Source organism: Myotis nattereri (genome assembly GCF_964212035.1).
Source record: "Myotis nattereri genome assembly, chromosome: 5".
In the NCBI taxonomy this organism is placed as follows: Eukaryota; Metazoa; Chordata; class Mammalia; order Chiroptera; family Vespertilionidae; genus Myotis; species Myotis nattereri.
Genome location: NC_138080.1, coordinates 24,544,836 through 24,616,924, shown reverse-complemented (window position 1 = coordinate 24,616,924; position 72,089 = coordinate 24,544,836). Strand labels below are relative to the sequence as shown.

The window sequence follows — 72,089 nt, the reverse complement described above, 5'->3', positions numbered from 1 at the left end:
GGCTGATGGCTGTGTGTAAGCTGTTCACATCCCCTTCAGGGTAGGGATCCTCACTGGGGTGCCTGGCCAGCCTGAGTGAAGGGCTGATGGCTCTCTGCAGGCGGGTCAAGCCCCCACCCCAAGTGGGGACCCTCACCCCATGGAGGTTTGGCCAGCCTGGGTGAGGGGCTGATGGCTGTTTTCAGGCTGGCCACATCCCTTTTAGAATGGAGGGTCCCCACTGGGTTCCTTGGCCAGTCTGGGTGAGGGGGTGAGGGCTGTTTTCAGGCTGGCCAAGCCCCCTTGCGATGGAAGCTCCCAGGCTCTCCTTTTTATCTTTTTTTATTCTGGGATTTATTTACCTTCTATAATTGAAACTTTGTTGCCTTCAGTGGAGCTCAGAGCTGGCTGCAGCAGGTGGGAAGCTTGGCTTCCTCCATCACTGGAGCATGCAAGCCTCCTGCTCACTACAGCTCCGTGCTTGCCAGCCGCCATCTTGGTTGGGTAAATTTGCATATATTTGCTCTGATTGGCTGGTGGGCGTGGCTTAAGGCATAGCAAAGGTACAGTAAATTTGCATGTTTGCTATTAGATTAGATAATTGTGAATTTCAAGTGCTGTTAAAAAATTGAAAAAGAATTTAATTAAAACATTAAAAAAGAATTCAAGTGTAGGGCTTATTCATTCAATACCTGTCAGGGCACATTACTAAGTATTAGCAGGGTCGATCCCTGGAAAGGCACATGAAAAGACAACTATTTATGTTTCTCACTCACAAATGTTTTTCTCCACTACTCTCTCTCTACCTCATTCCAAAAAAGCAATTTAAAAAACTAACAAAGAATGAGTACTGATAATGAGCAAATATGTCAAAAGTTTATAGAACTTCAATGCTGTGAGTGTTGTGAAGTATGTGACTTAATCTGCAACTTATATGTACCAATTAGTTACACTAATAGGATTTTTTTTTCAGTGCAGTCTTCAAACTAGTTTGGAAGAATGTGTTAAAATTTTAAAGTTTTCATTGTCAATTATACAGTGTACATTATCACATGGTATTGTGGGGATATGAAGCAACATGAAGGTTTCCTACATTTTTACATTCAATACAATTCTCCACTTTTTTTTCGTGACCTTTCCAAGGAAGAGGGACAGCTGAAGGCTTCCCCACCTTCTCTATATGTATACACTATTTCTCCAGGTGCATTTTCACATGTCTAAAAAAGGCTCTCCCACATTCCTTATGTTCATATTTATTCTTGGGTGTGAGTCCCTTCATGATTTTGTAAAGAACTAGGATGGCCAAACGCTCTTCTACAATCTTTACATGACAGGGCTTCTCTTCAGTGAGTTCTTTCATCCTTTACAATAAACTGGAAGAAATGAATGCTTTCTAACCCTCTTACATTTCTAGGGTCCATCCCGAATATGGATAATCATACATGATGGCACAGCGGGAGATAAATGAAGGCTCTTTGCTATTCTTTACATTAACAGTGTTTATCAATACATTTTTGTTTTCACATGTCTGTAAAAACTAGTTAGAACCTGAAGGCTTTACCACATTCCTTACATTGCTATGGTTTCTCTCCACTATGAGAATTTTTGTGAATTTCAAAGGATCTGGGATGATTATAGGGTTTCTCCCCAATATACATTTCATGATATCTACAAGAAAAGGGGATAACAAAAAGGTTTACCTCATTCCTTATTCATGAGGCTTCTTTCCGTCATGTATACCGTGGAAGATGTGAAGTACAACAGAAAGTTTTCCCACATTGCTTACATTCATAAGGTTTTCCCCATCATGAGTTTTTTCATGTCTTTGAAGATGTGTGAGCAAACTGAAGGTTTTATCCACATTGCTTACATTAATAGGGTTTTCCCTTATTATGAATTCTTTCTTGACTTTAGAGGGAATGTGCATAAAAAAAGCTTTACATTGCTTACATTCATAGGGTTTTCCCCAGTATGAGTTCTTTCATGTTAGAGAGAAAACAGATAATAGAAACCTTTATCATAATGCTTATATTCATAGCATTTTATCTCAGTATGAGCTCTTTCATGACAATGGAGGTAAGTTAGTTGAGATAAATCTTTACCACAATGCTTACATTCTTAGGGTTTTTCCCGAGTATGCATTCTTTCATGAATCCTAAGCAAAGAAGGATAAAGAAAAGTTTTACCACATTCCTTACATTCATGAGGCTTCTTTCCATCATGATTTCTTTTATGTGTTGCAAGGGAATTGGGAGAACTGAAGGCTTTCCCACATTGCTTACATTCATAGGGTTTCTCCTCAGTATGCATCCTTTCATGATTTCTAAGTAGAATGGGATGTTGGAAAGCTTTCCCACATTGCTTACATTCATAGGGTTTTTCCTTACTATGAGTTCTTTCATGACATTGGAGGGAAGTTAGATAAGAGAAAGCTTTACCACAATGGTTACATTCATAGGGCTTTTCCCCAGTATGCCTTCTTTCGTGAATTCTAAGCAAAGAAGGATAAAGGAAAGTTTTACCACATTCCTTACATTCATGAGGCTTCTTTCCATCATGATTTCTTTTATGTGTTGCAAGAGAATTGGGAGAACTGAAGGCTTTCTCACATTGCTTATATTCATAGGGTTTCTCCCCAGTATGCATTCTTTCATGATTACTAAGAAAAGTGGAATGTTTGAAAACTTTCCCACATTGCTTACATTCATAGGATTTGTCCCTAGTATGCATTCTTTCATGATTTCTAAGAGATATGGAATATCTGAAAGCTTTCCCACATTGCTTACACTCATAGGTTTTCTCCATGATATGCGTTCTTTCATGATTGCCAAGAGATTTGGAAAAACTAAAAGTCTTACCACATTGCTTACATTCATAGGGTTTTTCCCCAGTATGAGTTCTTTCATGACGTCGTAGGGAACTCTGATGAAAGAAATCTTTACCACAATGCTTACATTCATAGGGTTTTTCCCCAGTATGAATTTTTTCATGAATTCTAAGGGAATACTGATAGAGGAAAGTTTTACTGCATTCCTTACATTCATAAGGCTTTTTTCCATCATGATTTCTTTTATGTGTTGCAAGAGAATTGGGAGAACTGAAGGCTTTCCCACATTGCTTACATTCATAGGGTTTCTCCCCAGTATGCATCCCTTCATGATTTCTAAGAAGAATGGGATGTCGGAAAGCTTTCCCACATTGCTTACATTCATAGGGTTTTTCCTTATTATGAGTTCTTTCATGACATTGGAGGGAAGTTAGATAAGAGAAAGCTTTACCACAATGGTTACATTCATAGGGTTTTTCCCCAGTATGCATTCTTTCGTGAATTCTAAGCAAAGAAGGAAAAAGAAAAGTTTTATCACATTCCTTACATTCACAAGGCTTCTTTCCATCATGATTTCTATTATGTTTTCCAAGAGAGCCAACAGAACTGAAGGCTTTCCCACATTGCTTACATTCATAGAATTTTTCCTTATTATGAGCTCTTACGTGACTTTGGAAGGAAGTTGGATGAAAGAAAGCTTTACCACAATGGTTACATTCATAGGGTTTTTCCCCAGTATGCCTCCTTTCATGAATTTTAAGTAGAAAGGGATAAAGGAAAGTTTTACCACATTCCTTACATTCATGAGGCTGCTTTCTGGCCTGACTTCTTTTATGTTCTCCAAGAGAGCTGAGCCAACTGAAGACGTTCCCACATTCATAATGTTTCTCACCAGTGTCTGTTCTTTCCTGATTTCTAAGAGAAGTGGAACTGAAAGCTTTTTCAGATTTCTGACATTGATAGGGCTTTTCTGCAGTGTGTGTTCTTTCATTTTCTCCTGAGTACTTGGGAGAATTGAAAGCTTTGCCACATTGGTTACTTTGATGTGGTTTCTCTCCGCTATGAGTATTTTCGTGAAGTTTAAAAAAAATGAGACGACTAAAACTTTCCCTATATTGCTTACACTCATTTGGTTTCCCAGCAATATGCATTCTTTCATGATTTTTAAGGGAAGCTGAATAGTGGAAAGCTTTCCCACTGGGACTGTCTTCATGTCTTTGAATATGTTGGTGATGCTTGAAAGCTTTCTCAGGTTCCTTACATTTATAAGGGTTTTCTTCATATTCCTGACACAGGTATAGTTTGGGTCCAATGTGAGAGCTCAGGTGGTTATTCAAGGACAAATAACGCATGAAGATTTGCCTACACAACCTGGATATAGGTTGTTTTATTTCATGAATTTCCTTCTTTTCATTATGATTTGGAATCTGGCTGAAGTTTTCTCTGCATTGACTACCATCCTCCCTTGTACAGAGTCTCTCTACCATATGACTGCTGTAAAAATCAGAAGCATATTATTAATACTCTGTTAACCATTTACTATTTATAATAGCATGACATGTTTAGTATTTTCAAAGAAAGGGTGGAGTTCCTGAACATTCCATTTTTGAAAGTGGGTATCTTAAAACTTCTGATATAGGCTGGATCATAGCTATTATGAAAACACTTATATTCATTAATGGTACTTCTGTATATTGTTTCCAAGTGGCATTATCTTTTATACACTAAACATCTACGTCATAGTTCAGAAAAAACATTTTGATGAGATTACTCTAAAAATCAATACATTTAAAACTGGGCTGATACAACTGGTTTATCTGTTTTTAAGATTCTTTTGTGGACTGGGCCCATATTGCTCAGTGGTTCAGAATGGTCCCAGACACCAGGGGCTTACCGATTCAATTCTCTGAAAGGGAACATGGCCAGACTGCAGACTTATATTAAACCCAGTACAGGGCATGCAGGAAGAGGTCTATTGATTTCTCTATCTCTCCCTCTCACCTCCACATACTAAAATCAATAAAAATATATTTTTGTACCACCAGCGAGGCTCAGTGCTTGAGCACGGACCTCTGAACCAGGTGGTCATCTTCAGTTTCTGGTCAGGGCATATTCCCAGGTTCTGGACATGATTCCGAATGTGGGGAATGCAGGAGGCAGTCATCAATAATTCTCTCTCATCACTGATGTTTCTTTCTCTTTCTCCTTCTTCCTACCTCTTTGAAATAAATTTTTAAAAATATTAAATATAGAAATAAGTAAATAAAAAATATAAAAACCTATTTAAAAAAAACACAATGATGCCCTTAATGCTTTGTCATAGCAGTGCAACTCACCTAAGATTCATCCCATGATTTTCAAACTGATCTTCATTGTCATGGTCCTCAGACTGTTCTTCTAAAATACATGCTAGAAACAGCATTATAAACTATTAAAGAATTTAAAAAATGGTTAGATTATAGGTATAGAATGAGCTGTGATCATTCCTGGTTTAATTACCAATCTATTCCCTTTCCATATTTCAGTTCTTGAAATGGCATTAATGAGCAAGCAACACTAGTTTTCTAATGGTCTAAGTAACAAGTTGTTGCAAGCCAGAGTTGCTCTGTGGTTGCTGATCAATCTATGAACCGGTAGGTCACAGGCAAATTTCCAGTAGGACTGATTTGTCAGCTAGATCCCCGGTGTGAGGCGTGCAGGAGGTACCCAATCAGTGATTCTGTCTCATCATTGATTTTGCTCTCATTCTCTCCCTCCCCTTCCTCCCTAAAATTAATAAAAATATATTTTTAAAAAATTTGTGATACTTACCAACTGATGCCAGGTTCCAGAAGGTTTCCAGCATCACATCTGTGTAGAGTTTCTTCTGGGTGGGATCCAGGAAAGCCCACTCCTCTGTGGTGAACTCCACATTAACATCCACAAAGGCCACGGAGTCCTAAAACATCCCACATGTGCATATAGGAATATGGGTAAGACAGACAGAACTGGGAACTTATACATAATTCATAAGAAGTTCACATAGGACACCTGGTCCCCAACATTCAGTCTATGACTTGATTGTAGCAAGACTATTATTAATTTTCCAATCTCACTTCCTCAAGTACACATGGAACTTACTGGTATGATTTTACAGTGATCGCTTCAAGTCTTCATTGCTCTCAAATGTCAGGGTAAAGAGCACCTTGAACAACTTCTATCTTAACACATTAAAATACTTCTATTTTAAGCCCATCGACTCCTTGTGAGAAAACTCATCTCCATTATAACCACCTTTTGATACAGCTGTCCATGAAACATACTGTCATATCTGCATAAAGTTTTAGTGACTGTGAATACAATAAAGGCCTGGTAGCTTGCGCTTCTATTCTCATCACCAAACAGGAGAGACCAGGCGGTGAGTGAAAATTCAAATGAGAGCAAAATATGCCATATTGACTGGAAGTACTCCAGATTATTAGAAGTAGTCAGATACATCAAAATGAATGAAAATATTCTTGTGGAGGAGTATGAATGATGATTTGTTTTCATAGTATTTGTTAGTAACTCAGTTTGACCTTCTTTTGCCTCTCTCATTTCATGGAGATAGGATGTTAGAGTTAGAGCTCAGGCATGAGCAAGATAGGGCAACTTCCCCCACCACAAAAGTCCTCTACTCATGAGCCTGACAGTTACTTCATACTGATTTTTAGGACACATAGAAAACGTATATTGAAATCATAAGTTCACACTCAAGAGAAGTCTTTCTGGCAAAATTGTGACACTCTAACTGGGGCCTGGACCTTGAGGAACAATTTAATACTTGGCATTACTTGAAGTCTGCAATATTTTCATGTTGAAATTAATTTCACCTGAAACTTATACAAAAGAAAATTAAATGTAAAATCAAATTGGATTGTAAAATATAAATGGAAGCATATATGGGGTTTATGGAGAGGAAAAATTAATATAATTAAAATGTCAATACTACCCAAAGCAATCTATAGCTTCAATGCAATTCCTATCAATATACCCAGGATAGATCTCACATAACTACAACAAATATTCAAAAGTTTTATAGAGACCACAAAACACCTGTAATAGCAACAGCAATCTTGAGAAAGAAGAACAAATGTGGATGAATCACACTACCTAATATCCAACCGTACTACAAGGCTATAGTAATCAAAACAACATGGTCCTGGCCAAAAAACAGCATTTAAATCAGTGGAACGGAACAGAGAACCCAGATATAAACCCATGCCATTATGGTCATGGAATACTTGACAAAGGAGGCAAGAATACACATTAAACTAAAGATAGTATCCTGTATAATAAAAGGCTAATATGGAAATTGTCCCCGGGAGTTTGACAAAGCAGGAGTTCCACAGCTTGCTATGACTTGAGCTGACCACCAGGAGTTGGCACAAAAGAAGGCGGGTATAGGCGACGTGGCAGTAGCAGCAGGCGGCAGTGGAGGCAATGCTGGCCTGATGGGCCCCGATGAGAGTGGGACTGCTACAGGATGGTGCTGTAGGTGACCGGGCAGCGCCAGGCCAAGGTGGATGCAAGTGGGGGTCCTGAAAACCCTGCAGGTCGCCCCATAGATGGGGACGGGCAGTAAAGGTGGTGGGTGGTGTCGGCAATCCAGGCCAATGCTGATGGCCCCGCTGGTTGTACCACTGATGGCAACAATATATAACAGTGTTTAAAAAGTTGTGAAAAGCAAATGGTGCCTTGGTTATAAGAAAACAATTAAAGGGGCCTTTTGCAGACTATTATAACTTACTAGAGACCCGGTGCATGAAAATTCATGCACTGGAAGGGGGTCCCTCAGCCCGGCCTGACTCTTATCACAGTCTGGGAGCCCTCAGGGGCAGGAGGCAACTTGGTGATCAGGAAAGTCAATGCCCCCATCAGACCAATGCTGCTTCCACTTCTGGCAGCGCAAGGTTCGGCCAGCCCTGGTTACCTGAGCCTCTGGTAGCCCTGGGCTTCTGGGAAGCCACCATCCCACACTTGCCTGAGCCTCGGGCTGGCCCAGGGTGGCTGGGGTGCTGAGGGGACTGGGGGACTCTGGAGGCAAGTGCGCAAAGTGGCCAGACCCGCCTGGGGGTGGTACCAGCCATTCCCTTTAACTGCCCCTCCAGGGGGTTGATGGGACTAGGCACCACCATCTTTGAGGGTGCAACAATTAATTACCATATTCTGTCCTTATTGGCTGTGGGCACTGCCATCTTCTGACGGTCAATTAGCATATTCCCTCTTTATTAGATAGGATAACCCAGGGGTGAGCAAACTTTTTGACTCGAGGGCCACAATGGGTTCTTAAACTGGACCGCAGGGCCGGAACAAAAGCATGGATGGAGTGTTTGTGTGAACTAATATAAATTCAAAGTAAACATCATTACATAAAAGGGTACGGTCTTTTTTTTCAATAGTTTTATTCATTTCAAACGGGCTGGATCCGGCCCGCGGGCCGTAGTTTGCCCACGGCTGGGATAACCCTTGGATCCCTGATAATGGAATATTAGACCTCTTCTCTAGTAATAAGTAGGTAGAAATTTAAAGAGAAATCAGGCCCAGGGAAAAACAAGTGCCTTTGTCATCTTTAATTATGTGGGTGCTTCAAGCTGCACTTTGCCCACTTCATACTGAGGATCAAAAGCCTACAGAACACCAGGAAGATTTATCACCACCCCTCCTCCTGAAGTAGAGCCTGTAAAGCTGGTAACACTGAAGGCCCCTGATCCTCTGCCTCCAGTGTGGGAAGCTCATCAAACAAATCCTCAGTAATGGGATCATGTGTCAGGCAAGCTATGTTAGGAGAGGTTTTGACTTGCCCATTTATGCAAGATGCAAGGTAACTGGAAACATGAACCATTCTCCTTTAATACCTTTAATGAAATAAGGAAAAGTATGAGAGAAAATGGGCCATTTACAAAAGGACTCCTTCATGCCTTGTCTGAAAATTACCATAAGATGCCTTGGGACTGGCAGATTTGGGGCAAAAGAACACTAGACTCCAGTCAATATATAATTCTGAGAGCAGAATATGATGAGATGTGTGAACAACAGGCTGTTTGTGGGTGTTTACTGGCAACCCCGCCTGGGAGTCCTCTGGGCCACATTCCGGCTGTAAGCCCTGGGCACTGTAACACATCGGAAAGATCCAAGAAAAGGACTCTGATTCATTAAGTCTTGGCTGTGGGTTATACGCGCCTGTAAAAATTGTCCATAGAGTGTCTCTGTTGACCATTGTTTTTTGTCTTTGTTGTTTGGTTTGATTTCTTTAAGGATAGGGCATATTTTACTTTGCTAGAGGCCCCAGCTACCTGTGGTAGGCTGAACATGTGGCAGGGATTGCAGGAACTTCTCAGCAGCTGCCAGGAATTCTTACCTTGGGGACCGCTTTACTGATCTCCCTCTCAAGTCATCAGCCATTATCTAGTGAAAGTCATTATCTAGTGAAAGTTCTTGTCTGTCTGTAATGTAACTTGGTTACTGATGTTCTTTGCTTGCTTTTTTATCTTTGGGGGACTTTACTTTGCTGTTTTTTTAACACAACCCAGGCCTGTGCCCTTGACCAGAATAATTCTGTTAAAACTTTTCTTTTAGCTCTAACCAGTTTGGCTCAGTGGATAGAGCGTCGGCCTGGGGACTGAAAGGTCTCAGGTTCGATTCCGGTCAAGGGCATGTACCTTGGTTGCGGGCACATCCCCAGTAGGGAGTGTGCAGGAGGCAGCTGGTCGATGTTTCTCTCTCGTCGATGTTTCTAACTCTCTATCCCTCTCCCTTCCTCTCTGTAAAAAATCAATAAAATATATATTAAAAAAAACACACACAAAAAAACAAAAAACTTTTCTTATATATTGCACATGTCTAATCTATAAACACTTCTTTCCTTCAATTTATCGAACCACCATGGCACAGAGAGTCCCATACAAGATGAACCTGAAAATATCCACACCAAGACACAACATAATTATGATGGCAAATGTTCAAGACAAAGAGAGAATCTTAAAGGCTGCAATAGAGAGACAGGAAGTTACGTACAAGGGATCTGTCATATTATCAAATAATTTCTCAACAGAAACACATCAGGCCAGAAAAGAATGGAAGGAAATTTACAATGTGATGCAAAGCAGGGGACTGAATCCAAGAATACTCTACCCCAGCAATGCTAGCATTCAAAATTGAAGAGGAAATAAGGATTTTCACAGACAAAAAAAAAAAAAGGCTAAGGGAGTTTATCACTACCAAGCCAGCAATGCAAGAAATGCTAAAGGGACTGTTGTAAAAAAATAAAAAGAAAAAAGAAATAAAAAGATAAGAAAGAACACAGGCACAAAAAATAAAAATAGCTACAAATAAGTACCTATCCTAATATATAACAACCCAGGGTCATAACAACCAAAGGCTAACCAACCCTGAAGTCCTGACTGCCCCACTGCAGCCTGGCAACCCAGCACTGACTGCCCAGGGGGCTGAGACCCAGAGAGAAAGGCAGGATCTGATCCACAGACTTACTGGCAGCTGTTGATCAGTACTTGCCTCTCTCTTTCTTTCCCTTTCTTTCCAGGCTTCACCAGCAGTTGGGCCTTTCTGTTTCTCCAGGCCCCTGCTGAGGCTGCTGTTCAGCTCCGTCTCTCTGATCAGACCCAGAGATAGGCCCGGAGACACTGACTGGCATAGACACTGGCCAATCAGAACCAAATGTAGGTGAAGAACCACTGGCTGCCTAGGAGGTGGAACTTTTGACGCTGACTGGCATTGAAACCGACCAATCAGAACCAATTTGGGCAGCAGAGGTAGGCAGTTGGGGCAAGATCAGGCCTTCAGGGGAGGGCAGTTGGGTGCAACCAAGCCAGCAGGGGAGGGCAGTTAGGGGTGATTAGGCAGGCCGGCAGGTGAGCAGCTAGGAGACAGCAGTCCCAGATTGTGAGAGGGATGTCCGTCTGTCCCTGTGGGATCGGGCCTAAATCAGCAGTCGGACATCCCTCAAGAGGTCCCCAATTGGAGAGGGTGCAGGCTGGGCTGAGGGTAACCCTCTCTTCCATGCACGAATTTCATGCACCAGGCCTCTAGTCAATAATAACTTTAAATGTAAACGGACTAAATGCTCCAATCAAAAAACATTGAGTGGCTGGATGGACAAAAAAACATGACCCATATATATGCTGACTACAACAGATACACCTTAGAACAAGGGACTCAAATAGACTAAAAGTGAAGGGATGGAAAATATCTTTCGGCAAATGGAAATGTAAAAAAAGCTGGGGTAGCAATACTCATATCTGACAAAATTGACCTCAAAGTGAAGGCCATAACAAGAGATAAGGAAGGCCACTTCATAATACTAAAGGGATTGATTCAACAAGAGGATATAACCCTGATAAACATATATGCACCCAATGCAGGAGCACCCAAATACATTAAAAAAAAACAAAAACACAACTCCTGGAAGATATCAAGGGAGAGTTAGACAACAATACAATCATAGTAGGGGACTTTAATACACCACTGACATCCCTGGATAAATCCTCTAGACAAAAAAACCAGCAAAGAAACGTCAATCCTAAATGACTCACTAGATCAGATGGATTAATTGAAATCTTCAGAACATTTCACCCCCAAGACACAGAATATATGTTCTTCTCAAGTGCACATGGGACATTTTCAAAAATAGACTACATATTGTGTCATTAGCAAAGTCTCTCCAAATCCAAGAAAATTGAAATCATATCAAGCATCTTCTCAGATCACAATGGCATAATATTAGATATAAACTACAATAAAAACAATCCAAAAAATTCAAACACTTGGAAGCTGAATAGCATGCTATTAAACAATGATTGGGTTACCAAAGAGATCAAAGGAGAAATTAAAAACATCCTGGAAACGAATGACAATAAAAACACAACAATCCAAAATCTAGGGACACAATGAAAGCAGTTCTGAGGAGGAGGTTTATAGCTCTACAGACCTACCTCAAAAAACAAGAAAAAATGGTATTAAATCATCTAACTCTACAACTTAAAGAATTAGAGAGCAACAAGAAAGCCCAGAGTGAGCAGAAGGAAGGAGATAATAAAAATCAGAGCAGAAATAAATGACATAGAGACCAAAAAACAATTCAGAAGATCAATGAAACTAAGCTGGTTCTTTGAAGTGATAAACAAGATCGATGAACCACTAGCCAGGCTCACCAAGAAGCAAAGAGAGAGGACCCAAATAAACAAAATCAGAAATGAAAGAGGTGAAATAACAACAGAGCCCACAGAAATACAAAGGATTGTTAAAAATTACTAAGAACAACTCTAAACCAACAAACTAGACAACATGGAGCAAATGAACATATTCTTAGAAAAATACAACCTTCCAAAACTCAATCAGGAAGAATCTAAAATTCTCAATAAGCCAATAACTATGGAAGAAATTGAAGCAGTCATATCAAAAAGCTTCCAGCAATCAAAAGCCCAGATCTACACAGCTTCACAAGCGAGTTCTACCAAACATTCAAGGAAGAACTAAAACCTATCCTCTTCAGACTACTCCAAAAAATTCAAGAGGAAGGAACACTTCCAAGCTCATTCTATGAAGCCAGCATCACCCTAATACCAAAACCAGATAAAGACAACACAATGAAAGAGAATTACAAGTCAATATCCCTCCTGAACACAGATGCCAAAATCCTGAACAAAATTCTAGCAAATCGGGTCCAGCAGTACATCAGAAAGATCACACACCATGACCAAGTAGAATTTTATCCCGGGGATGCAAGGATGCTACAATATCTGCAAATCAATAAACATGATACATCACATAAACAAATTGAGAGATAAAAATCACTCAGTCATATCAATTGATGCAGAAAAGCATTTGACAAAATCCAACACCCTTTCTTGATAAAAACTGTCAGCAAGGTGGGAATAGAAGGATCATACCTCAACATAATAAGATATGACAAACCCACAGCCAACATCATACCCAATGGGCAAAAACTAAAACCAAACCATTTCCCTTAAGAACAGGAACAAGACAGGGATGCCCACTCTCACCACCCCTGTTTGACATAGTACTGGAAGTATTAGCCATTGCAATTAGACAAGAAGAAGAAATAAAAGGCATCCAAATTGAAAAAGGAGAAGTAAAACTGTCCTTATTCACAGATAACATGATACTGTACATAGAAAACCCTAAAGATTCCATCAAAAAATTATTAGACTTGCCGAAACCGGTTTGGCTCAGTGGATAGAGCGTCGGCCTGCGGACTGAAAGGTCCCAGGTTCGATTCCGGTCAAGGGCATGTACCTGGGTTGCGGGCACATCCCCAGTGGGAGATGTGCAGGAGGCAGCTGATCGATGTTTCTCTCTCATCGATGTTTCTAACTCTCTGTCTCTCTCCCTTTCTCTCTGTAAAAAATCAATAAAATATATTTAAAAAAAAATTATTAGACTTACTAAATGAATTTGGCAATGTAGCAGGATACAAAATTAACGCCAAGAAATCTATGGCATTTCTATACACCAACAGTGAACTTACAGAAAGAGATACTAAAAAAGCAATCTTTTTTTTTTAAAATATATTTTATTGATTTTTTACAGAGAGAAGGGAGAGAGATAGAGAGTTAGAAACATCGATGAGAGAGAAACATCGATCAGCTGCCTCCTGCACATCTCCTACTGGGGATATGCCCGCAACCCAGGTACATGCCCTTGACCGGAATCGAACCTGGGACCTTTCAGTCCGCAGGCCAATGCTCTATCCACTGAGCCAAACCAGTTTCGGCTAATAAAGCAATCTTATTTACCATCGTACCAAAAAAATTAAGATAGCTAGAAATAAACTTAACTAAGGAGGTAAAAGACGTATATGCAGAAACCAACAGGACACTGAAAAAAGAGATAGAGGAAGACATAAACAGGTGGAAGAACATATCATGTTCATGGATTGGTAGAATCAACATCATTAAAATGCCCATAATACCCAAAGCAATCTATAGATTCAATGCACTCCCCATTAAAATACCAATGGCATATTTCACAGACCTAGAATGAACTTTCCAAAAATTCATCTGGAATAAAAAAAGGCCCCGAATAGTTGCAGCGATCCTGAGAAAGAAGAACAAAGTAGGTGGGAGCTCAATACTAGATATCAAGCTGTATTACAAAGCCACTGTTCTCAAAACAACCTGGGACTGGCACAAGAACAGACATATAGATAAATGGAATAGAATAGAGAACCCAGAAATCAACCCAAACCACTATGCTCAATTAATATTTGACAAAGCAGGCATGAACATACAATGGAGTTAAGACCGCTTCTTCAATAAATGGTGTTGGGAAAATTGGACAGATACATAAAAAAAAAATGAAACAAGACCACCAACTTACACCATACACAAAAATAAACTCAAAATGGATAAAGGACTTAAACATAAGATGGGAAACCATAAAATACTGGAGGAATCCACAGGCAGCAAAATCTCAGACATATGCTGAAGCAATTTCTTTACCGGTACCACTCCTAGGGCAATGGAAACTAAAGAGAAAATAAACAAATGGGACTACATCAAAATAAAAACCTTCTGCACAGCAAAAAAAACCATCAACAAAACAACAAGAAAGCCCACTGCATGGGAGGACATATTTGCCAATGTTATCACTGATAAGGGTTTAATCTCAAACATTTACAAGGAACTCATACAACTTAACAAAAGGAAGATAAACAATCCAATCAAAAAATGGACAAAGGACCTAAATAGACACTTTCAAAAGAGGACATTCAGAAAGCCAAGAGACATGTGAAAACATGCTCAAAGTCACTAATCATCTGAGAGATGCAAATCAAAACAACAATGAGGTATCATCTCACACCTGTCAGAATGGCTATCATCAACAAAAGACAAGTGCTGGAGAGGATTCGGAGGGAAAAAAAAACCAATCTCTTACCATTTCAGACAACATGAAGGAACCTGGACAATATCATGCTAAGTGAAATAACTCAGTCAGAAAAAGACAAGTATCACATGATCTCTCTCATATGTGGAATCTAAGTAACAAAAAATCTCTCTATATAAAAGCCAAGCAACTGGAACACCAGAACCAGTCGCTATGACGGGCACTGTGGCTAGCCAACTGGCGTGATCGGGGGGCGGGGGAGGCCCTCCCCCTGGCTGGCCTCACCCCCATCGGGGCAGGCTGGCTGGACACCATCTGTGCATGAATTCGTGCACCAGGCCTCTAGTAAACTGATAAAAGGAGTGGATCCAGAGACATGAGACCCTGGAAGAGAGTGTGGAATCTCAGGGGGATGGTGGGGAGAGGATGGGAGGGAGGGAGCTAATCAAATAAAGACCTTGCATGCATATATGCATAACCTATGGGCACAGACAAAAAGATGCTGAATACCTAGGATAGGAGGCAGGACGGAGGAGACCAATTGGAGAAAAAAGGCAATGTATGTAATACTTTCAACAATAAGGAATTACTTTTTTTTTTAAAAAGGAAGCACACACCCTAGCTGGTTTGGCTCAGTGGATAGAACATCAGCATGCAGACCAAAAGGTCCCAGGTTCAATTCCAGTCAAGGGCATGTACCTTGGTTGCAGGCTCCTCCTCGGCCCAGCTCTGTTCAGAGCTCATGCAGGAGGCAACCAATTGATGTGTTTCTCTCACATCAATGTTTCTCTCTGTCTTTCCCTTTCTCTTCCAGTCCCCATAAAAAATCAATGGAAAAATATCCTCAAGTGAGGATTAACAAACAATAACAAAAAGGAAGTACAAATTAGTAGCTACAAAATAGTCAGGGGAATGTAAAGTACAGCATAACAAATATAGTCAATAATATTCTGTTAACCATGTGTGGTATCTGATGGGTGTTAGACTTTGTAAGTTATGTCATGTCTAATCACTAAGTTGACACCTAAAACTAATATATTCTGTCAACTTATTGAAAAAAAAGTTTAAGCCCTAGTCAATATCACTCAGTGAATAGAGCGTCAGCATATGTACTGAAGGGTCCCGGATTTGATTATGGCCAAGGGCACACCTTGGATACAAGCACCCTTCCTGGCCTGGGCCCTGGTCGGGGTGCATGCAGGAGGCAACTAGCGAGGCATTTCTTTCACATCAATATTTCTGTCTTTCCCTCTCTCCAAAAATCAATGGGAAAATATCCTCCAGTGAGAGTTTAAAAAATTTTTTTTTAAAGAAAATGGTGCATGATTTGGAAATATCCTAAGTGCCATCACTAGATGAGTGGATTCAAAAACTCTGGTACATCTACACAATGGAATACTAAGCTGCTATAAAAAAGGAACTTTTACCATTCGCAACAGCATGGATGAACCTAGAGAGCATTATGCTAAGCTAAATAAGCCAGTCAGAGAAAGATAAATATCACATGATCTCACTCATATGTGGGATATAATGAACATCAACTGATGAACAAAAATAGATACAGAGACTAAGAAACTCTGGACAGTCCAACCTCAGAAAGAAACCAAAGGACTTGTATGCACGCATATTAGCATAAACAATGGACATGGACACTGGGGTGATGGAAGCTTGTCCTGGGGGTAGCAGGGGAGGGGGTGTCAATAGGGAAAAAAGAGATATATGTAGTACTTTAAACAATTTAAAAAAAAAAGAAAATGGCACGCGCGCGCGCACACACACACACACACACACAGAGGAATATTATTATACTATTCAGCCATTATAAAAAGAAATCCTGCCACTTGTAACAACACATTCATGGACCTTGAGGACAGGATGCTTTGTGAAATAAGTCATAAAAAGAGAAATGCCATGTGCTCTCACTTATCTGTGGAACCTTTAAAAAAGGAACACCATAGATACAGAGCACAGGCTGATGGTTGCTAGAGGTTGCAGGCGTGGGGTTCGGAGGTGAGGTGGGGGTCAAATGGATGAAGGCTGCCAAAAGGTACAAACTTACAGTTATAAGTTGCTAAGAGTAAATCATAAAAGTTCTCTTTTCAAGAAAAAAATATTCTGTAATTATGTATGATGACAGATGCTAACTAGACTTATTGTGATGGTCACTTCACAATACATACACATATCAAGTCATTATGCTGTACACCTTAAACTAATATAATGTTGTATGTCAGCTGTAACTTAATGAAGAATAAAATCCCTTCTATAAAAAAAAATTACAGTGGATTTGAAAAATTGCAGTCACCTAGTGATGTCACGCACAACACAATGTCATAGTGTGCTAAGGGCAGGGGCCTGACAAAAAAGAATTACTAAGTAGGCTGAGGGGCAGGGACCATGGGAGAGAAAAATTGCTAATTATCTCGCTAGAAAAGCAATGTGTTATGATTGAACCAGCCAGGTGTGACCCTGCTCGTAAATTTTATGTAAACTTTTTACCCTGCCAGTACCAGGAACGGCTAATGAACCGCTTTGCAGTTTTTTTCTTTTTTTAAAAAAAATACTTTGTAGTGTTGCAGATAAAAGGTCTTGCTGTACTCTGGGTCTGCACTGCAAACTGTGGGCTCTTACGGGAAAGACACGGCTGGCAGTCAGCTGGCTAGCTTAAATAAAGGCTCTTAAAATTTAAATTCTGAGTCGGTGGTCTATCTCGCTGAGCTAACCCATAACAATAGGGAAATGCATTACTCAGATGTTTATGATGATGCTGGTGTAAACAAGCTTCCTGTGCTGCCAGTCCTATGAAAGTCCAGCACACACAGTTACGCTCACTGCATAGAATACTTGATGATGAGAAACTGGTTTATGCATTTGCTATACTATCCTCTTTATCTTTGTGTGCTTACTACTTAGTGACAGAAAACTTTGCTGTGAAGCAGTATGCTGTTTTATGCGGGCAGCAGCCTCGGAGGTCTGGTGTTGAATGTGCCTTTTGATTGCATCATTGCCTCCTGGGCTTGATGAATCTGTTTTTTGTAAATTTCCTGGCCTAAGTGTACAGTGTGAGAAAGTCTACAGTCGGGTATAGTAACATCCTAGGCCTAAATATTCACTCACCGATCACTGACTCCTGCAGAGCAGCCTCCAGTCCTGCAGCCCATTCAGGGTCAGTGCCCCACACGGATGTACCATTTTCTACCTTGCACACCACATTTTTACTGCACCTTTTCATAAATGCTTCCTACCATTGCATCACAATTGCCTACAGTATTCAGTACAGTAGCATGTTGTACAGGTTTGTTGTCTAGAACCCACAGGCTACACCATATGGCCTAGGTGTGTAGCAGGCTACACCATACAGCTTAGTGTAAGAGAACTGAAAACAACAAACCTGCCTCCAGATGTCCTCCCCAGGCTCAGGGGTGCAGGACTGTAGGTAACTGCACTTTCACCTCTCCCAGGAGTAAAGTTTTAACCCAGTCACTCTGCAACTTGCTGTTCCACACTCATCTGCCTAAAGACTCCTGCTGTTCCTTCCCCTAAGGAAGGGTGACCCTGCCTGAAGTAATCCCCTCTTTTCTTTCACTAATAACCTCTCAAAGCCACTTCCTTTCTGCCTGTTGTAAACGCCTTCCATTGTGAACTGCTGCTCTGAGATTATATTTCCTAGATGGGATGCAGCCCTATTCGGGAATGGGGAATCAAGCCAGTTAGACCTTCCACTTATTCAGCTGAAATTTGTTTTTAACAGTTTGAAAAGCATCACAGCCGAAACCGGTTTGGCTCAGTGGATAGAGCGTCAGCCTGCGGAGTGAAGGGTCCCAGGTTCGATTCCGGTCAAGGGCATGTACCTGGGTTGCGGGCACTTCCCCAGTAGGAGATCTGCAGGAGGCAGCTGATCGATGTTTCTCTCTCATCGATGTTTCTAACTCTCTATCTCTCTCCCTTCTCTCTGTAAAAAATCAATAAAATATATTTTAAAAAAAAATTAAAAAAAAAAAAGCACCACAAAACAAATAGCTGATAAGATGCTGTGACTCAGAGAAGGAAGATGGCGGTTAGGATTCGGGGGAGAGACTGGAAATGCAGGCACTTGTTGCAGAGCTAGGCCTGGGGGGCAGGGGGTGGACGTGAGAGCCTGCTCCACAAACATCTAACTCAGGAGAAAACGGGGTCCTTCTGGGGAGAAAGGAGGGACGGGGGCCCACAGACCACAGCTCCTCCCGTGCACAAACCGCGGGGACCGAGTCACCATTGTCCCCATGACCCTCCCCGTGGTCCCCGCACCGACTGCGGAGCCGCGGGGATGAGGGTGCAGAGCTGCCCAGACGCGCTCCGCAGCCCAAGGCCCTGCCGCGGGGACACACTGGACGCCCGGGTGCCGGCTGGGCCCCGCCCTGCGAGCCCGAGGGGCCTGCAGTTTCAGCGGAGCCCCCGGCGCCTCGGTCCGCAGGCTCCGGACCTGACCGTGGAGAGACGGTCCCGCCACGGCGGCTCCACCCGCGCCTCCTCCCCGTCCCCGCGCCCGGCCGCACACTCACCATTTCTGGTTCCTGGGCCTCCCGAGTCCGCCTGCAGCTCCCACCACCTTACGGATCGCAGACGGACAGATGAGGACAGAACAAGGAAGATGTGATCCCAGCGCAGCTGAAGGGAGTGGAAAAGCAGGGTGGAAAGAGCTTAACCCCGCCCGCCCCCACCGCTACTGATAGGACGCACACATTGCACGACTTCGCCCCCTAGCGCCTGAGGTGCACAGGCCTGAGCCCAAAGCAGCCAGATCTCCTGTCCAGGGACCTTTGCACTGAGAGGCAGCGCTGAGAGTCCCCAGGGAACAGAGGTCCTTCCTTGCAAACACACACACTGAAAAGGCACCTAAGGAATCTGGCTCCATTTTCATCTTTGTCGACAACTGGAGTGTGATGTGTGGATTTTCAAAAAGGTGCACAGGCTGAGGGATCAGGGATGCCTTAGTGCAGGGGTGGGCAACCTTTTTGTGAGTGCATGTCAAAACCAGCAAAATCTGACTCAAAATTCTGCATGCCAACCCTAATTTTTTGAGAACATGTTACGCCTACTTGATATCTCTTAAGGTGTACGTATGTGAAGAACCTTGAAGAAATAAAATTCATTCTAGCGACAAAAACACAGTATATGATGATGAAAAATACATTTATTTTTTAATGTTTACATGTATCCTGATAATCCGACAGAAAACTTTATGACTCCGTTTGATATTATCAGTGGGACTTTCGCTGCTGCATCACAGATGACAGAGATTTTACATCAGGTTTATATTTCATGAGCTTCAGAGATACGCACGAGCTACTACTTTCATCCGCCAGGCTACTCCTATTACGAGATGTAACAAAATTCTTCACTGAGAACAAAGATTCACAAGCGTTTATGGATGAAAACAAGGAGAGTAACGCTGTTGCAAAGTTTTTTAAACAGAAAAATTTTTCTGGAATGGCATTCCAAGTCCTTAATAGTTCGTTTTTGACACTTCTCTCTGGTACTCTTGTCTCTAATTGCTTTTTTTCAATGTTTCCCAAGTCAACTCTAAGGTCAATTAATTTCTGCTTCCAAATGGAACTACTCTGAAATTCAATCAACTGCATTTCAAAGCCATGTCTATCCATGAAAACATTTGTAAGGCCAAAACCGGTTTGGCTCAGTGGATAGAGCGTCGGCCTGCGGACTGAAAGGTCCCAGGTTCGATTCCGGTCAAGGGCATGTACGTGGGTTGCGGGCATATCCCCAGTGGGGGATGTGCAGGAGGCAGCTGATCGATGTTTCTCTCTCATCGATGTTTCTAGCTCTCTATCTCTCTCCCTTCCTCTCTGTAAAAAAATCAATAAAATATATTTAAAAAAAAAAAAAAAAAAAAAAAAAAAACATTTGTAAGTTTAGTTCCTCCAGTTTCATGCTGTCTGGAAACCTCATGAATTTTGCTGTCTCTTCCAGTTCTCTGAATTTCGCATATCTTGAGAAGAACTGCTCAATAGTTGACTCAATGATATTTAAAAGCTTTTTGCCGAAACCGGTTTGGCTCAGTGGATAGAGCGTCGGCCTGCGGACTGAGGGGTCCCAGGTTCGATTCCGGTCAAGGGCATGTACCTGGGTTGCGGGCACATCCCCAGTGGGAGATGTGCAGGAGGCGGCTGATCGATGTTTCTCTCCTATCGATGTTTCTAACTCTCTATCTCTCTCCCTTCCTCTCTGTAAAAAATCAATAAAATATATTAAAAAATAAATAAATAAAAACAGCTTTTGAAGGCTTTGACAGTCTGTTCTATCATCTTTTGGGAGGTCTTTGATGTGCCTCTTGAGGTTTGGGAAATATCTAAATCTCTCACCATCCACATCCCTCTTAAAGACCTCCAGTTTCTTTTCAAAAGCTTTTATGTGACCAAACATAACATCAAGTGCCTTGCCAGTTCCTTGTAATTTAACATTTAAGTCATTCAAATGTTCACAAAAATTGTAAATGGAAGATTTTAAGAGAGGGTTTCGCATGCCAGCAAAAGTTACTGGCGTGCCATGTTTGGCACGCGTGTCAGGGGTTGCTCACCCCTACCTTAGGGTGTTATCCTTCCAGAACCACAGTCAGATTTCCAAAAAGAGCATTGAAACCAGAAACAAGCCATCATTTCCAGCGTGAAAAGTGACTTCTGTGCATTGAGAATGGTTAACTTTAGAAAATGTTTTTCACATGAAAACATGTGTTCCCACTGGTGATTCAGTCACGCTCCTCTGAGGCCATGAGCCACCCCTTCCTTGTGGTTATTTTGTGGGCAGTTCCTCAGACCTACCCAAAGCAAGGAGACGAGACAGAGACAGAGGTCTCCAGGTTGGAGAGCCCAGGTGTCTAGCAATGGACAACCAATTGTAGGGTGGGGCCTGGTCCCCAGGGTGACTGTTCTTCCTCTAGCTCTAGGCCCAGATAAGCAGCAAAATGCCAGGGCTGACATCAGAACCAGCTGCATTGAATGGCCTGGTGCCGGCCAATCCATCAGTGGAGGCCACATCCCTGAATGGACACACCTGGAAAGCTACAGAATATTCCATTCAGCTCTTCCCCTGGGACCTCCCCTGAAATCTCCACCCTTAAAACCTTTAGGAAGGAGGACCCAGTGTGCTCTCCCTCCCTGGAGCACACCTGTACCTTTCCCTTCCCCCCCTTCTCGTCCTCCCCCAGGCAGGTTACCATTAGCTTGTGCTCCCAAGCGCCAAGGGCCCTTCCCTTACCTCCTTAACTATTTTCCTAAGCCCATTTCTTCTAAGAATTACTTCTCCTACCTCTGTAATTTACACAGTAAATGTTCTCTTACACTTTGGGTCTTGCTCTGAATTCTTTTCTAGCCAGAACCCAAGTACCTACGTTGCTGGACCCACCTTTGTTCTGAGCCCAGTCAGATACCTGATGTCATTCCTGCTGCGACCACAGTTACACTGTTAAATCCAGCAATAATGAGATTTAACTGAAAACTGGATCCCATCCATGTAAGAATCATTCAAACCTATACAGAATTTTTATAAGTTCATGTCAGGAAGCAAAATGTCAATGAATGGAGACAATGTCTGGAATATGGCAGTTTGGTACCTTATTTTATACATTACAATCAAAAGAGAATACTCAAGTGGGTTACATGAAATTCATTGGGGATAGATTAGGGAGCTGGGAGGAAGCAAAGCAGGGAATCCTCTGGGATAAGATGAAAAGTAAAATGAAAGACATACATATATATTTTACATAGCTGGGTACAGGGTAGTTAATAGTTAATGATTAATATGATGACAATAACAATGAGAGGAGCTATGGTCTCAGCCCTGCTGCACTGGTTGTGCACTGAGTGGTCTGAAATAGAGGGATTCGCCCTGACAATGCCAAAATACACAATCTTATATGCAAAAGACAATGGACAGGCGTAGGTAACGGAAAGATTGAATTTTGTCAGGGGAGATTCGAGCCTGGGACATGACTATCTACCATAAACTGCTCCTAGTTAAAACGTTCTCATTTTAGACCATCCCTTGTGGTTATTTTAGGTCTTTTAATTTGCAAGGCCATCACACACAGGCCTTCCCTGAACTTGGCAGGTTAGCATGTGGACTCTTTTCATCCCCACATCTCAATAATATTCCCCCCGGTTGGTGAGTCTGTGATACTAGCATAACATTCATTCTAACCATGATGGAAGCACTCCCTGCCAGGCAGCCTCTCCATAGAGTATGCACAGCTTCCTGGTTCTGACCATTGCCCCTCTTCAGTCCCTGAGGAAATGGTCACCTTTAGTATCATCTGAAACAAAAATCCCCACCCCAACAGCAGCAATAACCCCATCGATCCTGGGACACAGAAGAACTTGGAGGCCACCTGACACAGGCAGCCTGAGGGCAGAGCCACAGAATCACAGGTGACCTCAATGGAGAGAGGAAAGGAGGGCACACGTTTCACCCAGGACTCAGCTTACCAGGAGGCCCACATGGGGAGGAGCAGCATCAGTCACCATACACAGCAGCAAGAAAGGTCTGTGGGTATTCACCTTGCAGAACTGGGATGGAGAATATATTTGCATTTCATCATCTTTTTTCACCTTCCTTTTCACAGCTATCTAAAAAACAATAGTCTCCAATCACTATTTCTAGAAATCATTCTGATTTCCTAAAGTCTGGAATACCTCTGGTTTCTTGTTTTGTTTCCTCTCTCATCTCACCCTCAAATAAATGAACTCCTATTAAAAATGCATCTTCACTGGGGAAGATGCCCATGTTTGGTCTCTTCTCTCACACCGTTGAACTTCAGGAACCTGCTGCTGCAGAAATTACCTTGCATCCCTGCCCTTCCACACCCTGCTGGTACTTGCTCCTGAGGGAACTGTATAGTTCCAGCTGTGGCCCCATCTGGGCAGAAACCCTCCATTTCTCACAGGTAACAAAGCTGGTTGCTTTGCTGAGGCCACTTCATGCTGCCCTCTAAGGTGCTTGAATTACTGGGTTGTGTTTAATAAGAGGAGGTTCCTGTGATCTCCATCATGGCAAACCCAAGGGCCAGAATAGACTTAGTGTTGCTGCATCCACCTGCACCATGGAAACCATGAGGTCTCAAGATTCACCCTACAAGATGGTCTTTTCAGTCAAAGAGCTCCAAGGAGTTTCTTGTATGTGCGGAGAGATTTTCCCCGTAGCCTTGGCATATGGCTCTAATGGAAAGAGTTACACAAGGTTCAAGCACCTGCTCTGTAGGAAGGTCACTGAGATAACGTGACTGCTGGGCAATCAATGAGCTGGGCAATGAGATTCCTTCCTCCCACCCCTGTCCTTGGGATATATGTTCTGCCCACGGAGGGAGAACTAAGAGCCATTTCAAGGACACAGCTTTGAGAGAATAATGTGTTGCTGACCCCACCTCAACTGTGTACATGACCCAGTGAAGGCTTCTAGGTAAACTTTGAAGATTCTCCTGGGCAGTGTGGAGATCTACTCCTCTTCTGTCCACCCAAGACCACCCTGGTATGGGAGTTCTTTGCTTTTTTTAAAAAAAATTAAATCTTTATTGTTCAGATTATTACAGTTGTTCCTCTTTCCCCCCCCCCCATAGCTCTCCTCCACCCACTTCCCACCCCACTCTCTGCCCTTACCCCTCCCACTGTCCTCATCCATAGGTGTACGATTTTGTCCAGTCTCTTCCTGCACCCCCACACCCTTTCCCCCCAAGAATTGTCAGTCCACTCCCTTTCCATGCCCCTGGTTCTATTATATTCACCAGTTTACTCTGTTCATCAGATTATTTATTCACTTGATTTTTAGATTTACTTGTTGATAGATGTGTATTTGTTGTTCATAATTTGTATCTTTACCTTTTTCTTCTTCTTCCTCTTCTTAAAGGATACCTTTCAGCATTTCACATAATACTGGCTTGGTGATAATGAACTCCTTTAGCGTTTCCTTATCTGTGAAGCTCTTTATCTGACCTTCAATTCTGAATGATAGCTTTGCTGGATAAAGTCATCTTGGTTGTAGGATCTTGCTATTCATCACTTTGAATATTTCTTGCCACTCCCTTCTGGCCTGCAAAGTTTCTGTTGAGAAATCAGCTGACAGTCATATGGGTACTCCCTTGTAGGTAACTGACTGTCTTTCTTTTGCTGCTTTTAAGATTCTCTGTCTTCTGCTCTTGGCATTTTAATGATGATGTGTCTTGGCGTGGTCCTCTTTGGATTCCTTTTGTTTGGGGTTCTCTGCGCTTCCTGGACTTGTAAGTCTATTTCTTTCACCAGGTAGGGGAAGTTTTCTGTCATTATTTCTTCAAATAGGTTTTCAATATCTTGCCCTCTCTCTTCTTCTGGCACCCCTATAATTCAGATGTTGGTATGCTTGAAGTTGTCCCAGAGGCTCCTTACACTATTTTCATATTTTTGGATTCTTCTTTCTTTTTGCTTTTCTGGTTGGGTATTTTTTGTTTCTTCATATTTCAAATCTTTGGCTTGATTCTTGGGATCCTCTTGTCTGCTGTTGGATCTCTTTATATTATTCTTTATTTCAGTCACTGTATGCTTAATTTCTAGTTGGTCTTTTTTTCATATCCTCCAGGGTCTCACTAAATTTATCGGCGGTTTCTAGAAAATTCTTGAAAAACCTTATAACCGTGGTTTTGAAGTCTATATCCAGTCGTTTGCTTTCCTCCATTTCTGTCATTTGTGATCTGTTTCTTTGTCTCCGCATTTTGGCTGCTTCCCTGTGTTGGTAGAGTGGCTTTGTGTGATATGTGTCCTATGGGGCCCAGTGGCTCAGCCTCCCCAATTACCTGAGGTCAACACTCTTGGTGCACCCCTTTGTGGGCTTTGTGCACAGTCTTATTGTAGGTAAGCCTTGATTGTTGTAGGTATCACTGGGAGGAATTGACCTCCAGGCCAATTGGCTGTGAGAATTAGCTGTGTTTGCAGGGGGAGAACTTCTGTGCTGAAGACACCCTTCTGGGGCAAGACTTGCTTCAGTGGGGTTTTGGTGCTCACTGAGTCTGCCCCCTGAGTGTGTCCCTTATGGATCTGAGGAGTTGTAATCCGGATGGTTCCACTCTGACCACTGGGTACACTGTCTTATGGAACTAAGGAGGTGCTAATTTAGCCTCTGCCTGAGGCTACCCAGCAGGAGCTATGAAGAGATCTGCAGATTCCCCTTCCTTTTTGGGGGGTTTGGAGGTGCCCAGATGAGGCCCAGCTGTGAAGCAATGCAAGCTGCTGTGGGGCCTTGGGCCTTCTTTTGGAAGTTCTGGGTCTGTCTGGCCCAGCTGTAATTTGTTATGTAATTTTCAGATTGCAAAGGGCCAGGGCATTCATATGCAAAAGCCTCTGCCATAGCCTGGGTGGGGTGGGGTCTCAGGGAATCAACAGAGCGGAGCAAGCACCTATGGCTGATCCTCAGCCCTGCCCTAAGGGGCCGCGCATCTCAGTGTCCCGGTAATTGCTGCAAGCACCTGTGAGGAAAAGCTGCCCTTGAGCTCCCATTTCTGCCTGCTGCCAGACAGTCCAGTTTCTCCCCATATGAATCCTGGGTCCCCAGAGACTTCCCAGAACTGGAGTTCAGAGCAGTCGGGAGCTTGTGACTCCCTCCCGATTCAAAAAGACAGCCGCATCCTCAGGTGCCAGCATCTTTCCGCGAGCGCTCGAGCCTCTGTACCTCTGCACTTTACTTCCGCAGCTCCTCTGAGTCTCAGTGTGCTTTTCTCTTTCCTTCTAGTTGTAGAATTTCCACTCAGCCAGCCTTTCTGTAGTTCTGGATGATGTCCGTTTTGTCTTTTCATTGTATTTTTGAAGTTGTTGTGGGAGGCAGCACTTTCCTGTGTTTACCTATGCCGCCATCTTGGATTCTTCAGTTCTTTGCTTTTTAAAACTTACACTAACACTCAGGAGTGGCCTGGCTCTGTGGTTGAGTGGCAAACCATGAATCAGAAGTAAAGTATGGGTAATACAAAAATTTTTTATCATAAATTGTTTATTTGAAGATCAATTGTGAAAACCTAAAGCTGAGATGGAGAAGTGTGCCTGAGGAAATACTTCCAGCTCGTCCTTGAACAAAGGGGGCTAGTTTCCCTATAGAGAGCAATGTAGTTTGTTTCTTTTCAATCTTTTCAGTATTCATGCAAAAGGACACCATGTAAAGTATACTGTTCTCTCTCATCTTTGACAAGCACAGGCTATGTTTTGAAATATGCTTTTCCTCTCTCGTTCATTTAAAAATATATCCTGCTCTAATTTTCATGTCCATGGTGCAGTGCCACCAGCACACGTGATGGAGAAGAGATCCCTGGAGAGCTTCTGCGATTGACCCTAACCTGGCCATCCCTGCTCTGAAATGGGACCCAATGAACAGCAAGATTAGTCACCTCCAGAATGCCCTGGCTAATAGTTGACCCCAGCTGTACATTTTTACAACTTTTAGGCCATTGCCAATGGTCTGGTTCTCTGGTACCAAGAGCAACAACTCCTAATTGAAGATCACCCTTTGGGGTAAAGTGCTCTGGAATAACCCTGCTCATTAATTACTCAAAAAGAAAAGAATGTCACACGTCTCTGCACATTTGACAAATGACACCATGAGGCTTCATGTCAATCACAACCAGATAAATTAGTGCAAGTTTCTGAAACATATTGGCACTTCAGGTGCACTCAGAAGCAGAGAAAAAAACAGGGTGTGATGGACCCCACGTTTTAGTATCAAGACTGCGAGGTGTCCCTGTGCTTCATGGGAGGATGTAATAGGCTTTTTAATACTTCTGTGCACAGACATGGAAATACCCCTGCTACCCTGTAGGCTGAGAAGACTGCAATACTATTCTATAAAATTATGCTATATGATACCCTGTAAAATAAATTATGTTAATTATATAATATATTCTAAGTATCCAAAATATATGCTAAGATATACTACTGTACTATATATTACCAATACTATACAAATATACTACATACAATATATATATATATTAAATTCTACGTTATATATACATGCACAGGTAAACATCCTAATAAAAGAGAAACATGCAAATTGGTCATCACTCCACTACACCCACCAGCCAATCAGGAGCGAGTATGCAAATTAACCCAATCAAGCTGGTGGTGGCCATGGGTCTGAAGTAAGTAGGAGGCTTGGGTTGCCCCTGGCGATGGAGGAAGCCAAGCTTCCTGCCCACCCTGGCCAGACCTAGCCTCCACTCAAGTCTACAAAGTTTCAATTATAGAAGATAAATAAATTCCAGATACCTGCTTCCAGCCGCCCTGGCCTCCGCTCAAGGAGGTGGTGGAAATAAAAAAGAAAAAAAGAAAGGGCTGGGAGCTTGGGTCACCAGGGGCCATGGCCAGCCTGCAAACAGCCATCAGCCCCTCACCCAGGCTAACCAGGCACCCCAGTGAGGACCCCCACCCTGAAGGGGGTGTGGCTAGCCTGCAAACAGCCCTCAACCCTCACCCAGGCTGGACACACCCCCATGGGTGAGGGTCCCCGCTGGAGGCTTGGCCAGCCTGCAAACAGCCATCAGCCCCTCACCCAGGCTGGCCACGCCCCCATGGAGTAATAGTTCCCGCTGGGGGGCTTGGCCAGCCTGCAAACAGCCCTCAGCCATTCACACAGGCTGGCCACACTCCCCCAAGCAGGGACCCTCACCCCATGGGGACATGACTGGCCTGCAAACCACCACAGGCCTCTCTCCCAGGCCGCTTCACGCCCCAAGGGAACCCCCACCCTGATCCAGGATACCCTTCAGGGCAAACCAGCTGGCCCCCACCCATGCACCAGGCCTCTATCTATACTAATAAAAGGGTAATATGCTAGTTACACTGGGAGACCTTCTGGACGTTCTTCTGGACAAAGCCATGGTGGCGGTGCCGAGGTAGAGGCAGTTAGAGGCCAAGAGGGGAGGGCAGTTGTGGGTGATCAGTCTGGTGGGGGGCGGGTTCTTTGGGGATAAGCAGACCAGCAGGGGGCCAGTTGGGTGTAAGCAGGCCGTCAGTGGGGGTCAGTTGGAGGTGATCAGGACAGTGGGGGGGTTAGAGTGAACAGGCCAGCAGGGGGGCAGTTGGGGGCAAGCAGGCCAGTGGGGAGGGAAGGTGGGGGTGAGCAGGCCAGCAGGGGGGGCAGTTGGGGGTGAGCAGGTTGGCAGGGGAGGCAGTTGGGGGCGAGCACACTGGCACAAGGGGGCAGTTGGGGGTGATCAGGCTGGCAGGGGGCAGTTGGGGGCAAGCAGGCCGGTAGGCAGAGTGGTTAGGGGCAATCAGGCAGGCAGGCAGGTGAGTGGTTAGGAGCCAGCAGCCCCAGATTGCGAGAGGGATGTTTGACTGGCGGTTTAGGCCCAATCCCTGCTAGGGAGTGGCAGCTGAAAGTTCAGACACCCACTTAAAGGGCCAATGCACAAAAATTCCCTGTGGAGCCACCCATCTTGTGCTCCAGAAGAGGGAGGGTGAAGTGCACTGGAGCTCTGAGAGCAGAACCAGGACTGGGGACTCAGGGGACAGAGCTCAGAAGGCAGATACCACAGGTTTCCTAGGCTGAGTCATTTCCTCACACAGGGGAGGACACTTTTCCCACATAGACATCTGCCTTGTCTGGGGGGAAGACAGTCAACACACCCTATTGGAAAACACCTTGCCCTGAGTCCACTTAAAAGATTAAAAGTAACAATTAGCCTCCAGGCAGAAGCAACTGCCCCACCCTGTTGAAAAAACTCTTGCCACACCTCAGGACAATTGCAGGGTGGGGAGTAGTGGGGAAGAATTCAAGGCAGAAAGGAGGAAGGGAATAGAGAAGGTGTTTGAAGAAATAATGGTAGAAAACTTCCCTAATCTGGTAAAGGAAACAGTCACACAAGTTCAGGAGGCACAGAGAACCCTAAGCAAGAAATACCTAACAGGCCCATACCCAGACACGTGATAATTAAAATGCCAAAAATTAAAGACAAAGAGAAAATCTTAAAGGCAGCAAGAGAAAAGCAAACTGTGACCTACAAAGGAGTTCCCACAAGGCTGACATCTGATTTATCATCAGAAACTCTACAGGCAAGAAGGGAATGGCATGAAGTACTCAAGGTAATGGAAGCCAGGATCTGAGACCAAGACCAAGATTACTATATCCAACAAGGCTATCATTCAAAATAGACGGTCAAATAAAGAGCTTCCCAGACAAAAAATAAAAAATAAAAAAAGCTAAAGGTATACATCACCGCCAAGCCAGCATTACAAGAAATGCTAAAGGGACTGCTGTAAGAGATTGCTGAGAAGAGAAACCTAGGCATACAGAATTAAAATGGCTATAAGTAAGTACCTCTCAATAATAACTCTAAATGTAAATGGATTAAATGTTCTAATCAAAAGGTGTAGGGTAGCTGAATGGATACAAAAACATGACCCAACTATATGTTGTCTACAAGAGACCCACCTCAAAACAAAAGACACACACAGGATGAAAGTGAAGGGATGGAAGAAGTTTCCATGCAAGTGGAAAAGAAAAAAGAAGCTGGGGTAGCAATACTCATATCTGACAAAATAGACTTTAAAATGAAGGCCATCACAAGAGACAACAAAGGTCACTAAATAATCCTAAAGGGATTGATCCAACAAGAGGATATAACCCTGGTAAACAGTTATGCACCCAATATAGCTGCACATAAATATATAAAAGAAACTTCTAGAGGACTGTAATGGAGAGACTGACAAAAACACAGCCATAATAGGGGACTTTAATACACCTCTGACCTCCCTGGACAGATCTGCAAGACAAAATCTTAACAAGGAAACAGAGACTCTGAAGGACACACTGGATCGGATGGACTTGGTAGACATTTATGGAACATTTCAGCCCAACGCAGCAGAATACACATTCTTCTCAAGTGCATATGGATCATTCACAAAAGTATGGAATTTCCTCAGGAAATTAAAAATGGAACTCCCATTTGATCTAACAATCCCACTTCTAGGAATACTAAGTATATTCCAAGAAATCAGGAATACCCTATGGTCATACCGGCACAATTTACAATCGCTAAGAGTTGGAAACAACCTAAGTGCCCATTAGCAGATGAGTGGATTAGAAAACTGTGGTACATCTATACAATGGAATACTATGCTGCAGTAAAAAAGAAGGAACTCTTACCATGTGCAACAGCATGGATGGACCTGAAGAGCATCATGCTAAGCGAAATAAGCCAGTCGGAGGAAGATAAATATCACATGATCTCACTCATTTGTAGAATATAATGAATAACATAAACTGATCAACAAAAATAGAGCCAGAGGAAGTAAATATTTTAGAATATAATAGAAGTAATCCTGTTATTTGCAGATTTTTAATATTTCCTACAACTCTTGTAATATCATACCATGTTAGTACAGTTTTGGTAATATTATTATACTTAAAATCTTTTTATTCATGAAATATCAATGTTTATTGCATGTAATATTATTATATGTAAGATCATTTTTCTTAAATAATTGGTGTTTGTTGCATGTAACATTATCATATTTAAAATAGTTTTCCTTGAGATATATATGTTTATTGCATGTAACAGTATTATATTTAAAATTGTATTTCTTAAAATAGAAAAAAACTGAAAAAATAAAATAGAGGGAAAAAAACCTAACATTACAGACTGGCATGGCTCAAAAGTTAGAGCTTTGTCCCATGACCCAAAGGGGCTCGGGTTTGATTTCCAGTCAAGGGAGTATACATGGGTTGCAGGTTGGATCCCTGTGCAGGAGGCAACCAATCAATGTGTCTCTCTCACTCACATTGATGTTTCTCTCTCTCCTTCCCTCTCTTCCAAACTCTAAAAAACAATGGAAAAAACTGGATTAACAAAACAAAAAAAATCAATAAACTTATTCTCAGGTGAGTATTAAAATAACAATAAGATATTTTTGGAAGAAAAGAAAAAAGTTTGAGGCAAATTGAAAACTTGCCTGGAAATAAGTTCCCAATGGAGTGAGAAAATGGTCCAGAGATTGGCACTTTTGCAGTTGTTTCTTTTTATGCATTTTGAATCAAAGGGAACATAAAGATTACATAAAATCCATTGCTGGTAGGAGGTTAAGGAGGTGGGGAAAAGCAAGGTAGGGATATCTCTGATTGAATCAAATGTTAACACTTATAGAGACTAGGGATGGTATACAGGCAACAAAATCACGTGCTCATTCTGAGGGGTCTGGAATCTCAAAGGTGAATTAAAGCGTTTTCATGCCTAGCTCATCTGGCTTGGTGAATAGAGCACCGGGCTGTGAACTGAAGACTCCTCAGTTTGATTCTGATCAAGGGCACATGCCAGGGTGAGGGCTCAATGCCCAGTGGGGGGCTTGCAAGAGGCAGCCAATCAATGATTCTACCGCATCATTGCTGTTTGTCTCTTCTCTCTGAAATCAATGAATATCCATCTATCTATCTATCCATACACATACCACATATATACACATATATGTTAATGTGTTAACCTGGATGCGTAATATGGAACAGGGCATTCTTGAGGCAAAGATAAACCTTTTACTAAGGAAGATATAGGCCTGAGGTGTGACCATGCACTATGACATGCTCAGTTAGGAATTTATGATCAGATCATGTGAGCTTACATCCAGTCACTGAGCTTCTCAGATTTGCTACATAGCCCTTTTGAATTTACATGTCACCTGTTAATTTAAGTAGGGGGTCCTAAAGAGAGTTTTGTCAATTACTGTATTTCCCCCAGAATATGGTTTTTACTTTCCTATATTGTTTCATGGCTTATATTTTTGTTGCAAAGTGGACATTTTAGGTAATATAAAATGCAGTGGTCCTGAGTACTGGTCACCTATTTCCTGGAGATTTTTATGATTTGCTTAATCATTTGTTTGGTGGCTGCCTGGATTACTTTAGTAAGTCTATTTCCTCCACACACGCCAAAACTTCAAGGGACAGTGGTATTTGCAGGGCTCTTTTCCTCTTTCCTGGACCATACCCAGTAGTTAAACTCCACTAATGGAACCCAGGACCCTTCAGTCTCCAGGCCAGCACTCTATCCACTGAGCTACACCAGCAAAGGAATTAAAACACTTTTGTTGTTTTATATTGTTTTTAGTATTTATACTTTCTGTTTCAAGCGTGGTTATGAGTTTCCACAAATGCAGTTACACCACCATCAAGACAGAAGACACGCCATCAACCCAAAGGAACACAATCATGGTGCCTCTTTTTTATACAGAATCTACCTTTAAACACAGCTCTGCTCTTCTACCTTTACCTTTTCCAGAATGTCATCAAAGTGGATTACCATTTTGAATTTGTAGTCCTGTTTAGAAATTGTGACACCACATTTGTAACAGTACATAATTATACAAGCCTAGCCGGTTCTTCTGTGGTTAAAGTTTTTAACATTCTACAGTAGAGGGGCAAACATTCTGACTTTAAAATGGAGAGATTCCTTTATTATGAGTTATGTAACTTTGAGTAAGATTTCTGCTTAATGTTCTTCATTTACATGATGAGAGCAATGACATAACATGACGTATAAAATCACATCAGCTCTACACACTAAGGAAATATAAATTAGCATTGAAAAAAGCAAAGGGGCCAAGTCTGGATGTCCATGGCTCTTGAATGAAACAGAAGGCATCACTTTGCACCCCATGTTTCATCTCCTGGGAGTGCAAACACATGGAAATGATCCCTGCAAACAGCAAAACACGAGCATGGAAGCCTTGGTGCCTTCCCTGGATACAAAAAAATTCCAGCTACTCCTCTTATCAAAGGCACAGAAAAGGTCCCAGTTTCACGATATCAAATCTACCTGCTTTGCTGATACTGTCTGCAGTTCAACTCAATTATTTCTTAGATCATCGTCCTCTAAACGGCGATAGCTTTCTGCCATGTTAACCAGGAACCCACCTTGGACTTGCACAGGAAATCACTCCACTCACAGAAAACCCATGATGGGCTACAACTGTGCAGATGACCAGAACTTTCTTCAACATAAGGAAACTCAAAGGGTTTGTAAGGTATACAAATTGCTCACTCAGTTTGAATAGCAGCAAAATGATATGCCATTTCAAACGTGAATTTCAAATTATTTCCTTTGCCATTAAATAGAAAATCAGTACCAAAAAGTATTATGTCCTAAAGCAGTGAGATGTCCCTCATGTCACATTCCCATGTCCATATTCTTAATCAAAGAGCACATGCTCAGAAACTTACAACCATATCCATACCTTTGTGGAAAACCACTGCTGCCAGTCCCAGGAAGACAGAACTTTGGGGAATGTTGTCCATTGTGTAAGTTCACATTCAAGCAGACCCACAGCCATTTAAGCTGTTTACGGTGGAGGAAAAATGACCTAAGATGACTTCCCCATTCACTGAGGCCCCTACCCCCATAATGAAGATATATAATCCACCCTATTATCTCACTTGTCCGCGTTTCCTTACTTTCAACGCCTTTATTTTGTTAGAAACCAAAGCTTTCTCATTGAACCACCACACTTTTCCCACCAAAACATAATCCCCAGGTGTGCAAGAACTTTTTTATTTCATGTCTATATACCACAGCCTAGAGTGTCTTTGATAGGGATCAAGTCTGGATTTCTTTGGATCTTCAATGAAATAAAAGACATCACCTCTTACCCCACGTTTCATAACATCTCTTGTGCCAAATTGGGTATGTTTTCCATTTAAACTGCCTGGCCTGAGCAGGATGTTGAAAATTAACATCAAGATCATACTATTGCCCTGGTCAGGTGGGTCAGTTGGTTAGAGTGCCATCCCCAAAAGCCAAGGTTGTAGGTTCAGTCCTGGGCCAGGGCACACACAAGAGTCAACCAATGAATGCATAAATACGTGGAATAACTCACTGGTTTTTCTCTCTTCCTCTCTCATTTTTTTTTTATTTTGGATTTTCCTCACCTGCGGATATTTTTATCTCTGATTTTCAGACAAATTGGAAGGAGCGGAGGTTAACGTGTGCGAGAGAAACATCAATGTGAGGAAAATATCAATTAGTAGCCTCTTGCACTCGCCCCAGCGGGGGTCAGGGATGTAACCTGCAACCAAGGTATGTGCCCTTTGCCAGGAATTTACTGCAAACATCCACTCCTCAGGCCAACACTCTAACCATTGACGCAAACCAACCAGGGCTCTCTCTCTAAATAAATGCTTTTTAAAAACATTTTTATTGATTTCAGAGAAGGGAGAGAGAGATAGAAACATCAGTGATGAGAGAGAATCATGGATGGACTGCCTCCTGCACACCCCCTACTGGGGATTGAGTCAGCACCCAGGTATGTACCATTGACCGGAATTGAAACTGGGACCCTTCAGTCTGTAGGACGACAGTCTATCAATGAGCCAACCTGGCTAGGGCAATACATAGTGTTTTAAAAGAAAAAAACAAAAACGATCATACTCTCTCAGCAGGAATAGCTTTACAAGAGAGATGCTAACTTTTTTTCTTGCTAGGCTTGTGTTCTTTGACAATACTCCTAAATTTATAAACCTCGGGTGACTCATAAAGGAGATAACAAGTGTCATATATCTTGTTAAGGAGTAGGTGATTTTATACATATTTCACTGAGGTACTTTTTGGAAATGCGTCTAATACGCTATAGGAAATATTTCAGTATTTAGATAATAAGAAAAGCAAAAGCTGTTTCAGACACCTGGTCGCTAGCCTTGCACTCCCTGCCAGCCCTACATATATGTGGTTGAAAAGAAAAGGTCACACCTGTCCATCATCACACAAAGCCACGCCATGACCACGATGAACCAAGACAAAAGCAAAGGCATTCATGTCTGTATTCCTGATGGAAGAGAACAGGTTTCCAAAGAATAAAAATAACAAAAACTCCCCTTTTCTCACTAGTATGATTTGTGCTTCTTACAAGTTAGGTTCGGCAAGTCATATATTCTGTGCTCTATATAAAAATGGTAGCCCTAGCTGGTTTGCCTCAGCGGATAGAGCGTCGGCCTGCGGACTCAAGGGTCCCGGGTTCGATTCCGGTCAAGGGCACGTACCTGGGTTTCGGGCACATCCCCAGTGGGAGGCGTGCAAGAGGCAGCTGAATTGATGTTTCTCTCTCATCGATGTTTCTAACTCGCTATCTCTCTCCTTCTCCCTTCCTCTCTGTAAAAAAATCAATAAAATATATATATTTTTAAAAAATGGTAATCATTAACCGAGGTAGAATTAAGTTCATTTCCTCACAGTATACAATGCAGAAAAATGTCTTGTTTTCCAAAATGGAAATCAATTTGATCAAATCAAATCAAAGGAAATGAAAGAAATCCTTTTAAGTGTGCTGTTACTGCTACATCCCAGTCATTTATGGTTTGTGGTCATTCTTTCTTTTAAAATTTTCACAGAGGATGTTTGATTTTATTTTTTACTAGAGGTCTGGTGCATGAAAATTTATGCATTCAAGGGAGACCCTCAGCCTGGCCTGCGCCCTGGCAGTCCAGGACCCCTCAGGAGATGTCCACCTGTCGGCTTAGGCCCGCTCCCTGGGGCATCATGCCTAAGCTGGCTGTCAGACATCCCTCAGGCAGGCCGTGAGCCTGGGGAGTGAGCCTGAGATGTCAGTCAGATATCCTTCACGCTGCCGAGGCGGGAGGCTCTAGCAGCTGCCACTGCACTTAGAGCCGTCAGCCTGGCTTGTGGCTGAGCAGAGATCTCCCTATGGAAGCACACTGACCACCAGGGGGCAGTTCCTGCGTTGAGCATCTGCCCCCTGGTGGTGAGTGCACATCCTAGTAACCAGTCATTCCCGGTGTTTCCACAGTTAGGGGCAATTTGCATATTACCTTTTATAGTGGGGCCTTGACTTACGAGTTTAATTCGTTCCATGACGGAGCTCATAACTCAAATTACTCGTATGTCAAATCAATTGTGAACGAGTGAGACACGTGATGCTGGGCTGATGTTGTGGCGTTCACTGTGATGTTCGCTGCGCCAACTAGTGGTGGGGTATCTGAAGCTGGCTGGTAACCCGAATATTAGCTCGCAACTCAAAGCAAAAATCGGCCGAGAGACGGCTCATATCTCGAAAACCTCGTTAGTCGGGACACTCGTAAGTCAAGTCCCCACTGTATTATACTAGAGGCCCGGTGCACAAAATTTGTACACTGGAGGGGGGGAGGGCCCCTCAGCCCAGCCTATACCCTCTTACAGTCCAGGACCCCTCAGGGGATGTCTGCCTGGCCATGGGGAACGGCCCTAAGCCAATAGTTGGAAATCCATCTCCTAGTCCGGGACCCCTTGCTCCTTTCCACCCACCTGATCGCTGCTCCTTACCACTTGGCTGGCTGCTCCTTAGTGCTGCCACAGAGGCAGGAGAGGCTCCTGCCACCACCACTGTGCTTGCCAGCCGTGAGCCCTATCTTTCTGTATAGAAAGATACAGAAATATTCTGTACCTAGGGATATGCTCTGACCCTGAATGGAAACCATGACATTTCAGGGTATGGGAGGATGCTCAACTGAACAATATTGACCAGAATAGTTTGCAGTTATTCATATTAATTGATTACATTTTATTACATCACTTTTACAAATACAGATGTGATTTGGTTGAAGGGAACTTTGTAAAAAAAAAAGCATAATTGAAATTTTTAATATTATGCATAACAAAGAAGTCTAATGCTAAAAGTGATAAATATAAAGAAATTAAAAATGTAACTTGAGGAAAACATCTGAATTTGTACACATATCATTTTGATTCAGAATGTATTAAAAGAAAACAATTACAAAATGACCTGAAATTACATAATTCCAACGAATACTTAAATATATCCTCAGGAAATAAAAACAAAATAGTTCTTCACAGAAGAATGCTTATGAAACAGTTAATACTTCCTTAAAAATTACAGATGCAATTATTACAGAAAAATGCACATAACGTTATTCAATACAACCAAAGACAAATGAAAACATTGAGCTAACATTCATCTCTGAGTGACAGCACACATCCAGAGTCTGCCTGCAATGAGGAAAGTGCCGATTCTCACATGGAAGGACTGGCTCAGAGCCCTCACTGCAGAGGGCGGTACAAGAACAAACTGGCACGGGGCTCCGTGGCACTGCACCACTGCAGCTGTCACAGCGGGATCTGAATCATAGTCAGTAGTAGTAACAACAGAACAAGATGATTACTAGTCAAATTAGACCTCATGCAAATGCAATCTAGAGAACAGTGTGCACCCTTCAGAAAAAAGCCTCAAACATGACAGTCTGCATTTGTTACCTGGTGGATACCTATAGGCTTGCAGGAAAAGCCAACCCATGCTGGATCTTTACTGTTGAATTCTGAACAACTGTAAAGCTTCCACCCAACATCAAGGGAAGTAAAGCAGTGGCTTGCAGTTTTGACGATCTTCTTGGCTGTCAAGGCCATGATTGAGAAAAATAAACTAAAATATTTTCTTAATGTAAACTTTATAGCACAGTTCCCAGCTAAAAAGCAACACAAAAACCAAACATGAAAATAATTCACATGGGACTCTACAGTGAACTATCAGTAAATACAAATATAAAACCAATATTTATTAACTAAAATAATTGTGAATTTCAAGTGCTGTTAAAAAAGTAAAAAAGAATTAATATGTGTGCAAGGTCTATTCATTCAATACCTGGCAGGGCACATTACTGGGTATAACGGGGTCGATCCTTGGAAAGGCACACAGGAAGCCAACTATCTATGTTTCTCTCTCACATTGATGTTTCTCTACACTACTCTCTCTCTCTTCCTCATTCCAAAAAAGCAACTTAAAAAACTAACAAAGAATGAGTACTGATAATGAGCAAATATGTCAAATGTTTATAGAACTTTAATGCTGTGAGTTTCCTGAAATATATGACTTAATTTGCAACTTATATGTACCAATTAGTTACACTAATAGGATTTTTTTTTCAGTGCAGTCTTCAAACTAGTTTGGAAGTATGTTTAAAATTTTAAAGTTTTCATTGTACACATTATACAGTGTACATTATCACATGGTATTGTAGGGATATAAGGCAACATGAAGGTTTTCCTACATTTTTACATTCAAGACAATTCTTCACTTTGAGTTTATTTCATGACCTTTCCAAGAAAGAGGGACAGCTGAAGGCTTCCCCACCTTCTCTATATGTATACACTATTTCTCCAGGTGCATTTTCACATGTCTAAGAAAGGTTCTCCCACATTCCTTATGTTCATACTTATTCTTGGGTGGGAGTCCCTTCATGATTTTGTAAAGAAATAGGATGGCCAAAGGCTCTTCTACCATGTTCACATGACAGGGCTTCTCTTCAGTGAGTTCTTTCATCCTTTACAATAAACTGGAAGAAATGAATGCTTTCTAACCCTCTTACACATTTCTAGGGTCCATCCCCAATATGGATAATCATACATGATGGCATAGCTGAGAGGATAAATAAAGGCTCTTTACTATTCTCTATATTAACAGTTTATCAATAGGATTTGTTTTCACATGTCTATTAAAACTAGTTCAGAAGCTTATGGTTTTACTACATTCTTTGCATTGACATGGTTTCTCTCCACTATGAGAGCTTTTGTGAATTTGAAAGGATCTGGGATGACTGTAGGCTTTCTTGCATTCATAGGGTTTCTCCCCAGTATACATTTCATGATATCTACGAGAAAAGGGGATAACAAAAAGGTTTACCTCATTCCTTATTCATGAGCTTCTTTCCATCATGAGTTCTTTTATATCTTCGAAGATGTGAAGTTCAACGGAAAGTTTTCCCATGTTGCTTACATTCATAAGGTTTTCCCCCATTATGAGTTTTTTCATGTCTTTGAAGATGTGTGAGCAGACTGAAGGTTTTATCCACATTGCTTACATTTATAGGGTTTTTCCTTATTATGAGTTCTTTCTTGACTTTAGAGGGAATGTGTATAAGAAAAAGTTTTACATTTCTTACATTCATAGGGTTTTTCCCCAGTATGAGTTCTTTCATGTTAGAGAGAAAACAGGTAATAGAAACCTTTATCACAATGCTTATATTCATAGCATTTTATCCCAGTATGAGCTCTTTCATGGCAATGGAGGTAAGTTTGTTGAGAGAAATCTTTACCACATTGCTTACATTCTTAGGGTTTTTCCTCAGTATGAATTCTTTCATGTTAGAGAGAAAACAGATAATAGAAACCTTTATCACAATGCTTATATTCATAGCATTTTATGCCAGTATGAGTTCTTTCATGACGACGGAGGTAAGTTCGTTGAGAGAAATCTTTACCACAATGCTTACATTCATAGGGTTTTTCCCCAGTATGCATTCTTTCATGAATTCTAAGCAAAGAAGGATAAAGGAAAGTTTTACCACAATCCTTACATTCATGAGGCTTCTTTCCGTCATGATTTCTTTTATGCGTTGCAAGAGAATTGGGAGAACTGAAGGCTTTCCCACATTGCTTACATTCATAGGGTTTCTCCCCAGTATGCATCCTTTCATGATTTCTAAGAAGAATGGGATGTCGGAAAGCTTTCCCACATTGCTTACATTCATAGGGTTTTTCCTTATTATGAGTTCTTTCATGACATTGGAGGGAAGTTAGATAAGAGAAAGCTTTACCACAATGGTTACATTCATAGGGTTTTTCCCCAGTATGCATTCTTTCATGAATTCTAAGCAAAGAGGGATAAAGGAAAGTTTTACCGCATTCTTTACATTCATGAGGCTTCTTTCCATCATGATTTCCTTTATGTGTTGCAAGAGAACTGGGAGAACTGAAGGCTTTCTCACATTGCTTGTATTCATAGGGTTTCTCCCCAGTATGCATTCTTTCATGATTATTAAGAAAAGTGGAATGTCTGAAAACTTTCCCACATTGCTTACATTCATAGGATTTGTCCCTAGTATGCATTCTTTCATGATTTCTAAGATATGTAGAATATCTGAAAGTTTTCCCACATTGCTTACATTCATACGGTTTCTCCACAGTATGAATTTTTTCATGATTCCTAAGAGATATGGAATATCTGAAAGCTTTCCCACATTGCTTACACTCATAAGTTTTCTCCACAATATGCATTCTTTCATGATTGCTAAGAGATTTGGAAAAACTAAAAGTCTTGCCACATTGCTTACATTCATAGGGTTTTTCTTTATTATGAGTTCTTTCATGACTTTGGAGGGAACCTGTATAAAAAAAAGCTTTCCCACATTGCTTACATTCATAGGGTTTTTCCCCAGTATGAGTTCTTTCATGACGACGGAGGGAAGTTCGATGAAAGAAATCTTTATTACAATGTTTACATTCATAGGGTTTTTCTCCAGTATGAGTTTTTTCATGAATTCTAAGGGAATACTGATAAAGGAAAGTTTTACCGCATTCCTTACATTCATAAGGCTTCTTTCCATCATGATTTCTTTTATGTTTTCCAAGTGAGCCAACAGAACTGAAGGCTTTCCCACATTGCTTACATTCATAGAATTTTTCCTTATTATGAGCTCTTACATGACTTCGGAAGGAAGTTGGATGAAAGAAAGCTTTACCACAATGGTTACATTCATAGGGCTTTTCCCCAGTATGCCTCCTTTCATGAATTTTAAGTAGAAAGGGATAAAGGAAAGTTTTACCACATTCCTTACATTCATGAGGCTGCTTTCTGGCCTGACTTCTTTTATGTTCTCCAAGAGAGCTGAGCCAACTGAAGACGTTCCCACATTCATGATGTTTCTCACCACTGTGTGTTCTTTCCTGATTTCTAAGAGAAGTGGAACTGAAAGCTTTTCCAGATTTCTGACATTGATAGGGTTTTTCTGCAGTGTGTGTTCTTTCATTTTTTCCTGAGTACTTGGGAGAACTGAAAGCTTTGCCACATTGGTTACTTTGATATGGTTTCTCTCCACTATGAGTATTTTTGTGGAGTTTAAAGAAAATGAGACGACTAAAACTTTTCCCACATTGCTTACACTGATATGGTTTCCCAGCGATATGCATTCTTTCGTGATTTCTAAGGGAAGCTGAATAGTGAAAAGCTTTCCCACTGGGACTGCCTTCATGGCTTTGAATATGTTGGTGATGCTTGAAAGCTTTCTCAGCTTCCTTACATTTATAAGGGTTTTCTTCATATTCCTGACACAGGTATAGTTTGGGTCCAATGTGAGAGCTCAGGTGGTTATTCAAAGATAAATAACGTATGAAGATTTGCCTACACAACCTGGATTTAGGTTGCTTTATTTCAGTAGGAGTTTCCTTCTTTTCATTATGATTTGGAATCTGGCTGAAGTTTTCTCTGCATTGACTACCATCCTTCCTTGTAGAGAGTCTCTCTACCATATGACTGCTGTAAAAATCAGAAGCATATTATTAATACTCTGTTAACCATTTAATATTTATAATAGCATGACAATGACATTTTTACCATTTTCAAAGAAAGGGTGGAGTTCCTGAACATTCCATTTTTTAAAGTGGGTATCTTAAAACTTCTGATATAGACTGGATCAGAATTGCGGCCCCTTGAGTGTGGCTCTTCCACAAAATACCATGTGTGGGCATGCACATACAGTGTAATTGGAACTTCATGTCCACACTCAAGGGGCCAAAGAGCCGCATGTGGCTCGTGAGCCTCGTGAGCCGCAGTTTGCTGACCACTGGGCTGGATCATAGCTATTATGAAAACACTTATATTCATTAATGGTACTTCTGTATATTGTTTCCAAGTGGAATTATTTTTTAAACACTAAAATCTAGGTCATATTTCAGAAAAAAAAGTTTTGATAAGATTACTCTAAAAATCAGTAAGTTTAAAACTGAGCTGATACAATTGGATTATCTGCTTTTTAAGATTCTTTTGTGGACTGGGCCCATATGGCTCAGTGGTTCAGGATGGACCCAGATACCAGGGGCTTACTGATTCAATTGTCTGAAAGGGAACATGGCCAGACTGCAGACTTATATCAAAGTACAGGGCATGCAGGAAAAGGTCTATTGATTTCTCTATCTCTCCCTCTCACCTCCACATACTAAAATCAATAAAAACATATTTTTGTACCACTAGCAAGGCTCAGTGCTTGAGCACGGACCTCTGAACCAGGTGGTCATAGTTCAATTTCTGGTCAGGGCATATTCCCAGGTTCTAGACATGATTCCAAATGTGGAGCATGCAGGAGGCAGTCATCAATAATTCTCTCTCATCATTGATGTTTCTTTCTTTCTCCTTCTTCCTACCTCTTTGAAATAAATTTTAAAAAATATTAAATATATAAATAAGTAAATAAGAAATATAAAAACCTATTTTAAAAAACAGAAAGATGCTCTTAATGCTTTGTCATGGCAATGAGACTCACCTAAGATTCATCCCATGATTTTCATACTGATTTTCATTGTCATGATCGTCACATTCTTCTTCTAAAATACATGCTAGAAAAATCATTATAAACTATTAAAGAATTTAAAAATGGTTAGATTTTTAGGTATACAATGAGCTGTGATCATTCCTGGTTTAATTACCAATCTACTCCCTTTCCATATTTCAGTTCTTGGAACGGCATTAATGAGCAAGCAACACTAGTTTTCTAATTGTCTAAGTAGCAAGTTGTTGCAAGCCAGAGTTGCTCTGTGGTTGACGATCAATCTATGAACCAGTAGGTCACAGGCAAATTTCCAATAGGACTGATTTGTCGGCTAGATCCCCAGTGTGAGGTGTGCAGGTGGTACCCAATCAGTGATTCTGTCTCATCATTGATTTTGCTTTCATTCTCTCCCTCCCCTTCCTCCCTAAAATTAATAAAAATATATTTTTAAAAAATTTGTGATACCTACCAACTGATGCCAGGTTCCAGAAGGTTTCCAGCATCACATCTGTGTAGAGTTTCTTCTGGGTGGGATCCAGGAAAGCCCACTCCTCTGTGGTGAACTCCACATTAACATCCACAAAGGCCACTGAGTCCTAAAACATCCCACATGTGCATATAGGAATATGGGTAAGACAGACAGAACTGGGAACTTATACATAATTCATAAGAAGTTCACATAGGACACCTGGTCCCCAACATTTAGTATATGACTTGATTGTAGTAAGACTATTATTAATTTGCCAATCTAACTTCCTCAAGAACACATGGAACTTATTGGTATGATTTTACAGTGATCGCTTCAAGTCTTCATTGCTCTCAAATGTCAGGGTAAAGAGCACCTTGAACAACTTCTATCTTAACATATTAAAATACTTCTATTTTAAGCTCATCGATTCCTTGTGAGAACACTCATCTCCATTATAACCACCTTTTGATGCAGCTGTCCATGAAACATACTGCCATATCTGCATAAAGTTTTAGTGACTGTGAATACAATAAAGGCCTGGTAGCTTGCGCTTCTATTCTCATCACCGAACAGGAGAGACCAGGTGGTGAGTGAAAATTCGAATGAGAGCAAAATTTGCCATATTGACTGGAAGTACTCCAGATTATTAGAAGTAGTCAGATACATCTGAATGAATGAAAATATTCTTGTGGAGGAGTATGAATGATGATTTGTTTTCATAGTATTTGTTAGTAACTCAGTTTGACCTTCTTTTGCCTCTCTCATTTCATGGAGATAGGATGTTAGAGTTAGAGCTTGGGCATAAGCAAGATAGGGCAACTTACCCCACCACAAAAGTCCTCTACTCATGAGCCTGACAGTTACTTCATACTGATTTTTAGGACACATAGACACGTATATTGAAATCATAAGTTCACATTCAAGAGGTCTTTCTGGCAGAATTGTGACACTCTAACTGGGGCCTGGACCTTGAGGAACAATTTAATACTTGGTATTACAAGGGCCTTAATTGAAATCTGCAATATTTTCATGTTGAAATTAATTTCACTTGAAACTTATACAAAAGAAAATTAAATATAAAATCAAATTGGATTGTGAAATATAAATGGAAGCATATATGGGGTTTATGGAGAGGAAAAATTAATATAATTAAAATGTCCATACTACCCAAAGCAATCTATAGCTTCAATGCAATTCCTATCAATATACCCAGAATAGATCTCACATAACTACAACAAATATTCAAAAGTTTTATAGAGACCACAAAACACCTATAATAGCAACAGCAATCTTGAGAAAGAAGAACAAATGTGGATGAATCACACTACCTAATATCCAACCGTACTACAAGGCTATAGTAATCAAAACAGCATGGTCCTGGCCAAAAAACAGCATTTAAATCAGTGGAATGGAACAGAGAACCCAGATATAAACCCATGCCTTTATGGTCATGGAATACTTGACAAAGGAGGCAAGAATACACATTAAACTAAAGATAGTATCCTGTATAATAAAAGGCTAATATGGAAATTGTCCCTGGGAGTTTGACCAAGCAGGAGTTCCACAGCTTGCTATGACTTAAGCAGATCACCAGGGTTTGGCACAAAAGAAGGTGGGTATAGGCAACGTGGCAGTAGCAGCAGGCAGCAGTGGAGGCAATGCTGGCCCGATGGGCCCCGATGAGAGCCAGACTGCTACAGGATGGTGCTGTAGGTGATCGGGCAGCGCCAGGCCAAGGTGGATGTAAGTGGGAGTCCTGAAAATCCTGCAGGTCGCCCCATAGGTGGGGATGGGCAGTAAAGATGGGGGATAGTGTCGGCGACCAGATGGCGCCAGGCCAATGCAGGTGGGAGCAGGACCCCTGATGGCCCCGCTGGTTGTACCACAGATGACAACAATATATAATGGTGCCTGGGGGCAGGACCGGCCATTCCGCATGACTGCCCCTCTGGCGGAGCTGAGGGGACTTGGCACCACATCTTGTGGCTGTGGGTTCTGCCATCTTTGAGGATGTGACAGTCAATTAGCATATTCCATCCTTATTGGCTGTGGTGCTGCTATCTTGTGATGGTCAATTAACTTATTCTCTCTTTATTAGTTAGGATAACCCTTGGTTCCATGATGCTGGAACATTAGACCTGTTCTCTAGGAATAAGTAGGTAGAAATTTAAAGAGAAACTGGGCCCAGGGAAAACAAGTGCCTTTGTCATCTTTAATTATGTGGGTGCTTCTTCAAGCTGCACTGTGCCCACTTCATATTGAGGATCAAAAGCCTACAGAACACCAGGATGATTTATCACCATCCCCTCCTCCTGCAGTAGAGCCTGTAAAGCCCGAAATACCGAAGGCCCCTGATCCTCCGCCTCCAGTGTGGGAAGGCTCATCAACTAAATCCTCAGTAATGGCATCATGTGTTAGGCAAGCTATGTTAGGAGAGCTTTTTTATTTTGTTTTTATAAATATATTTTTATTGATTTCAGAGAAGAGAGAGATAGAAACATCAATGATGAGAGGGAATCATTGATCGGCTGCCTCCTGTACGTTGGACCGAGTCCACAACCCAGGCATGTGCCCTTGACTGGAATCGAACCTGGGACCTTTCAGTCCACAGTCCGACGCTCTATCCACTGAGCCAAACCGGCTAGGGCAGGAGAGCTTTTGGCTTGCCCATTATGCAAGATGCAAGGTAACTGGATAGATGAACCATTCTCCTTTAATGCCTTTAATGAAATAAGGAAAAGTATGAGAGAAAATGGGCCATTTACATAAGGACTCCTTCATGCCTTGTCTGAAAATTACCATAAGATGCCTTGGGACTGGCAGATTTGGGGCAAAAGAACACTGGACTCCAGTCAATATATAATTCTGAGAGCAGAATATGATGAGATCTGTGAACAACAGGCTGTTTGTAGGTGTTTACTGGTAACCCCGCCTGGGAGTCCTCTGGGCTGCATTCCGGCTACAAGCCCCGGGCACTGTAACACACCAGAAAGATCCCAGAAAAGGACTGATTCATTAAGTCTTGGCTGTGGGTTATACGCGCCTGTAAAAATTGTCCATAGAGTGTCTCTGTTGATTATTGTTTTTTGTCTTTGTTGTTTGGTTTGATTTCTTTAAGGATAGGGCATATTTTACTTTGCTAGAGGCCCCAGCTACCTGTGGTAGGCTGAACATGTGGCAGGGATTACAGGAACTTCCCAGCAGCTGCCAAGAATTCTTACCTTGGGGACTCTTCCTGCTCTCCCTCTCAAGTCATCAGCTATTATCTAGTGAAAGTCATTATCTAGTGAAAGTTCTTGTCTGTCTGTAATGTAACTTGGTTACTGATGTTCTTTGCTTGCTTTCTTATCTTTGGGGGACTTGATTTTGCTGTTTCATGAACACCAGGAATCCTCTGTCTCTACTGTTTGGCCTTTGTGCCACTCAGAACCCATTTGCTGTGATGGGTGAGTGTGAGATAAGATTCTAATGCTAATCTGCCAGTCCACACTTTTATGAGTACCCATTTATTTACTGTAGGATTTTTTCTGTTTCTGTTTTTAACATCACTTCTATTTTTTTGTTGTTGTTAATACCTTTTTGTTTATTTCAGAGATGAAAGGAGAGGAAGAGAGATAGAAGCATCAATGACAAGAGGGAATCATTCATTGGCTGCCTCCTACACATTGCACCGAGCCTGCAACCCAGGCCTGTGCCCTTGACCGGAATCAAACTTGGGACTCTTCGGTCCATAGGCTGACACTCCATCCACTGAGCCAAACCGGCTAGGACAATATCTCTTCTTATAGGTAAGATTTCATGTTGTAAGACTACTCAGAAAGAAAAAATATGGGAAATAATTATTTAAACCCCTCAAGTCTTTTTCCTAGGAGGATTAGACCTGCCCAAGTGCTTTCAGCAGGGTACAGAAATAGCAGTAGGGGGCTACTCCCATTTTTGTAAAAAGAAAAACAAAACATTAAAGCCACTAAAGGCCAGTGAGTTGTCCCTATTACAAAATCTGCCAAGAAAATGCCTTGGGTAATAATAATTGGCTTTAAAATCTCACTACATTGTTAAGGCAAAATAAATAAAATGAAGGGTATATGATAAAGCTTTATCAGGGGTAATTATATATGCCTGAACAGTTTTCCAAAGTCTTTGGTAATTTGAAACTTCAGAGTTTGCTAGATTAAATAGTAAAAATTATTAAATATCTAGGTATTTTGAAATAACAGGATACTGAAATATTAATCTCAATTTGCCTCATATGGAGAATCTAGAGGATAAATTTGAATCTGTTAATGAATAAGTCTTGTATTTTATTTGAAGCAGCTCTTAAAATGTGTATTGCTCATCTGCAGAATGTTAATTATTTATATGTTACAGTAAAAACACCAAAAAACATTCAAACACATGGAGGCTAAAGAGCATAATATCAAACAATGAATGGGTTACCAACAAGATCAAGAAAGAAATCAAAAACTTCCTGAAATAAATGAAAATGAACACACAACAACCCCAAATCTCTGGGACACAGCAAAAGAATTCCTAAGAGAGAAGTTGATAGAACTACAGGCATACCTCAAATAACAAGAAAAATCAACAATAAACTATTGAACCCTACTGGTTATAGAACTAGAAAGAGTTAAATAAGAAAAGTCCAGAGTAAGTAGAAGGATGGAAATAATAAAGATTGCAGCAGAAACAAACTACATAGAGATCAAACAGACAAACCAACAAAAACAATGCAAAAAAAAATCTAATAAAACCAAGAGATTGTTCTTTGAAAGGGTAAACAAAATTGATAAACTGTTAGCCAGACTTATCAAGAAACAAAGAGAGAGGACCTAAATAACTAAAACCAGAAACGAAAGTGGAGAAGTAACCAACTACACCACAGAAATGCAAAGGATTGTAAGAAAATACTATGAACAACTATATGCCAACAAGCTGGAAAATGTGGATGAAATGGACAAATTCCTAAAAAAAAAATACAGTCTCCTAAAACTGAGTCAGAAGGAATCAGAAAACCTGAATAGGCCAATAACAACTGATAAAATAGAAGCAGTAATTAAAAACTCCCAGCTAACAAAAGCCTAGGTCCAGACAGCTTCACAGGGGAGTTCTTATTTATTCAAAGAGGAACTAACACCTTTACTCCTCAAACTATTTCAGAAAATCCAAGACGAAGGAACACTTCCAAACTCTCTTTATGAGGCCAGTATTATCCTAATTCTAAAACCAGATAAAGACACTACAAAGAAAGAGAATTACAGCCCAATATCCCTCATGAACATATATGATAAATCCTCGACAAAATATCAGCAAATTGCACCCAGCAATATCTTAAAAAGATCATACACCATGACCAAGTGGGATTTATTCCAGACTGGTACAATATTTGCAAATCAATAAACGTGATACAACACATAAACAAATTGAAGAACAAAACTCACATGATCATATGAATAGATGCAGAAAAAGCATTGGCAAAATCCAACACCCAGTTTTGATAAAAACTCTCAGCAAAGTGGGAATATAGAGAGCATATCTCAATATGATAAAGGCCATATAGGACAAACATACAGGCAACATCATATTCAATGGGCAAAAATAAATTGTTTTACAATTAAAGCATGGTTCCAATTGACCTGGAACAAGACAGGGATGTCCGCTTCCACTACTCTTATTCATTATTAGTGGTCCAGTGCACAAAATTCATGCACATTAAAAGGGAATTAATTAGAGGAAAAGCTTTTAATGTTGCTATTTGCCCTTTCTCTATAATAGAAGTGTCAGAGATGAAAGAAAATTAGTAAAATGTATATGAAAATCTTCCTCCTGTCAGAGTCTGGGGCGCAGCCAGGACCCAGAGCCAAGTCCCCATCTACCCGTGTGCACTTCAAAATCACATAAGACCCAGACCCGGCTGACCCCACCTCCACTGGGCAAGATCCAGACCTGGCCGGCCCCACCCCCATCAAGCACTTCTGGGCCTCAGGTCCCCTGTCCCAGTGCCGGGCAGGGGGCACAGCCTCAGGTCCCCCATCAAGCCCCACTGGGTGGGGGGGCACAGCCTCAGGTCCACTGTCCAGCCCCACCAGGTGGGGGGGTACAACCTCAGGTCCCCCAGCACAAGCCAGGCAGGGGGTACAGCCTCAGGAACCCTGGCACATGATGGGCAGGGGGCATGTCCTCATGTGCCCGGGCCCGGGGCAAAGTGCGCGGCCTGAGGTACCCTGTCAAGCCCCGCCAGATGGGGGTGGGGTGCATCTTGACGACCCCCGTCAAGCCATGCCAGGCGGGGGGTGCAGCCTGGGGTCTCCGGGCCTGGCGCTGGGGTGGGGGACATGGTCTCAGATGTGGACCCTGGCATGGCCCGAGGTCCCCTGTCAAGCTCCACCAGGCAGGGGGTGCAGCTTCAGGTCTGCTGCCCTGGCCCAAAGCCATGCAGTCACAGGTCCCTGCTTATTGCTCGTTAAGGCTCATTACAGGAACTCAGCCTCCGCTATGGGTGCAGCCATCTTGTGTTACATGATCTCTGCCTCTGGTGTGGGCATAGCCATCTTGTGTTACAGAATCCCTGTCTCTGCTGTGGGGCAGCCATATTGTTATGGCATGATGGTCAATTTGCATATTCCCTCTTTATTAAATAGGATAGTAGTGGAAGTCCTAGTCACAGTGTTCAGACAAGAAGAAATAAAAAGCATCCATATTGGAAACGCAGAAGTAAAAATCTCATTATTCACAGAAGACATAATATTATACACAGAAAACCCTAAAGACTCCACCAAAACACTACTAGATTTAATCAATGAATTTAGCAATGTAGCAGGATACAAAACTAATACCCCAAAATCAATGGTTTGTTTATACACCAACAATGAATTCTCAGAAAGAGAAACTAAACAAACAATCCCATTTACGTTGGGAACAAAACAAATTAAGATACTTAGGAATAAACTTAACCAAGCAGGAAAAAGACCTATACTCGGAAAACTACAAGACATGGAATAAAAAGGTAGAAGAAGATATAACCAACTGGAAGAATATATTCTGTTCATGGATTGGTAGAATCAACATCATTAAAATGTCCATACTATCCAAGGCAATCTACAGAGTCAATGAAATCCCATTAAAATACCAATGTCATCTTTCACAGAGATAGAACAAATACTCCAAAAATGTATATGGAATCAAAAAAGACCCCAAATAGCTGCAGCAATTTTGAGAAAGAAAAACAAAGTAGGAGGAATCACAACACGGAATTTGAAGTTATACTACAAAGCTACCAAAATGAAAACAGCCTGGTACTGGCACAAGAACGGGCATATAGATCAATGGAACAGAACAGAGAACCCAGAAATTGAACCAATCCATTATGCTCCATTAATATTTGACAAAGGAGGCAAGAGCATAGAATGGAGTCAAGGGAGTCTCTTCAATAAATGTTGTTGGGAAAATTGGACAGACACATGCAAAAGAAATGAAACTAGACCACCAACTTACACCATATGCAAGAATAAACTCAAAATGGATAAAAGACTTAAATTCAATGTAAGTCGTGAAACCATAAAAATCCTAGAAGAAACCATAGGCAGCAAAATCTGAGACATCTCTTGTAGCAGTATGTTTATAGACACATCTCCTAAAACAAAGGAAACTAAGGGAAAAAATAACAAATGGGACTTCCTCAAAATATAAATCTTCTGCACAGCAAAAGAAACCATCAATAAAACGATAAGGGAGACCACTGTATGGGAGAACATATTTAGCAATAATAGATCTAATAAAGGGTTAGTATCCAAAATATATAAGGAACCCACACAACTTAACAGAAGGAAGACAAACAATCCTATAAAGAGGTAATATGCAAATTGGCCATCACTCTAACACACAAGATGGCTTCCCCATGTGGTCAAAGATGTCCACTACAAGATGGCCAGTAGGAGAGGGCAGTTGTGAACTATCAGGCCAGCAAGGGAGGGCAGTTGGGAGGGACCAGGCCTGCAGGGGAGGACATTTAGGGGAGACCAGGCTGGCAAGGGAGGCAGTTGGGAACAATCAGGCCTGCAGGGGAGGGCAGTTAAGGGGTGACTGGGCCAGGAGGGGAGGGCAGTTAGGGGTGACCAGGCTGGCAGGGGAGGGCAGTTAGGGGCAATCGGGCCAGCAGGGAAGGGCACTTAGGGGTGACCAAGCCAGCAGGGGAGGGCAGTTGGGGGCAACCAGGCCTGTAGGGGAGGACAGTTAGGGGCAACCAGGCCAGCAGAGGAGGGCAGTTAGGGGCAAGTGGGCAGGCAGGGGAGGGCAGTTAAGGGCAACCAGGGTGGCAGAGGAGGGTAGTTAGGGGCAACTAGGCCTGCAAGGGAGGGCAGCTGGGGGGGAACGAGGCCAGCAAGAGAGGGCAGTTGGGAGGAACAAGGCCTGCAGGAGAGGGCAGTTGGGGACCAGGTCTGCAGGGTAGGGCAGTTGGGAGGGACCAGGCCTGCAGGGGAGGGCAGTTGGGGGTGACCAGGCCAGGAGGGGAGGGCAATTAGGGGTGACCAGGCTGACAGGGGAGCACAGTTAGGGGCAATCGGGCCGGCAGGGGAGCAGTTAGGCATTGATCAGGCTGGCAGGGAAGTGGTTAGTGGGTGATTCAGCTGGCTGGCAGAAGCAGTTAGTGGCAATCAGGCAGGTAAGCAGGCGAGTTTGGGACCAGCAGCCTTGGATTATGAGAGCAATAATACATCCATCCTAGGAGCAGCAGCCATGCATGCAGCCCACCCCTGTCTGAGGAGCAGCAGCCACGGGAGCAGCCAACCCCTGTCCGAGCAGCAGCAGCCACCCAAGCAGCCCACCCCAGACCTAGGAGCAGCAGCCACACGAGCAGACCATCCAAATCCGAGGAGAGGCAGCCCTGTGCAGCCCGCACCAGCCCGAGGAGCACCAGCTACACACAGCCTGCTCCAATGAGCAGGAGCCAGGTGAGCGGCCCACCCTCGTCCAAGGAATAGAAGCTGCACATGCAGCTCACTTCTGTCTGTGGAGCAGCAGCTGTGCAAGCAGCCTGTCCCCCGTCCAAGGAGCAGCAGCGATATGAGTAGCCTGTCCCCATCCGAGGAGCACCAGCTGCGCGAGTAGCCTGCCATGGTATGAGGAGCAGCAGACCTGCCAGCAACCTGCCCATGTCCAAGGAGCAGCAACCTCATGAGCAGCCTGTCCCATCCAAGAAGCAGCAGCCGTGTACAGCCATACCCCAACCAAGGAGCAGCAGCCACGTGAGCAGCCTGCCCCCTTCTGAGGAGCAGCAGCTGCATGCAGCCCGCCCCCATTGAAGAAGCAGCAGCCTCGTGAGCAGTCCATCCCCATCCAAGGAGCAGCAGCTGTGCAAGCAGCCTCCCCCACCAGACAGAGGAGCCACCACTGCTGCTAACAGCACCCACCAGAGGAGCCACTGTCTACTAAGAAGCAGCTGTTGCTGCAACTGCCCAAGGAGCAACCGCAGCCTGAGGAGCCAGTGCCACCCAAGGAGCAGCCTCTGAATGACTCAACATCTAGATCCATCGGTGAGATCAAAAATGGGTAGACAAAAAAAACTCCAGAGGAAAGAAAATGTTTGTCAGAAAAGCAGCTAATTGAAACAGAGGCATGCAATATGTCAGAAAAAGAATTCAGAATAAGGGTCATACAATTCAAAAACCAGATGGATGAAAAAAATCAACAACTTATGTAAGAATCAAGAATAAATGAAGAGTGATATGGCTGAAATAAAAAACACCATGGAAAGTTTTAACAGTAGACTAGGAGAAGTGGAGGACTGAATAGGTGAATTAGAAGACAGGGAAGCAAAACAAACCCAAAATGAACTGCAAAAAACTTAAAAGACAGAAGGAGAGCCTAAGGGAGCTATGGGACAACATGAAACGAAGCAACATATGAATAATAGGGGTTCCAGAACAACAGGAATAGGAACAAGGGTTAGAAAACCTATTTGAAGAAATAATGTCAGAAAACTTCCCTGACATGAGGAAGAGAAAGGTCACATAAACACAGAGAGTCCCAAAAAGGATGAACCCAAAAAGACCCACACCAAAACACAACATAATTATGATGGCAAATGTTTAGGACAAAGAGAGAATTTTAAAGGCTGCAGGAGAGAGACAGAAAGTTACGTACAAGGGATTTCCCATTAAATTATCAAGTGATTTCTCAATAGAAACACATCAGGCCAGAAAAGAATGGAAGGAAATTTACAAAGTGATGTAAAGCAAGGGACTGAGTCCAAGAATACTCTACCCAGCAAAGTTATCATTCAAAATTGAAGAGGAAATAAGGAGTTTCACAGACAAAATAAAAGGCTAGGGGATGTTTATCACTACCAAGCCAGCAATGCAAGAAATGCTAAAAGGACTGGTGTAAAAAGAAAGAAATAAAAAGGTAAGAAAGAACATAGGCACAAAAAATAAAAATAGCTACAAACAAGTACCAATTAATAATTACTTTAAATGTAAATAGACTCAATGCTCCAATCAAAAGACATCGAGTGGCTGAATGGATAAAAAAAACATGACCCATAATTTGCTGTCTACAAGAGATCCACCTTAGAACAAGGGACTCACACAGACTAAAAGTGAAGGGATGGAAAAATATCTTTCAGGTAAATGGAAATGTAAAAAAAGCTGGGGTAGCAATACTTATATCTGACAAAATTGACCTCAAAGTGAAGGCCATAACAAGAGATAAAGAAGGCCACTTCATATACTAAAGGGATTGATTCAACAAGAGGATATAACCCTGATAAACATACATGCATCCAATGCAGGAGCACCCAAATACATTAAAAAAAAAAAAAAAAAAAAAAAAAAAAAAAAAAAAAAACTCCGGGAAGATATCAACGGAGAGACAGACAACAATGCAATCATAGTAGGAGACTTTAATACACCACTAACATCCCTGGATAAATCCTCTAGACAAAAAAATCAGCAAAGAAATATCAATCCTATATGACTCACTAGATCAGATGAACTTAATTGAAATCTTCAGAACATTTCACCCCCAAGACACAGAATATACGTTCTTCTCAAGTGCACATGGGACATTTTCAAAAATAGACCACATATTGGGTCATTAGCAAAGTCTCTCCAAATCCAAGAAAATTGAAATCATATCAAGCATCTTCTCAGATCACAATGGCATAATATTAGATATAAATTACAATGAAAACAATCCAAAAAATTCAAACACTTGGAAGCTGAATAGCATGCTATTAAACAATGATTGGGTTACCAAAGAGATCAAAGGAGAAATTAAAAACATCCAGGAAACGAATGACAATAAAAACACAACAATCCAAAATCTATGGGACACAATGAAAGCAGTCCTGAAGGGGAGGTTCATAGCTCTACAGACCTACCTCAAAAAAAAAAACACAAAAAAAAACCCAAGAAAAAATGGTAGTAAATCATCTAACTCTACAACTTAAAGAATTAGAAAGAGAGTAACAAGAAAGCCCAGAGTGAGCAGAAGGAAGGAGATAATAAAAATCAGAGCAGAAATAAATGACATAGAGACCAAAAAACAATTCAGAAGATCAATGAAACCAAGAGCTGGTTCTTTGAAAGGATAAACAAGATTGATGAACCACTAGCCAGGCTCACCAAGAAGCAAAGAGAGAGGACCCAAATAAACAAAATCAGAAATGAAAGAGGTGAAATAACAACAGAGCCCACAGAAATACAAAGGATTGTTAAAAATTACTAAGAACAACTCTAAACCAACAAACTAGACAACATGGAGAAAATGAACATATTCTTAGAAAAATACAACCTTCCAAAACTCAATCAGGAAGAATCTAAAATTCTCAATAAGCTGATAACTATGGAAGAAATTGAAGCAGTCATATCAAAAAACTTCCAGCAATCAAAAGCCTGGAGCTAGAGAGCTTCACAAGGGAGTTCTACCAAACATTCAAGGAAGAACTAAAACCTATCCTCTTCAGACTATTCCAAAAAATTCAAGAGGAAGGAACACTTCCACGCTCATTCTATGAAGCCAGCATCACCCTAATACCAAAACCAGATAAAGACAACACAATGAAAGAGAATTACAAGTCAATATCCCTCCTGAACATAGATGCCAAAATCCTCAACAAAATTCTAGCAAATTGGGTCCAGCAGTACATCAGAAAGATCATACACCATGACCAAGTAGGATTTATTCTGAGGATGCAAGGATGCTACAATATCTGCAAATCAATAAACATGATACATCACATAAACAAATGAGAGATAAAAATCACACAGTCATATCAATTGATGCGGAAAAGCATTTGACAAAATACAACACCCTTTCTTGATAAAAACTCTCAGCAAGGCGGGAACAGAAGGATCATACCTCAACATAATAAGATATGACAAACCCACAGCCAACATCATACCCAATGGGCAAAAACTAAAACCATTTCCCCTAAGAATAGGAAGAAGACAGGAATGCCCACTCTCATCACTCCTGTTGGACACAGTATTGGAAGTACTAGCCATTGTGATTAGACAAGAAGAAGAAATAAAAGGCATCCAAATTGGAAAAGAAGAATCAAAACTGTCCTTATTTGCAGATAACATGATACTGTACATAGAAAACCCTAAAGACTCCATCAAAAAATTATTAGACTTAATAAATGAATTTGGCAATGTAGGACACAAAATTAACGCTAAGAAATCTATGGCATTTCTATACACCAATAGTGAACTTACAGAAAGAGAGACTAAAAAAACAATCTCATTTACCATCACACCAAAAAAATTAAGATACCTAGGAATAAACTAAGGAGGTAAAAGACCTATATGAAGAAAACTACATGACACTGAAAAAAAGAGAGAGTAAGACATAAACAGATGGAAGAACATACCATGTTCATGGATTCGGAGAATCAACATCATTAAAATGTCCATACTGTCCAAAGCAATCTATAGATTCAATGCACTCACCATTAAAAAACCAACGGCACATTTCACAGACCTAGAATGAACTTTCCAGAAATTCATCTGGAATAAAAAAAGACCCCGAATAGCTGCAGTGATCCTGAAAAAGAAGAATAAAATAGGTGGGATCTCAATACTAGATATCAAGCTGTTATTACAAACCTACTGTTCTCAAATCAGCCTGGTACTGGCACAAGACCAGACATATAGATCAATGGAATAGAATAGAAAACCCAGAAATCGACCCAAACCACTATGCTCAATTAATATTTGACAAAGGAGGCATGAACATACAATGGAGTTAAGACCGCCTCTTCAATAAATGGTGTTGGGAAAATTGGACAGATACATGCAAAAATGAAATGAGACCATCAACTTACACCATACATAAAAATAAATTCAAAATGGATAAAAGACTTAAATATAAGATGGGAAACCATAAAAATACTAGAGGAATTCACAGGCAGCAAATTCTCAGACATATGCCAAAGCAATTTCTTCACTGATACCACTCTTAGGGCAATGGAAACTAAAGAGAAAATAAGCAAATGGGACTACATCAAAATAAAAACCTTTTGCACATCAAAAGAAACCATCAACAAAAGAACAAGAAAGCCCACTGCATGGGAGAACATATTTGCCAATGTTATCACTGATAAGGGTTTAATCTCAAACATTTACAAGGAACTCATACAACTTAACAAAAGGAAGATAAACAATCCAATCAAAAAATGGACAAAGGACCTAAATAGACACTTTCAAAAGAGGACATTCAGAAAGCCAAGAGACATGTGAAAACATGCTCAAAGTCACTAATCATCTGAGAGATGCAAATCAAAACAACAATGAGGTATCATCTCACACCTGTCAGAATGGCTATCATCAACAAATCAACAAAAGACAAGTGCTGGAGAGGATTTGGAGAGAAAAAAAACCCTCCTTCACTGCTGGTGGGAATGGCGACTGGTGCAGCCACTGTGGACAAAAGTACGGAGTATCCTCAAAGAACTAAAAATGGAACTCCCATTTGACCCAGTGATCCCACTTCTAGGAATATATCCCAAGAAACTAGAAACACCAAGCAGAAAGGATATATGCACCCCTATGTTCATAGCGACATAATTCACCATAACTAAGATTTGGAAATAGCCTAAATGCCCATCAGTAGATGAATGGATTAAAAAACTGTGGTACATATACACAACGGTAAAAAAGAAGGAATCTACTGTGGTAAAAAAGAAGGAATTCTTTTTAAAAAATTGTTTTTTAATTTCTTTATTGATGATCCCACTTCTGGGAATATATCCAAAAAAACCTGAAACACCAATTAGAAACAATGTATGTACCCCTATGTTCACAACAGCATAATTTACAATAGCTAAGATCTGCAAACAGCCCAAGTGCCCATAAGTAGATGAGTGGATAAAAAAACTGTGGTACATTTATACCTCAGAATTCTAAGCAGCGGTAAAAAAAAAAAAAAATCTCTTACCATTTGAGACAATATGAAGGAACCTGGACAATATCATGCTAAGTGAAATAACTCAGTCAGAAAAAGACAAGTATCACATGATCTCTCTCATATGTGGAATCTAAGTAACAAAAAATCTCTATATTTAAAAAGCAACTGGAACACCAGAACAAGTCGCTATGACATGCACTGTGGCTAGCCAACTGGCGTGATCAGGGGTGAGGGGCCCCCCCCCCCGGCTGGCCTCACCCCCATCGGGGCAGGCTGGCTAGACACCATCTGTGCATGAATTCGTGCACCAGGCCTCTAGTAAACTGATAAAAAGAGTGGATCCAGAGACATGAGAGCCTGGAAGAGAGTGTGGAATCTCAGGCGGTTGGTGGGGGGAGGATGGATGAGTGGGAGCTAATCAACTAACAGTCTTACATGCATATATGCATAACCCATGGACACAGACAAAAAGGTGTTAAATACCTAGGATAGGGGGCAAGACAGGCGGGGTGGGGGGAAACCAATTGAAGAAAAAAGGCGATGTATGTAATACTTTCAACAATTAGGAATTACTTTTTTTTTTTTTAAAGGAAGCACACACCCTAGCTGGTTTGGCTCAGTGGACAGAGCATCAGCATGCAGACCAAAAGGTCCCAGGTTCACTTCCAGTCAAGGGCATGTACCCTGGTTGCAGGCTCGTCCTCGGCCCAGCTCTGTTCAGGGCTCATGCAGAAGGCAACCAATTGATGTGTTTCTCTCTTACATCAATGTTTTTCTCTATCTTTCCCTCTCTCTTCCAGTCTCCCTAAAAAATCAATGGAAAAGCATCCTCAAGTGAGGACTAACAAACATAAACAAGAACAACAAAAAGGAAGTACAAATTGGTAGTTACAAAATAGTCAGGGGGATATAAAGTAGAGCATAAGAAATAGAGTCAATAATATTCTATTAACTATGTGTGGTATCTGATGGGTGTAAGACTTCGTAAGTTATGTCATGTCTAATCACTAGGTTGACACCTAAAGCTAATATATTATGTCAACTTATTGAAAAAAAAGTTTAAGCCCTAGGCAATATCACTCAGTGAATAGAGCATCCGCCTATGTACTGAAGGGTCCCGGTTTGATTCTGGCCAATGGCACACCTTGGATGCAAGCACCCTTCCCAGCCTGGGCCCTGGTTGGGGTGCATGCAGAAGGCAACTAGCAATGCATTTCTTTCACATCAATATTTCTCTCTGCCTCTCCCTTTCTCTTCCGCTCTCTCCAAAAATCAATGGAAAAATATCCTCCAGTGTGAGTTTTAAAAAAAATATATTATTTAAAGAAAATGGTGCATGATTTGGAAACATCCTAAGTGCCCATCAGTAGATGAGTGGATTCAAAAACTCATTGTATGCCAAAACCGGTTTGGCTCAGTGGATAGAGCATCAGCCTGCATACTGAAGGGTCCCAGGTTCGATTCCAGTCAGGGGCATGTACCTTGCTTGAGGGCATATCCCCAGTGGGAGATGTGCAGGAGCAGCTGATCGATGTTTCTCTCTCATCGATGTTTCTGGCTCTCTATCTCTCTCCCTTCCTCTCTGTAAAAAATGAATAAAATATATTTTTAAAAAAACCTCATTGTGTAGTGGTACATCTACACACTGGAATACTAAGCTGCTATAAAAAAGGAACTTTTACCATTTGCAACAGCATGGATGGACCTGGAGAGCATAATGCTAAGCAAAATAAGCCTTTCTGAGAAAGATAAACATCACATGATCACACTCATAAGTGGGATATAATGAACATAAACTGATGAACAAAAATAGATCCAGAGACTAAGAAACTCTGGACAGTCCAACCTCAGAAAGAAACCAAAGGACTTGTATGCACGCATATTAGCATAACCAATGGACATGGACACTGGGGCAATGGGGGCTTTTCGTGGGGGTAGCAGGGGGAGGTGTCAATAGGGAAGAAAGAGATATATGTAATTTAAACAATATAAAAAAAAAGAAAATGTCGCGCGCGCGCGCACGCGCACACACACACACACAGAGGACTATTACGGTATTATTCAGCCATTAGAAATAGAAATCCTGCCACTTGTAACAACACATTCATGGACCTTGAGGACAGGATGCTTTGTGAAATAAGTCAGAAAAAGAGAAATGCCATGTGCTCTCACTTATCTGTGGAACCTTTAAAAAAGGAACTCCATAGATACAGAGCACAGGCTGATGGTTGCTAGAGGTTGCAGGCGTGGGGTTCGGAGGTGAGGTGGGGGTCAAATGGATGAAGGCTGCCAAAAGGTACAAACTTACAATTATAAGTTGCTGAGAGTAAACCATAAAAGTTCTCTTTTCAAGAAAAAAATTTCTGTAATTATGTATGATGACAGATGCTAACTAGACTTATTGTGATGGTCATTTCACAATACATACACATATCAAGTCATTATGCTGTACACCTTAAACTAATATAATGTTGTATGTCAATTGTAACTTAATGAAGAATAAAATCCCTTCTATAAAAAAAAAAAGATTACAGTGGATTTGAAAAATTGCAGTCACCTAGTGATGTCACACACATCACAATGTCATAGGGAAATGCATTACTCAGATGTTTATGATGACGCTGGTGTAAACAAGCTTCCTGGGCTGCCAGTCCTATGAAAGTCCAGCACACACAGTTACCTTCACTGCATAGAATACTTGATGATGAGAAACTGGTTTATGCATTTGCTATACTATCCTCTTTATCGTTGTGTGCTTTCTACTTAGTGAAAGAAAACTTTGCTGTGAAACAGTATGTTGTTTATGCCGGCAGCAGCCTCAGAGGTCTGGTGTTCACTGTGCCTTTTGATTGCATCATTGCCTCCTGGGCTTGAGGAATCTGTTTTTTGTGAATTTCCTGGCCTAAGTGTACAGTGTGAATAAGTCTACAGTCGAGTACAGTAACGTCCTAGTCCTTCATATTCACTCACCCGATCACTGGCTCCTGCAGAGCAGCCTCCAGTCCTGGAGCCCATTCAGGGTTAGTCCCCACACGGATGTACCATTTTCTACCTTGCACACCACATTTTTACTGCACCTTTTCATAAATGCTTCCTACCATTGCATCACAATTGCCTACAGTATTCAGTACAGTAGCATGTTGTACAGGTTTGTTGCCTAGGACCCACAGGCTACACCATATGGCTTAGGTGTGTAGCAGGCTACACCCTGCAGCTTAGTGTAAGCGAACTGAAAACAACAAACCTGCCTCCAGATGTCCTCCCCAGGCTCAGGGTGCAGGACTGTAGGTAACTGCAGTTTCACCTCTCCCAGGAGTAAAGTTTTAGCCCAGTCACTGCAACTTGCTGTTCCACACTAATCTGCCTAAAGACTCCTGCTGTTCCTTCCCCTAAGGAAGGGTGACCCTGCCTGAAGCAATCCCCTCTTTTCTTTCACTAATAACCTCTCAAAGCCACTTCCTTTCTGCCTGTTGTAAACGCCTTCCATTGTGAACAGCTGCTCTGAGATTCTATTTCCTAGATGGGATGCAGCCCTATTCGGGAATGGGGAATCAAGCCAGTTAACCTTCCACTTACGCAGCTGAAGTTTGTGTTTAATGGTTTGAAAAGCACCACAAAACAAATAGCTGATAAGACGCTGTGAGTCAGAGAAGGAAGATGGCGGTTAGGATTCGGGGGACAGACTGGAAATGCAGGCACTTGTTGCAGAGCTAGGCCTGGGGGGCTGGGGGTGGACTTGAGAGCCTGCTCCACAAACATCAAAACTCAGGAGAAAACGGGGTCCTTCTGGGGAGAAAGGAGGGACGGGGGCCCCACAGACAACAGCTCCTCCCGTGCACGAACCGCGGGGACCGAGTCACCATTGTCCCCATGACCCTCCCCGTGGTCACCGCACCGACTGCGGAGCATCGGGGATGAGGGTGCAGAGCTGCCCAGACGCGCTCCGCAGCCCAAGGCCCTGCCGCGGGGACACACTGGACGCCCGGGTGCCGGCTGGGCCCCACCCTGCGAGCCCGAGGGGCCTGCAGTTTCAGCGGAGCCCCCGGCGCCTCGGTCCGCAGGCTCCGGACCTGACCGTGGAGAGACGGTCCCGCCACGGCGGCTCCACCCGCGCCCCCTCCCCGTCCCCGCGCCCGGCCGCACACTCACCATTTCTGGATCCTGGGCCCCCCGAGTCCCGCCTGCAGCTCCCAACGCCTTACAGATGGCAGATGGACAAATGAAGGAAGAACAAGGGATATTAAATCTGAGTGAACTTCCGGGTGGTGGCAGAGCGTAGCCCCACCCACCTGCCCCCCAATAGCCCCAACCACCCGCCCCCGCTGCAGCTCCACCCACCTGGCGCCCAGCTCTGTTGACAGACACTTTGCACCACCTGCCCCTAGCGCCTGAGGTGCACAGGCCTGAGCCCAAAGCAGGCAGATCTCCTGTCCAGGGACATTTGCACTGAGAGGCAGCGCTGAGCGTCCCCAGGGAACAGTGGTCCTTCCCTGCAAACACACACACTGAAAAGGCACCTAAGGAATCTGGCTCCATTTTCATCTTTGTTGACAGCTGGAGTCTGACATGTGCATTTTCCAAAAAGGTGCACAGGCTCAGGGACCAGGGATGCCTTAGGGTGGTATCCTTCCAGAACTACTGCCAGATTCCCAAAAAGAGCATTGAATCCAGTAACAAGCCATCATTTCCAGCGTGAAAAGTGACTTCTGTGTATTTTCAATGGTTAACTTTAGAAAATGTTTTTCACATGAAAATCTGTTCCCGCTGGTGATTCAACCATGCTCTTCTGAGGCCATGAGCCACCCTTTACTTGTGGTTATCTTGTGGGCAGTTCCACAGACCTACCCAGAGCAAGGAGACGGGCCAGGCACAGAGGTCACCATGGTGGGAAACCCAGGTGTCCAGCAATGGGCAACCAATTGTAGGGTGGGGCCTGGTCCCCAGGGTGACTTTTCCTCCTCTAGCTCCAGGCCCAGATAAGCAGCAAAATGCCAGGGCTGACATCAGGACCAGCTGCACTGAATAATGACCCCTGTCCTGGTGCTGGCCAATCCATCAGTGGAGGCCACATCCCTGAATGGACACACCTGGAAAGCTACAGAATATTCCATTCAGCTCTTCCCCTGGGACCTCCCCTGAAATCTCCACCCTTAAAACCTTTAGGAAGGAGGACCCAGTGCGCTCTCTCTCCCTGGAGCACACCTGTATCTTCCCCTTCCCCTCCTTCTCCTCCTCCCCCAGGCAGATTACCATTAGCTTCTGCTCCCAAGCTCCAAGGGCGCTTCTGTTACCTCCTTAACTCCTTTTCTAAGCCCATTTCCTCTAAGACTTACTTCTCACACCTCTGTAATTTAACCAGTAAATGTTCTCTTACTCTTTGGGTCTTGCTCTGAATTATTTTCTAGCCAGAACCCAAGTACCCAGGTTGCTGAACCCACATTTAGTCTGAGCCCAGTCAGACACCTGGTGCCATTCCTGTTGCCACCACAGTTACAGTTTAATCCAGCAATAATGAGATTTATCTGAAACTGGGTTCCATCAATGTAAGAATCATTCCAACCTCACGAGAATTTTTATGAGTTTATTGTCAGGAAGCAAAATGTCAATGGATTGAGATATTGTTCTGGGGGAATGGCAGTTTTGTACCTTATCTACTTATATAAAAACCCTGGGTGTAACATCACAGCCAGAAGCGCAACCAACCTGAAGGAAGTCAGTCCTGCAGGGGTTGTCTTGGAAATGGCTGCGCCCTCCCCCAGCTGTTTCCTGGAGGGCAAGGTTTCAGGCAGGAACCTGCCCTTGGAGCAAAGCGTGGAAGTGAAATGATCTGTAATGGATCTATTATTGAAGTTACCTTTGGAAATACTATATCTATAGATCAGTGGGTTCTCAACCTTGGTTGCACATTAGAATCACCTGGGAATCTTTTTAAAATCCTGATTTAAAATCCTGATTTAGTGCAGTGGTTGTGCTCTAGTCTCTGGAAGCAAAAGACCTGTCTGAATTCCAGCTCTGCCCCTTGCTAGGTGATGAGGTGGCTATGAGAATGTACCTCACAAACCTGCACAACAAGGAGCTTAATTGACCAAGGAGCCCAACTGCTGTGCTCTGAAGTGCAGCCCTGCATCTGCGCCAAGGCCTTGCTGCTTTCACAGCTCAGCGACCAAATATGACAGATGCTAAGGTAGGCCTGTTTCTGGGAGACACGATGTTAGGGTTGCCGAAGGAGGAACACACGAGGCCAAGATGGTAAGGGATTATAACTTTATAAGGTCATCTGGAGACCAGATTGGCTGAGCACCCAAATGGCACTAGCACCCAAAGATGGGGAGGCAGAGGTTTTTAAAGGACTCTAGGTGGGCTTTTTCTGGGTGGAGAATTTTCTGTGCAGGTGTGGATTCTAGGAAACTGTGAAGGGGAGAGATAATGGTCTTAGAAAGTGGAATGTGGCCTAAGTAAGTGGAATGTCCATTGTGAAGTGGCCTAAAGTTCAGTAACCAGGGGAGAGGGTATGGATTCAATTGTTTGATCAGACCTAACATTCCAGCCTTTTTGTTTTATGGAATATGGAGGAAGGTCCTATCTTCTGTACTGACTTCCTGCTGAGGAGGGACGTCGAGCGCACAGGGGAATAGATTTTGATAGTGGTGGACTGGAGAGGGATAGCAACAACATGATTTCCCTGAGAGACTGGTTGGTGAAGGCTCTAAGAAGAAGGACATCTCATCGCATGGTACTCGAAGTCCCCTGTTGAGTGATTTGGGAGGTAAAAGCTCATCCTGAGGTTGCTGCAGCGTCACTTGTCTGGTTTGGCTGCTTTTCTGGGCCTGGAGCTGAAATACACCTGAGGCCTAAAGGTTATCTTTATGGAGGGAAAGCTCAGGGTCTAAGTTGCCTGACTAGTGATATGAAAGGGAAGGATAGGTTACTCTGGTGGGGAGGTTTTTGTTTTCCCAGTTTTGCCCCTTGCTATGCATCCACAGCTTTCTGGTAGGTCCTGAGACAGGATTTCAAAATAGGTAGAGCAGTGGTTAAGCTCCCTATGGCAGTTCCAGGCCCTGCTGTGATGCCAAGGGTTAGGAGGAGAGGGGTTATCTGGGCTGCCCTCTTGTGTCGGATATGATGGGCTATCGGGACAGGTAAAGACTGATTATTGGGGGCCACATCTACATTGGGTGAGAGATAGACAAGAGTACAGGTTCCTGACCAGCTGATTAGGAGGAAGATGTATATATGTGTTATCCCCATAGAGGAAGAAAAATCCCTGATCATGGAGACAGGGTGAAAGGTATAGAGACAAGAGGTGGACTAAAGGGTATGAGGTTTCTTTCCTTTTCCCAGTTCCGACCTCCAAGCCGAGAGGGTAGTCGCCATGGCATTACCAATAAGAGTGACAGATAAATGGTTGAGAGTCTATTGCAGTGAAAGTGGCAGGAATGCGAGAATGGGCCATTATCCAAGGGGAAAGCAAAAGGGAAGGAAAGGAGCTATGGAAGCCTGGGGCCTGGATGGTTGGATAAGTAAAACAGTCCAGCTATAGGAAATAACCATTGGTTTCTGGGGAGACCTGGTAGTCACCCCTTGGGACCAATGGTCGTTTGGTAGTTCTAGGTTAACTGTGGTGTTGCAAGGTGATGATGGGAGATGGCCTATTGTTAAACTGCCCTGTGACCTTGTTAAACATATGGGGGCTTGGGCGATTTGTGGGGTGGGTAGAGTGATAGGACCTGTGACTGGGAGGGAGGAAGGAGCTACCTTAGTAAGAGATAGAATATAAGCAGGGAAAAGAATGGAGGCCTAATGAACATAGATGAACATAGATGCCAAAATCCTCAACAAAATCAAAGCAAATCGGATCCAGCAGTACATCAGAAAGATCATACACCATGACCAAGTAGGATTTATCCCAGGGATGCAAGGATGGTACAATATCCGCAAATCAATAAATGTGATACATCACATAAACAAATTGAAAGAAAAAAACCACATGGTCATATCAATTGATGCAGAAAAAGCATTTGACAAAATCCAACACCCATTTTTGATAAAAACTCTCAGCAAGGCGAGAGTAGAAGGATCATACCTCAACATAATAAAAGCCATATATGACAGGCCCACAGCCAACATCATACCCAATGGGCAAAAACTAACACCATTTCCCTTAAGAACAGGAACAAGACAGGGATGCCCACTCTCACCACTCCTGTTCGACATGGTACTGGAAGTATTAGCCATTGCAATTAGACAAGAAGAAGAAATAAAAGGCATCCAAATTGGAAAAGAAGTAAAACTGTCCTTATTCGCAGATGTCATGATATTGTACATAAAAAACCCTAAAGACTCCATCAAAAAACTATTAGACTTGATAAATGAATTTGGCAATGTAGCAGGATACAAAATTAACACCAAGAAATCTATGGCATTTCTATGCACCAATAGTGAACTTACAGAAAGAGAGACTAAAAAAACAATACCATTTTACCATCACACCAAAAAAATTAAGCTACCTAGGAATAAACTTAACTAAAGAGGCAAAAGACCTCTACTCAGAAAACTACAGGACGTTGGAAAAAGAGATAGAAGAAGACATAAACAGATGGAAGAACATACCATGTTCATGGACTGGTAGAATCAACATCATTAAAATGTCCATACTACCCAAAGCAATCTATAAATTCAATGCACTTCCCAATAAAATACCAACAGCATATTTCACAGACCTAGAACGAACGCTCCAAAAATTCATCTGGGGGAAGAAAAAAAAAGACCCCGAATAGCTGCAGCGATCTTGAGAAAGAAGAATAAAGTAGGTGGGATCTCAATACCAGATATCAAGCTGTATTACAAAGCCACTGTTTTCAAAACTGCCTGGTACTGGCACAGGAACAGACATATAGATCAATGGAATAGAATAGAGAACCCAGAAATCGACCCGAACCAATATGCTCAATTAATATTTGACAATGGAGACAAGAACATACAATGAAGTCAAGACAGTCTCTTCAATAAATGGTGTTGGGGAAATTGGACAGATACATGCAAAAAAAATGAAACTAGCCCACCAACTTACATCATATACAAAAATAAACTCAAAATGGATAAAGGACTTAAATGTAAGATGGGAAACCATAAAAATACTAGAGGAATCCAAAGGTAACAAAATCTCAGACATATGCCAAAGCAATTTCTTCAGGGATACTGCTCCTAGGGCATTGGTAACTAAAGAGAAAATAAACAAGTGGGACTACATCAAAATAAAAAGCTTCTGCACAGCAAAAGAAACCATCAACAAAACAACAAGAAAGCCCACTGCATGGGAGAACTTATTTGCCAATGTTATCACTGATAAGGGTTTTATCTCTTAACATTTATAGGGATCTCATACAACTTAACAGAAGGAAGATAAACAATCCAATCAAAAAATGCGCAAAGGACCTAAATAGACACTTTTCAAAAGAGGACATTCAGAAAGCCAAGAGACATATGAAAACATGCTCAAAGTCACTAATCATCCAAGAGATGCAAATCAAAACAACAATGAGCTACCATCTCACACCTGTCAGAATGGCTATCATCAACAAATCAACAAACGACAAGTGCTGGAGAGGATGTGGAGAAAAGGAGACACTTGTGCACTGCTGGTGGGAATGCAGACTGGTGCAGCCACTATGGAAGACAGTATGGAGTTTCCTCAAAATGTAAAAAATGGAACTCCCATTTGACCCAGTAATCCCACTGCTAGGAATATATCCCATGAAATCAGAAACACCAATCAGAAAGGATATACGCATCCCTATGTTCATAGCAGCACAATTTACCATAGCGAAGATCTGGAAACAACCTAAGTGCCCATCAGCAGATGAGTGGATCAGAAAACTGTGATACATTTACACAATGGAATACTACGCTGCTGTAAAAAAGAAGGAATTCTTACCATTTGCAACAGCATGGATGGAACTGGAGAGCATTATGCTAAGTGAAATAAGCCAGTCAATGAAAGAAAAATACCACATGATCTCACTCATTTATGGATAATAAAGACCATTATAAACTGATAAACAAAAATAGATACAGAGGCAGAGAAGCATGGAACAGACTATCAAACTACAGCGGGAAGGCTGGGGAGGGTTGGGGGGCAGGAGCGGGGGTAAGAGATTAACCGAAGGACTTGCATGCATACATATAAGCATAACCAATGGACATAAGACACTGGGGAATAGGGGAAGCCGGGGGAATGTCAAGAAGGGGGAAAAAAAGGAGACATATATAATACTCTTTGTAATACTTTAAGCAATAAAACTAAATTTTAAAAAAAAAAAGAACAGAGGCCTGATTTGCCTGGGCTGTAGGATAATTACCTAGAAGGGTGTCTGCCTTATTGAGACATATAGTTCCCTTTCCGTCTTAGAAGCTAGAATTATTTTTGCCTAATTCCATCTCTTGATTGGGAGAGGGATGGTGGTATATGCTGAAGAGGAGAGGGAAAGGCAGAGCCAGCAAACCCTGGCAAAGGTTGGATTGGCCTGGTTTAGGAGGGAATGGTTAAGTGTTTGTTTGAGATGAGTGGAGGTGAGAAACTTCCTTACGGGAGTAGGAGAGGAGGGTTGGAATAGGATGAGGAGAGCTAATCCCCACTTCCAGGGCCAGGCTTTTCCCAAGGGGGGGAAAGGGTATGTTTGGGACCTAGAAAGAAGGAAATCTCATCGCATGGTACTCGAAGTCCCCTTGCAGAGGGGTGTCCCATAGAAGGGTGAGAATCCTGATGCAAAGGGACAGGGCCAGTAGCTAGGACCTGTAGGAATTGTACTGTGAGAGGAGGTGGGCTTCCCGGGAAGTCAGGGTTGGTAGGGTCAATCAGTACATAGGGGGAACATGCAGGGGTGCTCACTCATTTATTCTCTTCCTCTGGGATATGGGTAAGACGGAGTCTGGTGGGCCCAACTGGTGGTTGTTAACACTTAGGGGAAGGAGGTGTTCTGGGGATGGGTTTTAATCTGGAAAGGAGGAACCATGGGGTACGCCCTGATAGTTTAGCTGCAACTGGGGCAGTTAAAAGTACCTGATAAGGGCCTTGCCATCAGAGCTGTAAATCACTGATGGATGGATTTCCTTTAGGAGGACCTAGCGCCCTGGCTGTAGAGGAGCAGGGGGACTGTCTCCTGTAAAAGGTCAAGGGAGGACCTGATCAGCACGTTCTCTCAGTAATTGTCAGATGAGATTTAAAATGGGGACACAGTCTCCTAGAGGGGTCCCTGTGGAAGGGAAGTTTCCTAATGAGAAGGGTCTTCCATACATGAGTTCAAAGGGACTAAGAAAGGAGGGTGCATGGGGGGATTGCCCTGATGTGCATAAAGGCTAGAGGTAGGATAGTGGTTTAAGGTTCTTTAGTTTGGAGAGTGAATTTAGTTAGTTGACACTTAATTAAGGAATTTTCCTTTTGTACCTTGCCTGAAGATTGGGGCTGGTGTTGCGGGGGGCGCAGGAGGTGGAGGGGTTAGTTCTAGTAGATGTTCAGAGTGGAGGAGACCTGTTGAGTTATTTAAGAATTGAAAGCAGGCTCATTATCTGATTGTAATGGGGTGGGTAGGCCTAATCTGGGAATGATATGCTGAATGAGAGTTTGAGTGACTTTGGAAAACTTTTCAGACCTAGTGGGGAATGCTTCTACCCAGCCTGAGAGGTATCTACTAAGGTTAAGAGATATTTGTGTGTGTTTTTTAATAGGGGGCCTGTGAGTGAAGTCAATCTGCCAGTCTGGTCAAGGGATTTGGCCCCATGACTAACGAGTGGGGAAAGAAGGTTTAATCTACTGAGTAACAAGTAGAACAGATTTTAGTGATACCTTGCAGTAGGAAGGACATGTGATGAGGGGTTTCAGGAGTTGTAAATGTATCCTATATGTAGGGAGTTGTGAATAGCCCTAAGATATCATGGGCCTGTCCCTGGGGAAGGATATATTTTTCCTGAAATTTTAACCCTGAATCTTCCTAAGGAGCCCAAGATGTACTAGGGACTGAAGTTGCTCTGGAGGGTATTAGGGTGTTAGATGGGTGGAGGGTATTAGGGTGTTAGATGGGTGGAGGGTATTAGGGTGGTAGATGGGGAATAGCTAAGAGTTGGGGAGATGGAGGCTTCCTCTGAGCTGTGTTGCCTTGGCCTCCTGGTCTGCTTTGTTGTTTCCCTGTATTACGGGATCATTCCCGACTTGGTGTCCTTTGCAGTGTGTGACTTTTAAGAAGGCTAGAAAAGGGGAGAGAAGTGCCTGAATACCAGGCAGGAAGACCTGTTGAGGTTTCAATGACAGTGTCAAGAACTGTGAAGAGCGGTGGAAATAAAGAAAGTCTAGGCTCAGATATAAGAACTTACCCAACAGGAGAGAGCGTGGGTGGGGCTGCTTTAGCTTCCTAGGAGAGAAGGGGCCCCTTCGGACATCAGGGGTGATCAAGTCCTGGCTCACTGGACAACACAGAACTTCTACCCATTCACAAATATGCAGCTGTAGCCAAAAAGTAAACAACCAGCATTTACATTTATGAACACACTTTAAACACACTCATACTGTCAAGAAAATATATATTCAGCAAAGTACAAGGGACCTTCTGTAAGAAATACTAAGAGCAGGGGAATTAAAGCTTGTCTAGCAATCAATGTTTCAGTATTTTGTGCTATTTCAAAATATTTAAATCATTTAACCCAGCAATGCTCCAAAGTGTTTAAGTTACCAAAGACTTTGGAAAATTATGTATAGGCATACGAGGCTGGAGAAAAGGTGTGTGTGGGGAGGGGGGAGGGAGCAGGCTCAGCAGCCTCTTTCCAGGTCTCTAGCCACTTGGATTTAAAACTGCCACATTTTTCCTTAGAGATAACATGCTAAGGTTTGGGTGATGATGAGTTCAGCTTCTGATATAGCAGGACTGTTAAGTGCAGCAAAGCAAGGTGCTCTTTGGGAAGGGGGTGGTGTTGTGAGAAGGTGCTGAGGTGAGAGCAGTTTTCAGAGCATTTAAGGGGGTGAAAATACTGGGCTTGGGATCTAAAGGCTCAGTGAGGGATCCCTTCCCTGCGTCATTGAGGGGCTTTGTGAGAAGACTGAAGTTGGGAACCAGAGGGGATAGTTCCCAGTCAGCCCAAGAAAGGAGACTATTTCTTGTCTAGAGGAGGAGACAGTCATGGAGGAGATAAGGCATTGAGGGTCCACGGTAACGGCTCAGCTTTGTGGTGTGAGAGTGAAACTGAGGTAGGTGACTGTTATCAGGGACACTGGGCTTTATGGGGGGATGCCCGGTAGCCCCAGTTGGGCACTGAGCTACAAGGAGAAAAGAGTCAATAAAGGGGTCTCTACTAAGATGCAGTAGAGTAAGAAGGTTAATGGTTGTGAGACTAGCCTGTCAACCCCGATAATATAGACTGAGGCAGGGATAAGTTACCCCAGTGTCAATTAAAAGGTGATTGGCTTACCTGCTACCACAATCGTTCCTGAGGCTCTGTCCTGGTGATGTAAGTCTGTGGGGCCTTGTCAGGGCCTGGGCAGTTTCAGTGTTGGGTGGCCAGTCCCGGAAGGTATGGGATCTCCATACTGGATCCAGATGGAGGCTTTGCTGAGGTCCAACCTGGACGGGCCAGACTACAGTATCATTTCCAGTGGCCTTTTTGCACACTGGGGTGTAGGGTTTTAGCAGGACTTGGTCCAGTGTCCTCCCTTGTTACAGTTGAAGCATGGGCCCGGAGGAGTTTTAGGCCCTGACTTACCATTGGTTGGAGAACTGGCATTTTGTTTGGGGTTCATGAGAGCGGTGGCTAGGAGCTGGAAGGCCTCCTTCTGGGCCTCAGCCTTGGCTTGATATCACCTGTTTTTGGATTTGCGTCTCCTCGTCTCTATTATTAAAGCCCTTAATGGTCAGGTGAATGAGGTCTTTTGGAGGGATTTATGGACCTGTGTCTATTTTTCAAAGTTTGTGGCATATGTTGGGGGCTCATTGGGATAGAAAATGGGTGTTCAGAAGATGGGCTCCCTCTGGGGAGGTGGAGTCTAAGGTGATAAATTTCTGTAAGGCCTCTGTGAGGCAGGAGAGGAAGAGAGCTGGGGTTTTGTCAGGGCCCTGAGTGATTTTAAGTTTGTCAAATTCTTTAGTAAAGGTGGTCTGGTCAGTGGAAAAAGACCTGAGACACCTCTCAACCTGTGTGATGTCAGACATGGACAATGAGACATGTACCCAGACA

At 42.4% G+C, this 72,089-nt stretch overlaps 1 protein-coding gene across 3 annotated transcripts; it reads right to left on the bottom strand.

The window, feature by feature from the left end:
• Positions 1-38,606: 38,606 nt before the first annotated feature.
• On the bottom strand, positions 38,607-71,750 carry LOC308519957 (uncharacterized protein). 3 transcript variants are annotated; one of them, XM_081092326.1, is made up of 6 exons: positions 71,328-71,750; positions 70,239-70,368; positions 62,022-62,069; positions 43,467-43,593; positions 42,992-43,064; positions 38,607-41,988 (listed from the first exon to the last, which is right to left on the bottom strand). In XM_081092326.1, the coding sequence occupies exons 3-6, from the start codon at positions 62,022-62,024 to the stop codon at positions 39,819-39,821; spliced, it is 2,373 nt and encodes a 790-aa protein (XP_080948452.1). In that variant the 5' UTR covers positions 62,025-62,069; positions 70,239-70,368; positions 71,328-71,750; the 3' UTR covers positions 38,607-39,818. The 3 variants fall into 3 exon arrangements, with proteins under 3 accessions (XP_080948452.1, XP_080948451.1, XP_080948453.1); XM_081092325.1 differs by lacking the exons at positions 70,239-70,368; positions 71,328-71,750 and having other exon boundaries at positions 62,022-63,095; XM_081092327.1 differs by lacking the exons at positions 42,992-43,064; positions 70,239-70,368; positions 71,328-71,750 and having other exon boundaries at positions 62,022-62,136.
• Positions 71,751-72,089: the final 339 nt, after the last annotated feature.

Coding starts and splice junctions, on each gene's coding strand:
- LOC308519957 (XM_081092325.1), bottom strand. CDS start 62,414: ATGAAAATGGAGCCAGATTCCTTAGGTGCCTTTTCAGTGTGTGTGTTT. Junction 43,065..43,466: donor CTGGAACCTGGCATCAGTTG/GTAGGTATCACA, acceptor TGATTTTTCTAG/CATGTATTTTAGAAGAAGAA. Junction 41,989..42,991: donor AATCATGGGATGAATCTTAG/GTGAGTCTCATT, acceptor TGATTTTTACAG/CAGTCATATGGTAGAGAGAC.